This window comes from Pogona vitticeps, chromosome 3 (assembly GCF_051106095.1).
Source record: "Pogona vitticeps strain Pit_001003342236 chromosome 3, PviZW2.1, whole genome shotgun sequence".
Taxonomy (NCBI): domain Eukaryota; kingdom Metazoa; phylum Chordata; class Lepidosauria; order Squamata; family Agamidae; genus Pogona; species Pogona vitticeps.
Genome location: NC_135785.1, coordinates 48,942,620 through 48,997,536, shown reverse-complemented (window position 1 = coordinate 48,997,536; position 54,917 = coordinate 48,942,620). Strand labels below are relative to the sequence as shown.

The 54,917-nt window shown below is 40.1% G+C and overlaps 1 protein-coding gene across 1 annotated transcript; it reads right to left on the bottom strand.

The window, feature by feature from the left end:
• Positions 1-8,629: 8,629 nt before the first annotated feature.
• On the bottom strand, positions 8,630-50,965 carry EFHD1 (EF-hand domain family member D1). Its single transcript, XM_020787438.3, has 4 exons — positions 50,505-50,965; positions 26,001-26,148; positions 11,366-11,500; positions 8,630-10,099 (listed from the first exon to the last, which is right to left on the bottom strand). The coding sequence occupies exons 1-4, from the start codon at positions 50,831-50,833 to the stop codon at positions 9,965-9,967; spliced, it is 747 nt and encodes a 248-aa protein (XP_020643097.2). The 5' UTR covers positions 50,834-50,965; the 3' UTR covers positions 8,630-9,964.
• Positions 50,966-54,917: the final 3,952 nt, after the last annotated feature.

Sequence of the window (54,917 nt, the reverse complement as noted above, 5' to 3'; positions counted from 1 at the left end):
CGGACACAATGCACATGGAACGTGTTCAGCTTCCTCTCCTGCCATGCACAAAGGGTCCAGGACTCACTGCAGTACAGGAGTGTGCTCAGGACACAGGCTCTATAGACCTGGATCTTGGTATATGCTGTCAGCTTCTTAAGCCATACTCTCTTTGTGAGTTTAGAGAACGTGGTACCTGCTTTTGCCAGTGCGTTTATCCAGCTTGACATCTAGGGAAAGAGTGTCAGAGATCGTTGAGCCAAGGTACACAAAGTTATGAACAACCTCCAATTCTTGTGTGGAGATGGTAATGGAGGGAGTTGAGTCCACACCCTGGCCCATGACTTGTGTTTTCTTCAGGCTGATTGTTAGTCCAAAGTCTTGGCAGGCCTTGCTAAAGTGATTCATGAGTTGTTGGAGGTCTTCACAGAGTGGTCAACAACAGCTGCATCATCATCAGTGAAGAGGAAGTCCCGCATGCATTTCAGCTGGACTTTGGTCTTTGCTCTCAATCTAGAGAGATTAAAGAGCTTTCCATCTGATCTAGTCCGGAGATAGACACCTTCTGTTGCAGTTTCAAAGGTGTGCTTCAACATGATAGCAAAAAAGATCCCAAACAGGGTTGGTGCGAGGACACAGCCCTGATTCACTCCACTTCGAATGTCAAAGGGATCTGATGTTGAGCCATCAAAAACTACTGTGCCCTTCATTTCCTCATGAAAGGATCTGATAATGTTAAGGAGTTGAGGTGGACACCCAATCTTGGGAAGTATTTTAAAAAGGCCATCCCTGCTAACCAAATCAAAAACCTTTGTGAGATCTATGAAGGCCACAAAGAGTGGCTGTTGTTCCCTACATTTCTCCTGTGTCTGAGGTGGATCTATTAGCTCAAAATCCACACTGTGATTCTGGATAAAGCCAAAACCCTGCCCTCTCAGACCATGCGGTCAGAGAGAACAAAGGTCAGCCTAGAAAAAAAAATACCTCACCAAATAAAATGTCCTCCCAAACACAGCTCACCTCTTACCTCAGTTTCTCTTTAGGAAAAGGGGATTTCTATAAGACCAATATAATATTTGCAGACTGGCTGGTTTCTAATTTCTTCCAAAACCATTATATAAAATGTTTACTTTGACTGCTGCGGCCAGACTACTCAGTGGAGTGAGAAAATACCAACATATCTCCCCCACTCTGGCCGCATTGCATTGGCTGCCCATCCGATTCCGCATTGACTTCAAAGTATTGATGCTTACTTATAAAGTCCTAAACGGTTTAGGACCTCAATACCTGGTGGAACGCCTTCTCCCACCAAGATCTACCTGTGTCACTCGTGCGAGCCAGGAGGTGAGGCTGAGGAGCCTGACGCCGAGAGAGGCCCGGAATGAGAAGACTAGAAATCGGGCCTTCTCGGCGGTGGCTCCTCGCCTATGGAACAACTTACCTCCTGAGATTCGCGCAGCTCCCTCGCTGGGCATTTTTACGAAACAATTAAAAACACTCATGTATAGGCAGGCCTTCCCAACAGCTTATCCCTGACTATCTTTTTTCTTCTAATATTCCTTTGATCTTTATCTTTGTTCACTTGTAATGTTTTTTAAAATTTATTGTTGTTGGATTGTAAGCCGCCTAGAGTGGTCGAATAAGACCAGATAGGCGGGATAGAAATCAAGTAAATAAATAAATAAATAAATAAATAAATAAATAAATATTAGGTGTTTTAAAAATTAAAATGGGTATTGCAATCATATATATATATATATATATATATATATATATATATATATATATATATATATATATATATATATATATATATATATATATATATATATATATATATGATTGCAATAGCCATTTTAATAATAACAAATACAGTATGACAAATTCATGATTTATTAAGACTATTAAATAAGTATGTATAATACAACTAAAATAGGTGGAGTTGTCAGTCTTGAACCTTGCCCCTGAAAAACAGTTCTAGGGGCCCTGCAAACATGCAGACATTGAGGATATAACCTCCCTTCCCTATTCTACTCTTTAAACAAGTGATGAAAAATGTGTGACTCATGGCCTTTGCTGTGGGAACACACTGGGCTTCCTCAGTGATACAGATCTACTTGCTCAGCCTTAAGAGTCAACTCATTCTTTTGTAACTTTGGTCTTCCTGAAAAACCCACAACAACCTTTTGTAACTTTCTTCATTTTTGAAATCCTGCCCATCCAAAGGATTTTCAGGAGTAAACACAGCTTGTAGAATTATCCACAATTTAAATACCAGCTTATCTCAGAAATAAATTTGTCCACTGATGTTAAGATTCTGATGCCGTATTAAGATCTCAGCATGTTCTCATATATAGGGGAAAGGGGCAAATTGAAAGAGGGCATTTTGAAATATGTGCATAGAATCATCAGCAGACTGAATCTGTTTAAGTTTCCAGATGTATTTCACTATTTCGTCTTCCTGCTGTCTCTCAAATGTTTTCAAGGCCAATCTTCAAAAAGTTTCTCTTATTGTCAGAATAGGATGCATGTAAGGACTTTCAGTTCCAACACTTTCTTGTTACATGGCATTAAATTCTTTCAGACCTACAGCAATAAAATGAATTAGTGCCCTTTTCATTACTAACCCTGCTCAGAATTTGCAAGCTAAAGGATGTAACTTCTTTTCTTGAGTCAATGAATCTCATGTCAGGTCTTCATCTTTTCCTGTTGCTTTTTATTTTTCTTAACATTGCCTTTTCCAGTGAGCCTTGTCTTCTCATTGTGTAAGTCAGATAGCTGCAGTTTGTTTTAGCTTTTATGGAAAGTTCAATCCTGGTTTCATTTAGAACCCTTTATTTATCTTCCTAATTGTTCAGGATATCCACAAAGCCCTTGTCTGATACAAAATTTCAAATGAACAGTTTTTTAATGTCAACTTTCTTAATTGCTCAGTGTTCCTGTTTATCTGAATCTTATGCAGTTTTCCAGATGGTATGTCCTGCATATAGATTGAACAGACAGGGAAATAAACGGTATCCTTGTCTCACTCACACCTTTTGCTTTGTGATTTCTGCAATGCCAAAGCTTTTTAAATTCTTTAGCCACTAGAGGGCATACAATCACAGGACAAAACTAGAGAAAGCGATATGCCACTTCATAAGGTCTGGTGCTGCATAAATACCAGCTCCTCACTTGAGGAATATAAGAGCTTGGTGATAGAACACCTTTTGAGAAAGCATTAGAGGCTGAAAAGTATTCTGCCTCTCTTTCTGCCATAGCTGTAATCTAGGGTTAGCGTCCTTAAGGCTTAAACAAAACTAATATTGTACTGTAGTTTGTCCTTCATTTTCTTCATCAAACTCACCATTTAGGGAAAGAGAGGTGGTTATGCTTGAGCAGTAGCACATTGATGGACACTGAAGTGACTGACTAACCTAATACAAGCCTGGACAATACGTTAACAGTGCAGGCAGATTCAATGACCCTGTGCTTGATGGGTTATCAACAAGTTACATCCTTACTGTTTCACTTGTTTCTTCCTTTGTGCATCCTTGATTCTTTTTCTTTCAAATTCTTTAGCTCTTTAAGCACATTTCACCAGAAATTTCAGTTTTGAGTAAGAGCTTCCCAAATGACATAGTCAATGAGCATTAGGTTCAACCCTTAGGGTCTCTAAGGTTTAAACAATGATACAGAAATATGAGTATGCCTTCGCTGGGATCAGACTCATGAATGAAAAACCACACATACTTTTTGTTTTTTTAAAAAAACTGTTTTATGTTCATGATACACAATACATATTGGCTGGAATCCCATTGCTTACTGTATTGATCACATTAAATTAGGGCAATTGAATCAGTGGGGATTTGGTAAGTCAACTCCTCTGTAAACTCTATTAAGTTAAATTGGCCTACTGTAGCTGATGTGCATTGCGTTTTGTTTCCTAAAGTTTTCCTTATAGTATATTATGATCGTGTTTCCATTGTGAGCTGCTTCCAAGAACCTTGTGGCTGAGAGGTGGCCTGTATTAGTATCAGATAGATAATGAAATATTTTAACTAAATGTATGATACAGATGTCTTGCTCTTTATTGGTATCAATACATAGTAGTAGAAAAAATTTTTTATGCAAACTGGAAAATTAGCAGAAGTTAACAAAAACACACAAACAACCTTCAAAATCATAAACAGAAATACAAATGGCAAGGACTAGAACATTAGTTATCTATCCTACTAATATCTGTAGTTATTTTTTATTTAGCTTCTGTCTTAAAGTGAGAACAAAAATCTGTAATTTAATTCAGATCAGGCAGGGGGCAGATGGAGACAATATGTTTCAAGAATTCCTGCAACAGGCTACACCTCATTTGCCTATCATATAGTATCTTCTTCAGTCATTAATAAAAGTAGCAGGTTACTGAGTCCTTAAGAAAACTTCAAAATATTCCATACTATTACTTGCTTCCTCATTGCAACTGGGCAACTATACTTGTCCTTGAAATATCACAGTTGTGTGCCATTTGGGCAGCTGCTGGTTATTTTTCCTCATCTTGTCTAACCTTCCTCAGTAGAACTCAGTTATGTTTTAAAAAACAAGAAGTTATCAATTAATAGGAATCCATTAAAAGTAATCAATTTCTGTTGCTTATGGTAATATTTGATTTGTTACAGTGTTTTAAAAATGACTTGTTCATTGCATTCTGTACTGCTTTTTACCTACTTTCATTACTCAAAACTAAAACTTTAGATCCAATTAGACCATGCCATACAACTGGAAAAAAATCCTGCAAAATGCCTGTAAAATCACCCTTTAAATGTAACAGGAAAACATTACTTATTACACCAATAAAATTAACTAACTCCCACTGATTTGCTTAAAACCTGTTGTGCAACTTACTCTGCATAAGGCTGATGATGTCATCAGCTGTGGCAATTTGTGAAGGTTAGGGAAATTAGTTTCAAATACAAGTAAAAAAAGTCTCAAATACAAGTAAATGGCATTGTAGCAGAGTGCAAACAACCTCCTTGGTTGAAATGATTCATATTGCCCTTCGTTAAATAATGGTTAAATTATTTTGTTGTTATACTGTATATGCTGTCGAACAGCTTCTGACTCTTGGCCATGTTTTAGTAAACTATACATTAAAACACCTTTTATCTCTGTACAGAATAAAACAAACACAGTTAAATTATTCCCACTACTAGTAGTTAATGTTTAGCACAGGAGCAAGCAACTGTAACCCACCAGATGTTGGACTGCAGTTCCCATGTCTGCATGATGAATAGCAAGAAAACAAGGTAGTTGTCCAACATAATGTAATCTGCCACATTCTGAACATGATTAGGATCAGGAAACCATATTAGTCAGGAAGATGAATAGTAAGGCCTATGACACTGCTGGTAAACAGCAGACTAAATCCATTGTTGAGTGGTATGTCAACACTTATGTATATCTCACCATATATCCCAGAGACAATAGCAGCAGCAATTTATTTATTTATTTTAAATTATACACCACCCATTTAGCGAGCATGACACTACTCTGGGCGGCTTACAAAATATTATAAAACACACAGCTAAAAATATTAAAACAATATAAAATATATTAAAAGAAAAACAAACCCCCCCCACGCACAAATCACCAGTTTTCGACATAGGATGGCAGCATAATTTTACAAAATGGTGGTGCTTGGGAAGGCCTCAGTAAAAAGGCAGGTTTTAATTTGCTTGCAGAAGCTTGGGAGGGTGGGGGCCAGACGTATCTTCACAGGAAGAGAGTTCCAGAGCAGAGTGGCCACTACTGAGAAGGCCTGGTTTCTGGCTGATGCCTTCTGAGCCTCTTTTGGAGTGGTCACCTGCAACATTAAAGACATAAAAGTCCAGGAAATGCAAAAGATCTTTGCCTGGCACTCACAGTAATGCAGCCATTTCTGAGAAAAGCAGCGAAAAGGTGGAGTGCCACAACTGAGAAGATCCAACTTCTGTCTAATCTCAGAAGATAGGGCACATCCAGAAGGCAGCTCAAGCTCCCATCCAGGTGCATATGGCACATAGTCTCCTTTGTATACTTAAGCTCCAAGCTTTATATGGCTTGAGAAAGTTAAATACCAGCCTTTTCTACTATGCTGGAGGAATAGGCTATAAGGAGCTGTTGAAATGGAAATATGTCCTTGCTTTAGCTAGTCCTAGCAAGTAACTTAGCAGCTGTATTTTGGACCACTGTACGTTTCTGAGAAGCTTTTAAAGGTAGCCATACATAATGCATTATGGCATTTTAGTTTGGAGGTTACCAGAGCTCATACAGGTATGGTCAAGCTCTCTCCAGGCTCATCTGATGGAAACTGCTAAATGCTCAAGAGTTCTAAATGTCCAGTTATCTTCTTTGTCAGCACCATCTGTATCTCTGTATCGCACATCATTTTAAATGCAAAGATTCAACTCTCTCAAAGTGTTGTCCCTAACTCCTCTTCTAGCTTTGGTTACCTTATTAAATTAATTTATTAGATTAGATTGCAAGGTACAGATAAAACAACTTTCTGGTTTATGTCATCTTTCATGTATGAATGTCAATGCATACCTTGTGAAACATTCTGTGAATGCATACCTTGTGAAAGGACAATGCAAGTATCTAAAGTAGCTTCTTTCCTCCTCTTGTGAACCCTTTTTCCAAAGTCGAAATGTTCTGTTTTCTACTCTTACCACCTCACACAGCATGGCATTTCATTTGTCACCATTAAGTAGCACCCATACTTACTTCACTTCAAATAAAAGAACTGATAACTGATATATTCCAGGAGCAGTCAATCATCTTCAGTTTGCACTACTGCCTTCTTTTATATTCCCTCCTGAAAGTACTGGTAGAACTGCTGTTTCACTTCATATTAATCAAGCAAGGAATGTGCAGGTACTTTAACTAGCCACATTTTAGCCAGTAATGCTACTTTCAAACCAGCATTTCAATCCTAGAAATGTGCAATGATGATCTCTAGCATCTTTCCAGTTTAAATACTGTGTATTTCTTGTGTCGTGTATGGTAGAGTCTACATTGCAAAACTTTGAGCATCACTTTGTGTACATGGGAGAATAATGCATTGGTCCTACGGCTACCACACTCTTTGGGGTATCTACTGAGTGTCTCCACTGTTGTTTTCCATATTCGCTGGTATTTTCTTGTCATGATTCTGACAGATTTTATTTCTGTGACATTTTTTAAATATAGCTTTGACAGCTGCACTACTTAAAACTATAATAATGCAGTGTAGTGCTACAACTGTCAACAAAAAGGGACTAAAACCTGTAGAGATAATTTAAGAAAAAAATAATTTCTTCCTAAATGTCTGTCCTTTTGATCTCTTAACTTATTTCTTCACATGATTGTATCCTTTGGCAAAATCAAGATAGTGGTAGGACAATCTGGTAGCCATTTTTCACTATTTCAGGCTCTCCTGCAAATCGCAAAGGCTTCCCAAGGAAGCCATATGGAGACACAGAATCTGGAAGGTGGGGGATAGGAATCTTTCAGGTAATTTAAATTAGATATTCACATTATGGAGTTATTTTGTCATCCTACCTGCATGGCATAAATTATGCCAATAGGATTTCAGCCATTTTCTACTGTCATGAAAAATAATAGTACTAATAAGATTTTCACAACAGCCTGAACCTCTGACTGGTACATGCAGACAGTTTTTTTTCCAGAGTAGAGATCTACCATCACTACTGGGGGACAAAACAGATTAAACTATTTCAATTTAAAAAACAGAACAAAACAAAAAAATGAGAGACCAAAATATTGTGGGATCTTAAAGACTTATCGCTATATTATACAGTGGTGCCTCGCTTAACGATGTTAATTAGTTCCCAAAAAAAACATTGCTGTGGGAAAACATCGCTAAGCGAAACACCATTTCCCATAGGAATGCATTGAAAACTGGTAAATCCATTCCAACGGGAACGGATTACCATCCTTAAGCGAAAATCGCCATAGGAAACATCGCTAAGCGAAACAATGTTTCCCCCATTGGAATGTATTGAAGCCTATTCAATGCATTCCAATGGTTTTGCGATGTCCGTTTTCGCTATTTTTAAAGTGTCTTAAAATGTTCAAAAACTGTTTTAAATGCTTGGGATCGTTAGTGCACCTTGTAAAACCTTTGCAAACTTAATTTGGCTTTGTTCTGAGTCTTCGTTAATTTTTGGTGAATTTTTTTCTCCCCCATTGGAATGCATTGAACTGCAGGTTTGACAGCTGTTAAGTTTGCAAAGGTTTTACAAGGTGCACTAACGATCCCAAGCATTTAAAACAGTTTTTGAACATTTTAAGACACTTTAAAAATAGTGAAAACGGACATTGTTAAGCGAAACAGGGGGACCTAAACTGTCATCGCTAAGCGAGGCAAGGTCCCGAACATCGCTATGCAAAATTTCCCCATAGGGAACATCGCTAAACAGAGTGCAAAATCGCTCCAAAAACCTCATCGCTAAGCGAATACTTCGTTAAATGAGGGAATCGCTAAGCGAGGCACCACTGTAATCTGAACTTTCATAGATGAAATCCACTTCTTCAGACATAAGAGTGGGACGTTATGGCTGTCATATTTATACATGATCTGATGACCAGGTGGGGAGACAGATAATGGACAAAAAAACCATGATTTAGTTAGCCTCTATAAAATTAAAAATGTTTTATTTGCATAACTCAGCATCAGAAAAGAAAAATAATAATTCAAACATTATAATGTATAAAAACATTTATTATAAATATTTTAGCTAAAACATGTGATTTTTATCAAATATAATCTGTGAACTTGCAAATACAATTTTAATTGTTTAGCTATTCTCCTGCCCATTCATAACATGTAGATGGGCTCCCTTTTATTATTCCACACTCACAGTTTAGTGTCACAGTGTAAAAAGCTAAAAAGACAAGTGAAAATAAACATGAAGATGAGATTCCTTATTTGTGATCTGAGGAGGCATTCCCCTTGCCTATGTATGCAGCCTGTATATACATAAGTGTAAATTCTGAATATAGTACAAGTTTGCTGAGCAGAGTAACATGCCACTTTCTGTATTTAGAACCTATTTCCTTTGCAAGCAGAAGCTACTGAACTGGCATTTTGATGTACATCACAGCTATAGAAATAGGTGTATTCCTACCTACAAGAATAAAAACTGCCAGGACAAAAAGGTAATGTGCCTCCAAACTATTTTATCTGCTTCCCTAAAAGACATACTGATAGATATTTCCTTATTTCTTAAAGTCCAATGGCTAAAAAAGAAAGAATAGCTACGGACCCATATGGAGAATGCAATGGAATGTGACCAGAGAGGTAGTCAGTACCATTATGACTCCTATTTCTTTTCCTTTGAGTATAGCCATTTGTGTATGGGGAAGGACAAAGCTGAGCAGTTACTGTTGTGTCCTTGAAGAAAATGTACATGACAATGTCAAATAGTGACTTGGATCCAGAAAAATGTGAATGGACCAGAGCTTCCCTGATTCTTCTTCCAGTTGCCATATTTACATCCCATGACAACCTGCTCTTGAGGCTAAAGGACAGTTAGGGTATTCGGAAGTTTGCAACTAGAGCAAGGAATTAGCTGAAACCCTTTTGCACAAAAGGAAGTGCCTACCTCATATGCAAGAAGAGCCCTGGGTCCCAACCAATATCTCCTCCCCTCATACTGGTGCTGCCCAAGAATTCTATTTTATAGGGTAAGGAGGAAAAGGATAGAAATTGAAGACTAGAATGTTTGCTTGTACATGAAGGAACTATGGTCTGTACCTGGAAAAAATTGGGATTTTTGTTTGTTTGTTTGTTTGTTTTGGGGGGGTGGCATCATTCTGAATGGCCTTCTGTGTGGCATATCCTCCAAAATCTAGACAGGAGGCTATTTAAAAGGGGGAAATTTTCAAATTTGTTTCTTCAAGTAGTTGACTAATTAAAAATAAAACTTGAAAGAATGTACACCAGTCTCAGAAAACAGATCGACTGTTCCGGTTACTGACTGAATGCTGATTTGAGTTCTCGGAAGGCTGCTCTGCGATGCTTTCTTTCCTCTTCCTCACGTTTTCGCTCATCTTGCTCTGCTTTTATTTCTGCTTCAAACTTGCTGGCAGAAGATAAAGCTTGAGCCTAAAATACAGCAATAATAGGTAAGACAAGGAAAGGATCAGGAAATGGACATACATTTCATTTTTCACAACTTCTTTGAGTTCTTTAAGTAGCTAGGCTTCTGCTGTCCAACGTATGCTAAGTTCTGGTTACACTGCACACCTAGCAGCTCATAGGAGTCATACCACATTATCTGCCATGGTTAAATGGGGTTTCCTACATCTTCAAAATGATTTTTTTTTTTTAAAAAAAAAAATCATGTCAGGAACAGGGAAGGGGCTTTGTGATGTCACCAATTCCCACCAGAGTGGCATACAGCTGAATTACACAACACAGACACAGACTAATGGAATTCATTTCCCCTGAACTTGATCTGGGAGAAAGCTTGATGCATTTGAACAAATACAGTTAATTTCACTTACATACATTTAAACATGCCATGTGAATATTTTTACCTGACAGACTCCTTTCTTCAGAAAAGGCATGCATAGCGAACAATCTGGGATACAAGGCTATTTGGGGACTGTTCTACCCTGCTCTCGTATACCAATGTCAAAACTCCTTTTGTCTTGTCACTTGACTATTTATGTAATGGTCTCTTAAAACAACCACAGAAACAATGTGTCTTCTTTAATAATCTTCACTTATTTCCTCATGTTCTTTTCCCCTGCCACCAATCTTTAGTTGTCCCTATGTGTCCGTACTTTTCCCTTCACTCAGGCCCCCTCCAAATAGCCAACCCTACTACTGAAATCAGCACTACTTTGCTTGAACAGAACTAAAAAAGCTTTATTAAAATAACAGTACCAAAAGATGTTTATTCCTAGATTTTAAATTCATCCAGTATGATTCTTCACTCTCTTTATCACCTTTCCCCCCTCAATCTCTACCTCAGACTGCTTTCTCAGACTGTTCTTTCCACCAAATCCCAAACCACCCTCTTCCTGATCTCTCCATACAGACTGCCTTAAAACCTCACCAATTACTCCACTCCCCTAGTATATCCCAAACAATCCTTATCAGTATGCCATGCATCTCACTCACCTCATCCCATACTTACCAAACACATCCATTTCAAACAATACAATTATTATCATCATAATATGAACAATATATTTAAATATCAGGCATCACAGCGACCCTTACTTGTGTTTAATAATTTTGCATGTGCATGGTGAATCAGAGGTAAATAACATTGTGTTCAATGGCCCTTAATCAATAAGAAATGTGTCTGCAGCTAAAGTCTTACAACTTGGAGTACACCAGGCCAGAAGCTCTTTGTTTTACCTTTGCTTCAAAGAAGTTCTTGGCCCCTTTTACCCCCTCAAGGGCAACATCTATTTCAGAAAGTTTTGCCAAAGCCATCAGTCCACTGTCTTCTTCAAGCTCTCCAGCTGCAGCTTTGTGGAAAATGAGCAGGAACTAGAGGGGAGACAAAGATTAAGAATAATCATGTAGAAAGTATAACCCCAGTAAGTGACCTTTTATTTTTGTAACCAGGTGCTACTTTAATGGGTTCTGAGCTATCCGTGAGGGATCAGGAAAGAGATCTTGGTGTGCTGGTGGACAGTTTGGTGAAAGTGTCAACCCAGTGTGCGGTGGCAATGAAGAAGGGCAATTCCATGCTAGGTATCATTAAAATGGGGATTGAAAATAAAACAGCCAATACTGTATCATAATGCCATTGTACAAAATGCTGGTGAGGGCACACCTGGAAGATTGCATACAGTTCTGGTCGCTGCACCTCAAAAAAGACATAGTGGAAGTGGAAAAGGTGCAGAAGAGAGTGATTAAAATGATGACTGGGCTGGGGCACCTCCCTTATGAGGAAAGGCTACAGCATTTGGGGCTCTTTAGAGAAATTACTGGTGTCCAACCTGATACAATATTATTGGAACTGTGTTACTGTTCTGTGATTCAACAAAGTGTTATATGGACTCAAATGATAGTTAATTCTCAAATAACTGAATACAGTCTCTTTAGAGAACAGACATATAAGGACCCTTGTTCTAAATAAGCAGCTTGCTTATTGGCATGGTATAGAATATTTCTTGGGGCTTAACAGTGTTACTCCAACCCAAGAAACTAGGAACAGAAAATACCTATTCCAACACTGATAATGTGGTTATTATTACAGTTCTAAATCCAACAGTCAAAAAATCTGCCTGAAGTTTACGTAATCATAGTGGGCCTGGAGCACAGAGTAACACCACCACAAGTACATTATGAGAACATTTTATGAATTCTATGGACAAGTAATTCTTATTTCAAATATTTCTTTATACAGCTAGCCCCAATTTCACTGTTCATCCTAATCAAAGTGAATATTCTTTCACTAGAGGACAGCAGAGTCTTAAGATACCAAAAACTACATCCTATTCTTTTCATAAGGAAGTTAAGCATCTGGCAGAAGCCTTTGTTCCCAAACCACCCTCCCAGCTGCTTATTAATGTAGCATTTGAAATTGAAAAAAATCCCGAAGTCCCCTGAGGATGGGTGTGGGAAGATTATGAAACTGCTGCGCTGTTTTAACAACACACATAGAATGGGTGTACTCACCCATTTGTTTGGAAAATTTTGCTGAGACAGTGATCAACAGCTCCTTATACTGAATCATAACCTTAATCTCAATGCATCTCTAAACCAAGGCATTATTATGACACAGGCATTATTCACCAGAAAGGCTGAAAACTGGTTCAGGGTGGAGTCAAATTCTCTTTGACTTTGTTAACACACCCTACCTCTAGATACCTCTTGGGGAATATCATTTGTCTTTTAATGCAAGGCAAGCTACTAAACTATTTCTGCAGCTGAAAGTTATAAACAGTTACAAGGCCACCTCAAATGTCAGATAATTGACCCATTTATCTCAGTACTACCTACACTCATTAGCAATGGCCCAGGAAAATTTGCTTTGTCCCAGATTATTGTGTATGCTTTCAGCTGACATTTAGGAAGGCACGGATATGACAGACATTGCTGAGATCTGGATAAATGATGTAGAAGTTGATCTTTAGCGGCTGCATCCTCCACATGCAGCCATTCTGGTCTCTTGAATTGTTTCTTGGGCCGGGCAATAGCACTCGTTGCAGGTGGGGGGGGAAGAGGAGATTATTTCAGGGCTTCTAATTGCTCTCTAGCGGCTGAATTCCCCACAATAAACGTGAGCATATTTAGTTTGGCCATAGCTTTCAGAAAAACATCCCAGCCTTTTGGTTTTTTGTTATCAGAAATAGTCGTAGACTGGGTGATCCCTCTGACCAGATCCAGAATATTAGAGCCAGGTAAGAACTCTCCCCGATACAGGAATGTCCCTTTGTCATCCAACGAAGAGATATATTGATGTTGCCTTAATTTACTTAGCAAAATCTCTGCATTTTTCTTGTACCGGTTGGGGATACTGTCTAACATATCTTGAATAACATTGGTTCTGTCATCAAGGATGGGCGTTTGAGGAGGAGGAGAGGGGGGAGATGCAGGTCGTTGTGGGGGAGGAGGCATTTTTCCCCCCAAATTCTCTTGTTTGGTCAGCACTAAAAATCTCTGTAGAATGCCGTTGTAAAGCTTGGCTTTTTCATACTCTGACAAATCTGACCTTAAGAGAATTTTTCTCATCTCAGAGTTCAGGCATCTCACTGTAGTGGTCCTGATGTTTTCTGGCACACCCCTCAGCTCTTGTAGTTGAGCACTGGGGACCAAATATATCTTTTCAGCATATTGCATTACTTATTAGTTAAAAGACTGGTTATTAGAGTGACAGCAAAGCTCAATAAAGGGCCCAGGAAACCTCCAAACTGCTTCACCAGGTGCTTCTTCCATCGCAGGGAGACCCTCTTGTTACTCAAGGTTTTAATCAGAATACGTATTAATCAACCTCTAGAGTAATTTTCTCTGAGCCACTGTACAACCCGCGTACCATGTGCACATACAGCATTACAAGAATCTCAACTCCAAGTCATGTTCTCCTCACAGAAATTACAATCTCTGTTGAGCCTTATTCAGTACCCCTGAGGTATTTATGCTCCAAGTCATGTTCTCCTCAATATGGACACCCAAAAACAAAAAACCCTCACCCTTTCTACACACTCTCCACTGATGAATAATGGTGGAATATCCATCCCCTTCTTCCTATAATCTATTACAAGCTTCTTAGTTTTTGAAATATTTAGAAGCAAGTTATTCTCATGACACCATTTAATCAATCATTCCACCTTGTCCCTATAAGCAGACTCATTCTCCTCTGAGTTGAGCCCCATAACTGTGGTATCATCTGCAAACTTAACTATGGTATGGCTGTAATAAGCAAAAAATACAATCATATGTATAGAGGGCATAGAGCAGGAGACTCAGCACACAGCCTTGTGGTGAATACAGTGGTGTCTCGCAAGATGAATTTAATTCATCCCGTGGTTAATGTTGTCTTGTGAAAAATTTGTCTTGCGAAATGCGTTTTCCCATAGGAATGCACTGAAATCTAATTAATGCGTTCCTATGGGCAAAAAAAGTCAGAACAAAGTCAAATTTGGTTTACAAAGAGTTTATTAAGTGCTCTTTAAAGCCATACATATTGTGCAGATGATTTCAAAAATTTCAATCAAAAAACTTTAACTTTTCAAACATCATAGAAAAACATTTAAAAATCAGCAAACATGAGGCAGGAACAAAAAACAGAAAACATTTGTCTTGCGAAGCACAGCCATAGGAACATTTGTCTTGCAAGTCATCAACCCAACCCCATTGCCAGAACCATTTGTCTTGCGAGTTTTTTGTCCTGTGAGGCATGTCTTGGGAGGCACCACTGTAGTAACGTTGAGAACCGTAGATGTATATTGACCTACTCTAACCGTCTGACTGCGTTCAGACAAAAAACTGTAGTAGAATATGGAAGTTCCGGCCCCGTAGTTTAACCATCAGCCTCTGAGGGTGGATGGTATTAAATGCCAAGCTGAAGTCCACAAAAAGCAGCTGTACACAGCTCCCCTACTGCTCCACATGTGACAATGCAGTATGAAGGACTATAGCTACAGCACCCACCATTGATCTATTTGCTCTATATGCAAGCTGGTGGGTATTAAACCTCTGAGGGAGAGATGATGTAATATAACTCTGAACCAGTTTTTCAAAACATTTCATCACTGCATCACTATTAGCCCATGGAATTTGTGAAGCTGCCAAAGACTTAGACAAGCGAGTGCTGGCTCTTACTTTTATGAATGCCGCTAGGTTAAAGCTAGCCTATGTAGCCTTTTGCTTTGCTTTACATGTGCAACTGCTGGAGTTTCACTTATATTAGCTGTGAATCTACAAAGAACAAACCCTTCTTTTCCCTTTCTGTGTTGCAGGAAAATGGACTAACTATGCTGGACAGGCAGGACATGATAAGCAATCTCAACACTTTTGACTTTCTTAAGACTTTTTCCAACACTGAGAATTTCGGTTAGTCAAATATTGAAACTGAGTACAATTAGCTTTCCCTCACAATTCTCTCTGGAACCCAATTTGGCAGTTCGGTTTTGGACCTATTTAGTTCTGTTTATAATTTGCAGAATGAACAGCAACAGAGGTTGAAAATTGGTTAAGGTGATGATGTAGAAATATTACTTGGTAAATCTTCAAAAATCTTCAAGCACCCATCAGTGTGGAATCAAGATAATACAAGGTGGAAATACAACTCAACACTCTCTAAAAGTACTGATGCTTTTGATAGTGGCACATTGTCTTTAAGTTGCAAGTTTTTTTCAAAAGTTTATAGGCCTTGAGCTGTCTATTTCGTTGTTTATTATTAAGGTCTGATCAACCTCTATCTGAAGAATATAGCTTCAAGTTCTATGGGGTGACTCTTGAAAAATCAAAATGGGTTTTAACACAGAGAGACCGATTCTAGGAAAAGGCCTTCGGTATAAAAATGTGGAATTTTTTTTTTACTTTGAATACTATTAAATCAATTTTACTAAAATGTGGGTATTTTGTGGTGTTCAACTTATTGTTCCTTTCTACTTCAAACCTACTTATCAAACCTAATACAGTACTGAAATTAGCTCAAGAAATTAGCAGAAAATTAGCACAAGAATTGAGTTAAGAAATGAAACTGAGTACAATTAGCTCTCCCTCACAATTCTCTCTGGAGCGCAATTTGGCAGTTTGGTTTTGTAACTATTTGGTCCTGATCTGACCTGATTCTGATGTGAGTTCAAATGTCTGAAATCTCAGTGATCACGCTGTCCACTGATTTTCACTGGGAAACAGAAATGACTTATTTTTCTTTTTCACCTTAATGCAAATCTGTGCTGAATCCTTGCAATAAATAATTGTTTTAACCTATTATAAATGTATACTGCTGAGTGGGTGTTTTATTTTTGTAATTTGCAGAATGAGCAACAGGTTGAAAAATTGGTTAAGGTGATGATGTAGAAATGTTACTTGGTAAATCTTCAATACCTTCGAGCACACATCTGTGTGGGATCAAATATAATACAACTTAACACTCTCTAAAAGCACTGACGCTTTTGATAGTGGCACATTGTCTTTAAGTTGCAACCTTTGTTACTGTACATTCTCAAGTGAGAGCCAAGGGGAATATTTGAGTTGCTGCAATGAGAAAGCCTAGTTTTTCTATATTTATTGTTTGTTTGTTCGATTTATATCCCGCCCATCTGGTATATTCTACCACTCTGGGCGGCTTTATATAACATAAGAATGAACTGAAAAGTGGAAATCATGAGTAAGCTTATACATCTATATCATAACAGAAGAGGTTTTTTAAACCTTCGCTTTAAAACTGTCTCCTATTTAGAAGGCATAATTATTTATACTGTTATAATATACAACAGTGGCCACAAATAATGTTGGTGGAATATTCTCAAGCTCAAGATCCTCCTCATCACCCCATATCAGGGTGCAGGCCGGCTTTCTTGTGCTTTTCAGCTTCTGCTTTGGCTTTGGGGTAAATATGAACAGGTCTTTTGCAGACCTTCATTTTCTTCTTAGATTTTCTGGGTTTTCAGGCAGCATCCCCCTGAGATTTGCAGGGGGTCCTAAGGGGCACGGGGGCTTGGAAAAACCCACAGGCCCCTGGTAGTAACCTTGGGCGGTGCAAGCACCTTTTGGCTTTCACCAGAGCCTTTTGGCTTGTCCCGGGGAGCAGTTTTTTCCTTGTCTTCCATCTTCTCCAAGCCTCGCCGGTCTCTGCAAAGAGCGGCAAGCATACGCAGAAGGCCCCCCAAATCACCGCTGTGGTGTTTCAGCAACCGCTGTGGAGTTTCAGTCCCAGGCGGCCTAAGGGCATGACAAAGCATGCCCTACATCCACCCCTTTTCTAGCCAAACCCCTCCAACCTCTCCCCATTGGCCTACAGGGCCGTGGGGGTGACACGTCACTTCAGGGGCCAATCTGGAGGACACGTTCTGGTCCCGAGGGACCCCCACATCTATCAATCCCACCCACAGTGGCCTCACCAACCCCCTACGTCATCCTAAAGCCCCGACCACCCAGGAGGGCCCTGGGTCGAGTCTCGACCATTTGTCCCGCCTCACAGGGGCAGCGCACCTATCAAAATTGATTTTAATGAGGGCTAGGTATTCTTACTAATAGCCTCCCTGCAGTAATGATGGTAGCAAAGAGGCAATGCTTCTATGACACCTTCATGTCCAAATGGTCTGACAAAGCTTAGTCATCAGGGTGATGTTATGAAACCCTGGGATGTTTGTTGTGATTTACTTGCTAAGCCTTTTAATGAAAACACTCCTTACATCCACACCAATATGGATACTGTGTCATCTGTATGTGTATTCAGACTGCTGCCTAAGTAAAGATTATTAGATCAATTTCAGTTATTAGTACTTAAGAATGACGAAAGATTATTAGAAGAGTTTAGCACACCAGTTCTTTACACAGCTCTTCCTTTTTTTGTCTCATTACATATATCAGAGGCAGAATGACTGGAAATTAAAGGCAACAGTCATGCAGCTCTTCCCTGGGGAATGTATTGTAACTGCTGTTAAACTGAATTTTACATTCTTTGTAAAGCTGCTTTGGGAACATGTTGACTGAAGGGCAAATAAAGAAGGCTGCTAAATGAAAACAAACTGGCATGTTTCTGCATGCAGAATGAATCCTCCAGCAGCAAGGTAAGAAACTTCTATACAGTATATCATTGGTTTAATATAAAACTGATGAAAAGTGAATTACCATGCTGAAAGTAATCTGGAACAAGGACTAAGTCTGGCAACTTGTCTATGTTGGTGAACTTGTTTGTCATAAAAAATGTTGTATGAGCTGATAACTTTACCCAAAGACATTTTTAAAGATTTTTAAAGAGGATAGTCTCAATCAAGCCATATACCGTATTTTTCGCTCCATAAGACACACCTTTCCATAAGACGCACCAATTTTTTAGGAGAAGAAAACAGGAAAATATAATCTGTTTTCTTCACTCCATAAGACTTTCCACCCCCGTTTTGTGGGGGAAAAGTGCGTCTTATGGTGCGAAAAATACGGTACATCCCACTGTCAAACACAAATAATGTAGCAACAATACCACATGAGATGACCTGTTCCTATTACATTTCAGCTGTAGCAGGTCCAGCACAGACCCCCTTAGATTTTGAAACCTCCTTATGCTTAGAACCTCAACCCAGTTTAGTATTAGTCACATATTCTTTTCCTGCTCCAAGAAAACCTTCACAGAAGTTTCCTGTGTCTACTGCTATCAAGAAATACTTAATTTTCAAGAACCTTCTATTCTAAGGAATGTCAGTGCAGGTTGTGTAAACACATTGGCACTATCAGTTGTTGTTGGGGAATGAGAAAATAATATAGAATTCTCAAAACTGGGCAGTTTCCCCATTTTGGCAAGCGAATAGGGAAATATGCTGTTATACCAGCTGACACAGCCAATAAAAGACATGTGGGAATGACTCACCAAACAGCTGGGAACAGCTCATAGATGCAAGTTGCCAAGCCCAGATCATCTCTATGTATAAAGGCAGGAGGGACTCTTGTAAGTGACAACTGAGTTCCACATGTTCACATTAACCCTGTGGCTTTTGTACAGATGCTTCACAATATTTTTGGGAACTTTTCAGGATACAACACCTCAGTGACTTCATGAACGCAAATCATATTGTTGTTGTTTTGCAGATTTTACTACCAATCTATGCTATTCATAAAGCAACCAAAAAAACCTACATATTAATTTGTTGTGATAACTAAGCTGCAAATATTATAGCAAGCAATTTCAATGTGAATATTGTACTGCTTATTGGAAGATTCAAATTAAATTCTCATAAGCACCAACGTTTTTCCATGGAATTGTGACCTGAAAAGATCCTTCCCAAAGTGACATGGCAAGATTACCAGTTCAAATTTACATAATGCGCTGGTTGTAGATACAGCCACTAGCTTGTTCTGAGTTGCAATGAAACAAGATTTTTCACAAACGAAAGACACACTTTTTAAAAAAGCAAGATATGGAAGAATAACAAAGGAAGAAGCAGACATTCTGCACATACTTTACATATATTAAGTGTGTGTTTGTACTAACACAGCAGATGCAGAACAAGGCCAGATATCCCTGAGCTGTTGTAAAGTTAACAAGAACAAATATTGTATATTGCTTTGAATGCAGAAACGTTATTTACCTTTAAATCTAGACTGCAATTGTCTGGGGGAAATTAGTGATATACTGTAGTGATGTACCAATAAATATCAAAAATAGAAAATCTCACAGCCATAAATACTCAACTCCCAAACAAACTGCACCAGAGCACAGTGTACGCCTGTCCTCTGAAGATGCCGGCCACAGAGACTGGTGAAACATTAGGAAGAACAACCTTCAGAACACGGCCAAAGAGCCCAGAAAACCCACAACAACCATCCTATTTATTTACTGTCAATACCATCATAAAGTGCATTGTACAGTCCTGACTTCCAAAATTAAAAGGGAATTTCCTGTAGAAACTTGGTTTAAAACAAATTAAGGGAAGTAAGCAATGAGCACAAAGACTAAATGCAATTCAGCAGTAGCAAAGAGAGGTGTTGGTCTAATTTAAGACTCGTTGAGAATATGTTGTTGATGTTAAGGCAAACTGGTTGAAACTGGTTGGATTAGACTAAGTGAGCTGGCAAAGGAGGAAAAATCTTCAATAACATTTCGTATGCTGTAAGGAACTGCCCTTTAAGCTAACTTTTTTTCTTTAAAATCAGAAGCATGGTATAGTATCAGAGATAACAGCAAAGCACTGAAAACTGAAAGCTGAAGTGCCCATAAATGCTGGGGACAAAAAAAGATCACACTGAACCAGTAGGCGGCTTACAAATCAAGGAAGTATATAACCAAGTAGCAACTTAAAGGATATCCAGGTGGGCACATAGCTCATATTTCAATCACTTTTGGTGTTTGGTTTGAATCACATTACGATGTCCACACAAGTTTTGACCGATAGCAATCCATCCTGCCCCTTTTTAGAACTGTCCCACTCCTTTTTGGCACAGCGCTAGGGCTACCATCTTTTTTGTGTGATTCAGAGCACTCATGATTATCCTGTTCTTGCAAATGGTTTGTTTGCACCCAAATGGAGCTGTTGGTGTTATCTGAGGTGACAACCTTGTGATATATTTAGTGGGTTGTAGTATTCAAAGAGATGACGGAGAAGCCCCCTATTCTATTTTCATCTACTCTTTTGTTTTAGTTTTAAATATATATTTTCCTATTAATGCAACACTGTTCTAGATAAACAAGATGCATTACTATTTACAGTATGTGTACCATGCTAGGTAGATGCATTGCTGTTTCACTATGTCACTTTATTTAACAAAAAGAAAAAAAAAGAACCATTACCATAGCCTGCTGAATGATGGCTGTGGGAAAAGGCGGGGAAGAGCTCGGGAAGGGGAGCATCAATAATTGAAAGGGGGGGGCAAAATGGAGTGATCCCAAAACCTGTCTGGACCTTTCTTACATCAAAAAACATTGATCAGTGTGAATGGAAGGATCATTCAGGTGAGAGATAAGAGATCACACTAAAGATAAGAGCCTTTTAAGTATAAACCAAACTGCTCCAACTTCCCCTGTATGGACGTGCCCTTACCTTCCTCCTGCTTTCACTCTAGTCCTTTGCAGCTTCCTTAAAGATTCAGTTAATAGGGTGTCAAGTTTTGTTTGAACCAGTTTAGTCTCTGTGGGATGTATGCATGTGATGTTGGGAGGGAAACAACTTTCAGGAATTCATGGGGAAAATGACAGTAGTAAAGAGAACAAAGGACAAATGCCTCCCCCCTTTCATACATAGAGCCTGATCACACCAGCCAAATGTACCCAGTTCTAACGACGCTTTCCATACCTCTGTTGTACTGAATCACCAGCATGTGGCGTATATCCCAGGAAGAACATTCCCATTTGCTTTAATGTTACCAGTTCATTTCTTCCTATTTGAAACATTATGGCCGGTTACACCGTGGAAATAATTTATCGCATTTCCTGAGGCAGTGTCCCTTACTAACTTGATATATTTTAAAAACAGAGTATATATATTTTACTGATACGTCAATATGTTGGGTGGGGGTTCCTGTTTGAGAAACATTTTATCTGTGGTGCTGGCAGCCCTTGAAGAAATGCATTGCACACGATGGGCCTGGTCTTCCCACGCTAGGCAGAAGTTGGAATGATGCAACACCTAGACACATACACACTGAGTATTGGTCATTCAACAGCTAGGTCCAAACCTACAAAAACATCCAGGTTCCTCATGTGTGCTATGAAATCTGCTTTAGTACCCAAGTATTCCCTATGAAAAAAGGAAGAGTCTTCACTTCAGTTTCACTGCATAGTTGGTAATGAGACCCCGCTTCCCCGAAGACACAGGGAGACGGAGAAAGGATGATCAGCTCAATTTGCTTCCAAGAATTTATTTACTGTCAAGAAGCTGTTGTTCTTGTTGTTGCTGCTGCTGCTGTGTCACCAAGGTGCTTCAAACTTATGTTGACCCTATGAATGAGCAATCTCCAAAATGTCTTGTCCTCAACAGCCCTGCTGAATTCTTGTAAATTCAACCCTGTGGCTTCCTTTAGGTAGTCAGTCCACCTTGTATTCAGTCTTCGTCTTTTTCTGTTGCCTTTTCCAGCATTACTGTCTTTTCCAGAGAATCCCACCTTCTCATGATGTACTCAAAGCAGGGCAGACTCAGTTTCAACTATTCTGCCCTGCTGTTTTGGCATAAGCCAAGATAAATGTTTTTTAAGACACAATGTTTACACTGTTTATAGTAAGTTATGAAGAAGCAGTGAGGTAGGTGACTGGGTCCTATTGAAAGAGAAGTAAATATGACATAGTGGCCTAGTCAGGAGGTACTTTTCTGGTCACACCCAAAATATTTTTCCTGCTGCAGTGGTAAATGCAGCATCAAGAGTCACTCATCTGGATGCTGCTTTCCTGCCACAGTTAGCATTCAAAGCAGCATTTAAAAAATCTTAGTGAAATTAAAAACATAAAAGGACAGTTAAAATAAGAAAGCATGCCCTCGCGGATAGCTCAGTGAAATTTGATTCCCTACTGTGTTTCCTTGATAGGGACTGGACCCAATGATCCATAGCGTTCCTTCCAGCTCTGCAGTTCTAAGATGATGATGATGATGATGATTAGGGGGAGGATTTCTATGACTTGTCATCTTTTTTTCTGGAATCTATGTTTGTGCTTATAATTTATGAGTAATCTGGTGAGAAAGGCCAAATTACTCATAAACATGTTTGAACTTGCTTACTGGTTCAAATGTAGGTTGCACAGAAAATGTGAAATGGTATAGGAATTCTCCCCCTAATGAGATGATAGAACCAATACATGCAAAAATTATGGTCAACAGTCCCTCTCCTCCCCACACACATACACTTATATAAGCAATTAATAACCTGCTAAAAGAACAAGAAAATAGGACGCAGAAGATAATAATGAAGAAACTCAGTGGATCTCTTTTGGGAAACAGTTCCACAATTGGCTTACAACCATAGATGAGACCTTCTTTCATCAGGCAAGGGTATCCACAGAAGCACATTTGATTATGATCTCTTCTTTGTGGTATATTTATACAGCAGCAACCAATATTTTAGGTACCCTGGCTCCAAACCATTTAGCAATATTTTAAGTATCTTTGATTCCAAATCATTTAGCACTTAAAATTAAAAAGCTGTGCCAGGAATTATACCAAGAAACCAGAAAGTGATGAAGATTTTTTTAAATATGTAGATATTAGTCACCCATGCTCAGCTGCCACATTCTTCTGACAAGACTCCTTTGACATACTTGTCAAAGGCAGCCTCAACTATAATGCATGATAGCAATAAAGCCTGAAAACTAAAGGAACATATAAAACTGTTGCTGGGTCCTATCATTCTTCCTAGGAAGATAACATAGCTAGTAAATCAGCCAAAATTAGGAAAGGGCACTTCATCTTGCTCTGAAGATATCTCCTACCACTAAATATATATATACAGTGGTGCCTCGCTTAACGACGTTAATTCGTTCCAGCAAAATCACTGTAGAGCGAAAATGTTGTAAAGCGAAATGAAAAAACCCATTGAAACACATTAAAACCCGGTTAATGCATTCCAATGGGCTAACAACTCACTGTCCAGCGAAGATCCTCCATACGGTGGCCATTTTCAGTGCCTGTATAGTGAGGAATCCATCCCTAAGCACAGCGAGGAGCCAGCGGCCTTTTTGAAACTCCGACATCAACTGTTTTGATCGTCATAATGCGAAGAATCTGTTCCCAAAGCAAGGAACCGATCTTCGCAAAGCGAAAAAACCCCATTTAGACCATCATTTTGTGATCGCAACTGTGATCGCAAAAACATCGTCATGAAGCGGATTCGTCGTAATGCGGGGTAATTGTTAAGCTGGGCACGACTGTACCACTAAAACCTAAAGATTTTTAAATGTTTTTTTAAAAAAGGTTTTTGATCTTAGCTTTAATTTTGATATATGTTTGATTGTTTTTAATATGATATTTATAAAGTGTTTTTAAAACTGTTGATTGTTTTACAAATTTTGGTTGTTGTAAGCCACCTCTGGGGAGAAATGTAGCATATAAATAACATAAATATACAATATAACACTGTCAGCTTCGGGGCTTAGAAAGCTGGACCCACTGTCCTCTCACCTCCTGTCCCCTCTAAATAGCCAGGTTTTTAGTAGCTTTTTGAATGTGCCCAGTGAAGGGGCCAGGCGGACTTCGGGTGGAAGAGTTCCATAATTGTGGTGCTACCACGGAGATAGCTCAATTTCTAGTGGTTATTTTCTGGGCCTCTCTCAGGGTCAGAATTCTCAGCTGCCCTGCGTGCGACTATCATATAAGGCGGGCAGACCTAACTGGAAGGAGGCGCTTGGCCAGATATCGAGGTCCCAAACCGTTTAGGGCCTTATACATTAGTACCATCACCTTGAAACGGGTACAGAAGCGAACAGGTAGCCAGTGTAAGGCAGCCAGGATGGGGAAGATATGTTGGTATTTTCTAACCCCACTCAGAAGTCTGGCTGCCGCATTCTGGAACCATTGCAGTCTCCGTAGCAATCCCAAGGGCAGCCCCACATAGAGGGTACTACAGTAGTCTAATCTCGAGACTACCAGTGCATGGACCAGCGTGGTGAGGGACCCGGTGTCAAGGTAGAGATGTATCTGGGCGATCTGCTTTAGGTGGAAATAAGCAGATTGGACCACAGACACTATCTGAGATGTCATTGATAGCGGTGGGTCCAAAAACACGCTCAAGCTACAAACCTCATCCTTCATGGAAAGAGTGCCCCCCCCAAAAGATAGAGATGCACCTAGACCACAGACACTAGGGGCCCCCACCCACAGTATTTTCGTCTTGTCCGGGTTCAGCCTCAGTCTGTTGTTCTTCATCCATCCCAGCACTGCATCCAGACAGCGCTCAAAGGACGGGACAGCATCCACTGTAGAAGGGTGGAAGGAGAGAGAGAGTTGTGTGTCATCCGCATATTGGTGACACAAAGCTCCAAAACTCCTGATGACCTCCCTCAGCAGCCTCATATAGATATTAAATAGAATTGGAGAGATGAGTGACCCCTGCAGGACTCCTCAATTGAAGTCCAGAGAACGGACAATATCCCAAGACATTATTCATACCGCTAATTCCATCGTAGCTTTTCTTGTGCAGAATTAGGCATTTTCAAGAGCTGACCTTCCACTGAACAGAAAGTAAGTCCTGCAGCAAAGTCATGCAGGATCATGCTACTTCTGCAAGCACTGCAATTTTGCAAGCAATAATGTCCATTAAGAAAACACATATTTCCCTTACCAAAAGCAATGGCTACAAAAGTGCAACTTTGGATGCTAGCAAGATTTTCTCCAGAGTGAAAACCAAATAGGATACTGGCTGAGACCTCAAAGCAGGAGGTTTAAAGTACTATATGGGAGGGATGTCTAAGAATAATTTGCAAGTTATATGCAAAGTGCTATGAGGGACCCACTATTTTGTATTGTCTTGCATTAATTTTTCTCTCTTATAGATGAATACCTCAACCTGGTTTAACATGTATCTTGAGGTGTTTTACACACACACACACACACACACACACGATAGATAGATAGATAGATAGATAGATAGATAGATAGATAGATAGATAGATAGACAGACAGACAGACAGACAGACAGACAGACAGACAGACAGACAGACAGACAGACAGACAGACAGACAGACAGACAGACAGACAGATAGATAGATAGATAGATAGATAGATAGATAGATAGATAGATAGATAGATAGATAGATATCAACAATGTAAAAGCATGTACTTAAGAAGAAATAAGGGAGGAGAAATCCTAAAGAAGTGACAGAGCAAATGTGGAAGGCAAAGATCCATATTTTTATTTCCTACTTAATTTTTTTGTTATATTTCCTGGCACTTACCTCACGGAAACTGAGTTTGCCATCAAAGTCTTCATCCACTTCCTTGATCATGTTTTTCAGGCCTAGATGAGTCTGAGGTGCACCAAGTTTCTCCATCATCAGTTTCAGCTCCATAAGGTCAATGTAACCATCTTTCCCTGAGTCATACCTAAATTAGAAGAAGAGGAAGAGACGTCAGATAGACATCGTTCTGTTGGCTTTCAAATTAAGAATTATTCAGTGCTCGAATAGGTGACATCCTCAAAAGTGCAGGTATAAACTATTGAAGAAAGTCAGAGACGCTTATGACAAAGATTTCTATAATTTAATCTCTGAAAACACAAGTAAGAGGTGGATAGTCATTTCTGAAAGGTGGCAAAGTAGTTCTTGTTATCTCTTCAATTATTAAAAATACTTCATTTTAAAAGCATTTTCCTCTTTATCAACTTACATTATTATTGCAAAGACAAGAATATCCTATCTTTGACCTCCATTTGAAAAATCATAATGAAGCACCACGTGCCTAAGAGCACCCTCTCTCTCTCTCATACACACATACAGCTGAGCTTGTTAGCAGTAAAGATTAAATCTTTCTTTCTTTGTGTCAGAAGAATCCTAGTATAATTAAAAACATATCAAATAATTTTCTGCCAATAATGGGCAATATCAAGAGTAACTGAGCCATTAAGTAAGGTAAAAACAAATAGTATAGCTCCAGTTATAACAACAAAGGAACATTTTGTGTGCATATGGTGCCTTGTCATTGTGAAGAAAAAAAGGTGAATGATCCCTAACATATTTCTGTTCAACTTCCAATTCTCCTTTGTTACTCACCACAACTTCCTGTTTCTTATGAATCTACAAGGCCAGAAACCTGCTTTGTAGATAAGGAAGAATTATGCAAAAGAAATGTGAAATAAAAAAGGATCAGAGATCAATTAGGAAGGGCAGAGCAGACAGTGTGGGTAGGTGGCAGTCTCAGTACAGACGCCCTAGCAAACACAAATGAAGATAAGATACGCTACAAATCTTTTTAAAGAACAAGACCGGGAACCATGCACATTATATAGAAGACAAGTATTGACCTGTTTGCTACAGTTACACATTTCAGCAGGTGCACAATAGACAACACTGTCTTCTCTTACAGTACTCCCTCTGTATGTAGCTAGTAGGCAGCAAATAATTTTTAAGCCTTTTCCTAGGGTTTTTGGAAGGTAAATTGTTGTCAACTAGAATTAAAGCTTCCTGTGCTATGGTCTCAGTCCTGTGATTCTGCAAAAGGTCATTTGTCTACCTCTCCTAACTCTTTTTGGAGAAAGCTAAAAACATTGTAAGGGTATGACTACACTGCAATTTAATTTGCAGTCTGTATTGCATTTGAAATGACAATTACTGCTCACACAAGGGCTGTGGACTGATTCGGGAGTTCACCCTTCATATGAGTCACATTCCAGCCCACAGTCCCTCTTCTTTGCTTCCTTCCTCTGGCCCCACCTCTGCTGATCCCTTTATGGTTCACTGAGAAGCCGCTTTCTCATACAAAGCTTTAGGCTATTACATTTCTCAAAACCTTTTCTATAGAAAAATAGCATGGAAAGGTGATTGATGGTCTAGAGCACGGGTCCCCAACTCCTGGTCCATGGCCTGTACCGGTCCGTGGGCTTCCTGGAACTGGGCAGCGGAGATGGATCTCTGCTTGCCGCCTGTACACGTGGGGTGTTGATGCTCTCGCGGGTGGGTGTCATGAGCGCAACATGCCCCTCTGCAAGCATGACACAACCACCTAAGACCATGACATGCCCACCCGCAAAAATGGAGGTTACCCCACCCCCCACAGAGCCTGCACCCCCCAACCAGTCAACAGTCCCAAAAAGGGTGAGGACCACTGGTCTAGAGTACAGTACATCAAAAGTCTGAATAGCAATTTTGCAAAATCTATCATAATTGACACATCAGAATGATTTCATAACAAGGATCACCACCCCCTTCTCATCTCTTACTCTATTCCCTCACGTTTAAGTAATGCATGCAGAAATTACTTTTATCTCTGGCCCCAGTTTATCATGCCAATAGTTTAAAACGATATGTGACTAAAGTCACATTTCACTCCCAATGTTCTACAGATGGCAAAATTTACCCACTCTGTTGCAAGCACAACAAAGATCCAGTTGAATGGATCTGCACTGAGGAATACAGTGGTGCCTCGCTTGACAAGGATAATCCGTTCCGTTCAAATTGCTGTTAAGCGAAATCCTCGTCAAGCGAAATGAAAAAGCCCACTGAAACGCATCGAAAACCGCTCAATGCATTCCAATGGGCGAAATGCTTCAGCGTCCAGCAAAGATCGTCCATAGGGTGGCCATTTTCTGGTGCCTGTAATGCAAGGAATCCACCCTAAGCACAGCGGGGAACCATTTTAAACAGCGGGCGGCCATTCTGAAACCCGATGATCAACTGTTTTCTGATCATCATAAAGCGAAACATCGGTTCCCAAAGCAGGGAACCGATCATCGTGAAGTGATTTTTCCCATTTAAAACATCGTTTTGCGATCACAAAAACTTCATTGTTAAGCAATTTCCTCACCTAACGAGGTAATCATCAAGTGGGGCACCACTGTATGTCTTACTGTGACTGCTGCTTATCACAGCCAGAATAGTGTATATGCTTCTATCCTTCTTAAGATAAATGTACATCCTGGCCAAGCAGGCTTCTATGTTTTGGTCTATAAACACTGCAAAATCACAGGTTTCAGTGCCCAGTGTTACTGTATTACATAATTCTTACACACTTCAAAAGCTCAGTTGCCCATACTGATATGCATTTATTTTACATTTAAGTCATTTTGTGCCTTACATGTGAGATACATATTAGATTTTTCCCTTGCTTATGGGGTAATCTGCTACTAGAATACCGTATTTTTCCATGTATAAGAGAATAAAATCTTTAGATTAAAAATTGAGGGCCATCTTATACACAGAAGTAAGGAGGAGGGAAGGATCAAAGTGCTTTGATCCCTGCTTTCCCCCTCCACTTTTTGTGAAGAAAGTGGAGGGGAAAAGCACTTTCTTTTCAAGAAAGTGGAGAGGGAAAGCAAGAATCATCAAAGCGCTTTGATAATTCCTGCTTTCCCCCTCCACTTTCTTGCAAGGAAAGTGCAAGAAAGTGGAGGGGGAAAGAAAGTGGAGAGGAAAAGCAAGAATCATCAAAGCGCTTCGATTCCTGCTTTCCCAGTGGAGGGGCATCTTATACATGGAAAAATATGGTACATAAAGTTGCATAACAGGATAACTCAACAGTTTAGGTATCTGGCTGCGGAGTCAGAAGTTAGGAGTTCACTTCCTCCTCTGTGCATCCCAGAAGCAGCCAGTGTGGCCTTGGGCAAGCTGCACAGTCCCAGGAAGAAGGAATTGGAAAACCACTTTGGTGTATTCTCTGCCTAGAAAACCCTGGAAAGGATCAACATAAATCATAATTGGCATAACCACACACAATTATTATTAGACACCTTTCTAATATGCTATTCCCCAAAGAGTAGTCACTGTGTATATATTTTTTTTAATTTGGGGCCTTAAATAACCCTATTTCTTTTAAAAACAGAACTTGGATGAATGTGAGTTACTGAAACTTATCTGCTAAGATACACCACTGCTAAGGTGTGAGACCAAAGGGGAGAGGGATGTCCCACTCGCTGGAGAGTTGTCCCTCCCCCAAAACAAGAATAAGGAGGAGAGTCCCCAGCCAACACCAGGACCTGCGGCTGAAGCTCAGCAAGGGACAAAAATAGAGGAGTTGACTGAGAACTTGCAGGGTGTGACAATGACAGAGGTTCAGGAGGAAAAGAGAGAGAAAAGGTGGAGTTTGAGGCAGGAACAGGAGGGTTAAAAGGGAAGGAGAGTCAGTTACCAGCAGGCTGGGAATGGGTTTGGATGGAGGACCCCTGGACAGGATGCTGGGAGAGGCTGAGAGTGCCTAAAGAGGAGGCAGATTCCCCCAAGACCCTCTTATTGGGGAGAAGCCGAGGCAAGAGAGTGGAGGAGGTTGAGAGAAGAAAAAGAAAGATGAGAGAGAGAAGGGAGAGAGAGGCTAGAATGGAGAATAAGAGAGATGAGGAAGAAGTACTACAGGGAGGACCCTGGGAGGATCGAGACCACGAGGGACTAAACCTGCGGAATGGCGATCGGGATGATGAGACTGTGCCCTTGCTGGAAGGTTTGACAGGGCAGACCATGAAAGACTGGATCCCTGCTGATTTACTAGGACCATGGAACAATAGTTATGGCAACCTGTTCCTCTTAGAAGATTGGAGACCCCTTCTGGACCCGTTGGCAGAAGGAGAAAAGACTCAATACCATGTCACAGACACTTGTTTATTGTTAAATGCACCAATAAATCTTTCACCTGTTTCAAAGCAAGAAAAATCTACTGATTTCTTTGAACCGAAAGAGGAGCCTAAAGCCAAACCCTCACACAAGGTTAAATGAATCTTTATATTTTTATGGATATATCTAAAAGCAGGCATGTGTTTATAAGCCTGTCAGCAGAGGACACTTATTAGCCTGTACAACTGGAACAGTACCACCAATAACCTGCAGACAGGAAGAGCAGCAAAGAGTAAAAAAGAAATAAGTGGGTTTTTCCCCCTTAATACTGCATATGTGGTGATGGAGGAATTGAAGTAAGGCAGTGCAATACTGAAAGGCAGGCTGTAGCAAAGAAGTAGGCTATTATAATAATCTAAGGAAACCTCATTCTTTTTTTCTCTCATCTACTTACTTAGCTACTGCCCAGGTCAAACTTCCGGCTAACCAGATAATGTCTTGAGAACTATCATTAAAAAAAGAAGTTGTAAGGCACAAGCCACAAGGCAGCACTGTGAAAAGGAGCAGCAGTTCCACAGGGGTTAACTAACTGTACTCAAGATCCACAGCCATCAGAGCAAATCTCACGTATCTGTCATTCCAGGACACAGGCAGTACAAAGCCGGGATTGTGAGAAACTGGGTCTTGCCAGCAGTGGGCTGAGATGGCAAAGCAATGCGCTATCCCAGCAACACAATAGGTGTTCAGTGTGCTGTGCCACTGCCAGCATTCAAAGCACAGCTTCCCAAAGTTGTGCTGCCTCTAAAAAAGGAAAGCAGCTACGGAATACTCAATCTGTCCTCAATTCAGCAGGAGCCAGGCAGCAGATGAAACAGCTCAGCAATACAAAAAAGAACTAAACAGAGATAATGTTTCTTCTCTTCTGCTCAGTTCTAAGTCTAAGTGGCTGCATTAAGACTTTTTTTAAAAATGTAGACATTGGGTGTGGAAGAAGAAAGACAAACTTGTTTTTCCAGACAGGAAAGAGCTCGGTATAAATTCCTGTAGAGTGTGAAGGTTGCATCATGCTGCTGGGCTGTAGCATTCCCCACAAATGGAGTAATTGTTACAAAGGCTCATGCTCAGCTATTTGACAGGACCACGTGTTTTGATCATATCACAAGAGCTCCTTGTAGTCCCATTTCCAAGCTCAAGTGCTGGTTTTGACCTTTAAAGCCCTTTATGGGTTTGTGTCAGAGTAACTGAAAGAATACGTGTCTTCACATTAAAGTATGGTGCTTATATACCACCAGATAGTGCCTAATTAAATTGTAATTCAATTACAATTAATTAAATTGAGAACTCCATCAAGCCAGGGTACTCAATTTATGAGCTTCAGAATGATGGAAGGCTGAGTCAACCTTGAGTCAGCTACCTGAGTCCATTGGGATCAAACTCAGGTAGTGAGCAGAGTTTATCTGTACACTAAATTCTTCTCCCAAAGCCATTTTCTATGTGCCCAATCAGATGTGACGGTTACTGGAGAAAGTTAATTTTTAGTGATGGAACCCAGTCACTGAACATGTAGCTGAAAAATGCTTGCCTCGTACCTGATGTGACATTACTAATTTCTTAGCTACCTTTCAGGACTGTAGTATTTCCAAGTAGATTTATAACATAAATTATATCTTGGCTGATTATATGCCACCATAAAGAGGCAATTATTTTTTTAAAATTCTCCCATGGTATTTAATTTAATGCAATGTGTCTAACCTGTTGTAAACTGTTTTATCTTTTCTGGTGATACACTACATTTTATATTATGATTTCAGAATGTGCATGTTTGCTTGAATTGTTTTGATTGTAAATTTCTCCCTCTTGCTCACTCATTTATTTAGTTTTGTTCTGTTTGCCAAGCTATTTGTATGCTAGAGGAGAAATAATAGTATTGAATACACTATATCACACCCTACTTCTTTGGCAGGAAGATGCATATCTTACAAACAGGACCATCCCTGTATTTCACAGAAAGGCCTGCTAGGCTGTAATCAATATGGTTGCTGAGTAAATCATTACACACAGAGTCCATCATCTTTTTTTTCCATACCTCCTTTTCTCATAAAACTAATTCTTGTCAATATGTGTGTAGTTAGAAGCAAAGAAATATTGTAGATTCTTGACTGGTGATACTTCAAAAGGATCTGACATGTTTTTTGGGAGGTGGCAACTGAATCAGAATTACAAGAGTATCAGTATGAACTAAAGGACATATAATCCTTCACATGATTTCAAAAGAGGTCTCTTCAGTGCTAACACTATGTGCTGCAGCATGAGATCCAGGTGATTGTATCAAGGTATTGTTTGTTATTGTTACTGTATGTGCCATGAAGCAGCCTCTGACTTATAGAAATGCTAATGAGATATTAGATGTTCAAGTGAGGCAACTCTGATTTTCAAAATTAAATTCCAAACTACTACAATTATTGAGTATCTGCTATGTTAAGTAAATACATGTATATTTATATTTGTGTGCATACTATGGGCTATCAAGTTGGAACTTACAGCAATGCTAATAAAGTTTTCAAGATATTTATCTTGATATTTAAGAGTAGTTAAATCCTCCAGTGCCATCCTCCAGTGAGTTTCAAGTGGGAATTCAAACCCAGGTCTCCTGAATCCCAGTCCATCACGCTATCCATTTTACCATACTGAGTATGCTCACATTGACATATGTATTAATGATATTCAAGAGACCTGTCTATTGTCAAATTTTATCTCTGAGGTTCAGTGACAACTCAGTATGGAAGCAGTGGAATCCAAAGTATATCATGGATCCTGATCATTGTAACTATAAAGCATTTTTAATAACAATGGCCACGATCCACGATTGTGGTTGTTTCTATAATTAGAGTAGGGCAGGCTTCTTCCTCATGACAAAGAGAGCAAATATGCATAGGAGTAAGGCAAAAGGAGTATATAGCACATACTATCAAATGACACAAAATAGCTAGAACTATGTATGTTTCTAACCTTAGACACATACAGACAGATATCTGCACATACAGCCACTTTCCTGCTCCTGATGAATGCATGGAGGCCATGCTGAATGGTTCATTTGCCAAACAGTATATTCATGAAATGTGGGGGTGGAGACAGATGTCAGTATAGTCCTAAAATGACAGTAAAAGAGGCAGGAGTCCACAAAGATATTATTGGCTTCACAATATCTGATTCTAGTCAATTTATCACATATTATTCACATGTCAACATATCAATGGCTCAAGCCTTGCACTTAAACAGCACAATATAGTAGATACATACAAGATCAGAAGAGAGAGATATACTGTACTGTATATAAGACCTAAAGAAAGGATCCCAAGCTCAAGAATTTTCAGGCTCTTTATCTGATGGCTGCAAATTTTTGTTTGTTCAAGGTGGGCCACAATACCCATGTTTATCTGAAAGTTTCTGGGAAGAATAAAACAAAATGGTCTTCTCATTGTTAAGTTGCTAGCTAATTATATCAGAGAGCCTGAAAAACAATAATCTGCCAAAGCACACCATTCAACACAAAACAGGTGCCACGAGAACCTCAAATCACGTACCTAGAGGGGAAGTACTCCACACAGCACACTATTAAGGAACAGCAAAATAGGTTCCTTTACAACTGTGCATCACTGTACAGAAAAACAGTCTGCCGTGTAAGAGCAGCTGCATCAGGGATGCAAATTTTAGCAGCTATTCAGGAGCAAGTTTCATTTGGTGCTGGCCAAAGAATGCCAGTCTATTACAGTGAATAGAGCAACAGACTTAGACCATTGAGATCTGAGTTCACAATCCCCTTCAGCAATAATATTCATTTGGGTTACCAGCCAACAGAATTCCAAAGATGAAATGTGGGGTGGAAATGCATGCTGCTTTGCACTCCTGGGAAGAAGGACGATATAAAGTGTAGAAAGAAAGGCACTGCAGTCCCATTTGTCAAGAACAGAGCCCTTTTATTTTATACTAGGCATCCCAACCTCACTCCACTTACACTCCCTCCTAAAGAATTCTCCAGCGTATGGTTCCTAAATATCAGCAAGCAACTGTTCTAGAAATAGACATCTGTTTCAGAAAATCTTATTGGTTACTGTTGTTGATATAATAACAGAAGGAATGCTGTGGATCTAAGCAAGTCACTAATTTTAACCAGTGATTAAAGTGGGTTAACATGTATCCTTGCTTACAATTTCCCATCAAACACCAACAGCTCATACTTCACTTAATACAACATGTCACCCTGTCAATAGGGACAGGTCTACAGATACAAAATGCCCAGCTCTTGCATTATCACTTTACCAACTCTCAGATCAGTCAAGAAAAGAGTAGCTTCAGTTCCCAATAGCTGATACTGAGCTGGCAAAGCAGATTGTCCCTATTTTTCCAGCTAAGCTGAATACCGTGCAAGTACCATCCATATTAAGGCAGCCTTTTCATTTCCCTAGAAATGACAACATACTGTAGCTAGAACCAGTTCAACTGGTGCTTTTCCTATGACACAGCAAACCTGCATGTGACAGGAACACAGTGGTGACTCGCAAGATGAATGCCTCGTGGGACGAAAAACTCTCAAGACGAATGGTTTTGGCAATGGGGTTGATGACTCGCAAGACAAATGTTCCTATGGCCCTGCTTCGCACAACGAATGTTTTCCGGTGGTGACGGGGAGCGACCAGGGCAGCAAGAAGGGGGAGGGGAGAGAATTAGGCTTTTAGCCTATTTCTTTATTATTTACATTTCTGTCCTGCCTTTCTACTCAAGTAGGCTTAAAAATACCACAGAACAGAATAAAAACAGAAAATAAGATTCAGCCATAAAAATCGTTACACCCAGATAAAGACACGTTTCAAGCCGCACCATCATTTAAATCAGCTTACTCTAATATTTGGCTTGCCTGCTTTTTTACTGATAATTTTTTTTTAAAAAAGCAACAAAGTAAAATTTGTCTGCAGGACAGTAACATTTGGGGGCTAGTAATCACATTTGATTGAGTACTGCCAGAGTCTAGTTGGAAAAGGACAGCTAACATTAGCCCTAATCAGATGTTAATAAACTGAAACTGAATCCAGATAAAATCACACTACGCAAGGTGAAACACCCAATTTGTTTTGAAGTTCTTCACACTGTGTCCCCGTTGGTTTCTGCTGGTGAAATCATTGACGGCTGTCCATATCGCTAATCAATTATCCTGTAGCAGGAGTCCACACCACATTTCCTAAGTTCTTCTTCAGAAGAACCACCTCCCAATTCTTGCTGGAAGCACTGCTTTGTCATTTGCATTGAAAAACAGAAACCACAATCACAATGCCTAAAAGAAAGAGTGGAAAATAATCAATGATTTTTTAAAATCAAACTGATTTAAATTGAATCCACCCTGCTAACAGAGATTAGGGGAAAACCTCCTCTTAGACTTTGCTGAGGGTGTCCAGAAAGTTAGCTCTTCAGATGGATGCTGCATTTTTTCTCCGCCCCTCTTTTTTTTTCTTATTATTTGCTTCAAAGTCAAGACGGGACATATGCAAATACACAGACAGAGGCAGAAAGCTGTAAAAGAAAATACTGCAAAGAAAACCAACATCTTTACTGAGATCAGCTATATTCACTGAGACCCCCCCTTCCCTTCATCCTCTTTTTTTAGTTTATTTTTTCTAAAGTGACACATTGCTAATCTGATACAGTGCTAACTGTGACAAGCACAATTAAAATCACTGTAATCCTGTGCCCTGGGAAAAGTGATGCCATTTGAATTGAGGCAAAATAAACCATCCTCTACTGGTTGAACAAAAGATGATTCCTTGCTGAAAAAAGACTGGCTTTTCCCATGCTTAGCTCTGCGTCATGTAGTCACTGGTAAATACTTCAATTTAAACTGTGCCAACTCTGATACAAACCAGGGGGTATACTGTCAGTGTAGTTGCACCATAAGCTGATTCAGAGTATTAGAAAAAGCAGAAGCAAACCCTGGTTCCCAAAAGCACTTCTACAGCTAAGTTGCTAATTAAGATATAGCCTTAAAAAAGGTAAAAATTGCAAAATGTGTATTTGACCCCAAAATTAAATAGTGTACTATTAAGATACATGTACAAAATTTGTTTGTTGCATGAAAACAATGACACTTTTAAATGCTAAGACATTTGTAGTGCCTGAAGCTTTTGTGGGTTGGATCTCACTTCAGATGCATGAAGAACAAAGTAATCTCCAAGGTTTATATGTATAAGAAAATGACTTTTGCAAGGTTGAGAAAATGCAAAGGTCCGTAGCAATAGATACTTATAGAATCACAGAATAATGGAGTTGGAAAGGGCCTATAAAGCTTTCAAGTCCAACAGCCTGCTCAATGCAGGATTCCAAATCAAAGTATATCAGACAGATTATTCTCTGATTTTCTCTTTAATACCTCCAAAGTTGGAGTGCTTGACATCTCCCAAAGTAATTGGCTTCACTGTTGTACTGCCCCATATAGGAAATATGTCCTATTTCCACAAAGAGTGCAAATGAACACAAGATCCAATCAGGGTGCAGGTGACCTGTTTCCAGTGAATGGGATTGCTAATTAACACAGCAAAAAAAAAAAAAAAGAGTAACATCTAAAGAATTACGAAAAGCTTAGATAGCCACATCAGTCCATAGCACTGGTGCGGGAGTATCAAAGTTCCGCAATTTGATGACTGCTTTAGTATGAGAAACCACAATGTTACAAAACAGAGAGCAAACTTCTGAGCGCTACAGAAATCTTCACTGGGCTAGATGGGTGACTTAATATACATCTGCTAATGAATTCTGACATAGGAGTCCTTGATGCTGAAGCCTTTGACTGTTTTCTTCAAAGCTTGCAAAACATCTGGAAATGCTCAAAGTCTCAACTACAACTTCCACCTCCTCAACAGGGGAAGATGACTGATTGTGGAGTCATTTCACTGCTCCCTTCCTGGTATGCACTAGCACTGAAAAGATTTAGACTTTCTATGTAATTGAAAAGAGCTGTTCCAACAAAATAGAAACATTAGGCAGCAGAAATAATAAAAGGACAGGTATAAACGTTTAGATTGTTTACACAGACTACTCTTGCTTTCTCCTCTCTTCCTCTAACAATTCCTTTTTTCTCCATCTCTAATACAGTACTCATGTTACCAATAGTTGGGAAAGTCAGTGTTTTGGCTACACCTTCCAGAATCTCCCTGCCAGTAATTTCTAAACTCTCAAAACTATCACACAACAATTTCAAACAACGTGCACTGAAATCAGCAGTAAAGACAGATTGTTTTCAGGAGCTTCCATAGTTAAAATTTATATCTCATGTTTTCCACAGCAGAAGCATTCTTGCCCAAACGATTCTCTTTAGAGAATTCTCTTTCCCATATGCCAGTTATGGGAAGAGAAAAATAAGAAATGAGGGTTTAAGGAAAGGCACTTCCCTTTTTGCTTAGGGATTTTCGTCCACGTTTTTTGCTGTATTAACACAGCAAGACATTACACAGACTAGCTGATTGAAAAGGCACAAAGGCAGCCCACTGAAAGGCAGAGAAACAGAGACAAGTCGTAGTACAAGGGGCTGGATCACAGCCAAAGAGAAAATTGAAAGAGTAAGCCTTGCTTCAAAAATATCCACTGAAGCAACTGTGGAAAAAGAGTACACTTCAAAGTCTCCATTTAGCCCTCCTTCACCACCAACTGGATATGTCTACTGGCTTCACTTAGACACTAAGAAACAGGTACTATGTCAAAATACAGGCCTGCTACTGACTGCTGTAAAATCTTATTGCACAAGGTTATATAAAGTCCTATATTCACTTAATATGCAAGTGTGTATAAATCTGAGACCACAATATTGTGCTGTCTGTATCTGAGGAAAGTGACTGTAATTCACAAAAATTCACAGTGAAATGAATCTGTTACTCTTTAAAATGGTGCACTATTTTTGTTTTTTTGTGTTTTGTTTTGTTACACATATTGAAGTCATCTAATGCAACTATACTTTGGAATATGTTATGAAATCCTATAAATGTTACTCAGACTTCCTTGAAATACGTACCGATCCCAAAAAGTAGAGTAGATCTCACTTGGCCTTGTCCCTGAAATGACATGTTTATTTGATGGGGCAGAAATGTAGTCCTTTATTTATCCCGTCAATTTAAGCAGGGGGGGAGGTCATTTCAAAGTTGGAAATCATATAAACCAACTCATTTTCTTTGACAAAAGGCCTGAAACTAATCAGATAATTCCTGTTGAAGCTATTAGCATCGTTTCTACTAGGGATTTACAGATCAAATGACAATCTGTATGCCCACGTATGACAATCCAAAACATTTAGGCTTCACTGAAATTGCGCATTCAAGATTCTGAAATTCTGACACTGATGGTTATACTGCATGTTACATGTTAATACCTATATCAGGAAAATACATGCACAATGTAAAAAACAGACTCTCTTATGAGCACCTGGAGAAAAATAAACATTTTTATTATGTATTAGATCCTGCTTCTATGGCTCTAAGATTCAGTATTGATGTACACATGCATACACATCACTTAGGTCTCATTACTTGCTTCAGTTTCCTGAAGGATGAGGCTTAGCTGGGCTAACTGCAGAGATTTGCAGACACACATACTTATAAGAGTGAAAACCAAAAGAACTATTTAAGCAAAATGTTATGACTTCTGCCTCGTTAAGTTACTCTGGTAAAAGTATGCTCTTTCACATACTATTTCTATGGTGGCAGGTAGGCGTGTTGAGGGCCCTCAAAACATGGGAAAATTGCACTCACATCTCCTAAAATGGACAAAGGGGCTTTTAAAGCCATTTCCCCTGAAATAAAAAAAAAGTAGGGTGCCTGGGAGGCCCAAGGTCATTTGTTGCCAACTCCTCAGATAAAAGTATCACCAGCTACTAGTCTTGATAGTTTTATGTTCCCTTCAGGATCAAAGGAAAGTGCCCATACTCATATCCCTTTTCTGGGCTTCCCTTAGGCATCTGGGTGCCCACTGCAGAAACAAAATGTTGAACTAGAAAGACCTTTGGTGTGATCCAACATGCCTCTCATGCACTTCACTTTATATGATTAGGGCACTGCCACACTCAAAAGGCACAGTGACTGTCACATGTAGTTTGACTCAATTTGACTGAACAATACTACTTGCAAGTCACACCACAAAATGAGAGTTATAAAGCAAGTATCAACCTGTATTTAGTCCCTGTTTAATTTTTTTGTCATACTTGAGAAGCAAAACAGCCAATGTGGCTATTTAGGAATTCACTGACATTTGCTGGAGACGGCTGTTAAGTCTAGCATGAACTGCTTCTGCAATTAAGTGTGTATCATTAACAGACTTCCAAAGCATTTCTTCACTTTGCCACTGTTTTCCCACCCACTAAAAAGTGGGGAGGAGAATGAAAAGAAAAAAGAGGTCTGAAACTACACAATAGATATACTGTAGCCAGATTCTGTTAATAGAAAAGGAAAGTTTGATTCCAGGCACTAGTCACTGAAAACACACATAAAACTGCTTAACATAAATATTATGGCATTATTCTGGTAGAGAGGAAGTAGAGGGGGAAGTATGACAGTAGATATGATGCAGCAATGAGCTGTGCATAAATGGCCAATGTGATAAGGATCTAAAAGTGAATAGAAACCTGTTTTCCTAGCCACAGGAATGTTTTCCTGAAACCAAACAGTCTGCTGATCTTTTCCAATACAAAATGCACAAATCCTTTCTTAGAGTTTGTGAATACCAGCACTCTGTGATTCATGACGATACCATGACTATACATATTTTGGCACCAATTGCCTGTGATCTATTACCCAGTTTTCATAAAACTTCAATTGCCAGCAATCGTAGGAACCTTTTCAATACATGAGGAATCTTTTGAATATATGAGGCTCCCCCTTTCTTCACAAGTAAAAAAGGCAAAACAGATTGAGAAATCTTCATGGATTACTGCTGATGATGAACTACTACTATTTCCATCATACCTCACCACTGTCACTCTAGCTAGGAAGGATGATAATAGGAGCTCAACAACTTTTAGAAGACTACAGGCTTCCCATCCTTGAATCAGAACCAGTCACACACAAAAGGATGCCTCACTGAAATGTCACCAGTTACCACAGAACCAGTCTTCAACCAGTTCGTACTTCCTACCACCATCTGAAAATACAGAATTACCCCTTGGAAATGGAAAGTGAAGCAATTTCAATTACTTTTACAGTAATTCAGGTGTTGTGGTTCTTGTGTGCTATCAAGTCACCTTCAACATATGATGACGCTATGAATGAGTGATCTCCCAAATTGTCCTGTCCTCAACTGCCCTGCTCAACTCTTGTAAACGTAAGCCTATGGTTCCTTTAGGGCAGCAATGGCAAACCTATGGCACGCATGCCACAACTGGCACGCATAGTGCTCTCTGCAGGCATGCGAGCCATAAGTCGCCAGATTTCTACTTTCCCCCACGCAGCCAAGCCTGAGGAGCCAACTGCAGCCGCTGTGCTGGCACTCCGACAGGTGGCGGGCCATAATCCAGAGCAGCTGGTGATGGCGGCAGATCCAGAGTGGGGTCTCAAGGCACCTCTGTGCCCGGGATTTCCCCTTCTGCCACCACTTCCACTTCTGCCGCCGCCACATCCGTTTCTGCCGTCGCCTCTGCCTGCTGGATTTTTTCGTTTGTTTGTTTGTTTTTCAGTATGGGCACTTGGGCCCAAAAAGTTCACCATCACTGCTTTAGGGAGTCAATCTATCTCATATTTTGTTTTCCTCTTTTCCTGCTGCCTTCCACCTTTCCCAGCATTATTGTCTTTTCCAGAGAATCTTGCCTTCTCATTATACGCCCAAAATAGGACAGCCTCAGTTTCAACATTGTTGCCTCCAGAGATAGTTCAGGATTGATTTGATCCCAGACCCACTTTTTCATCTTTCTGGCAGTACAAGGTAAAAAGCAAATAAATAAAAATTAAAAAGGCAGTCCAGGGCATCCATAAAGTTATCCTCCAGCGCCACATTTCAAACGAATCAATTTTTTCCTGTCAGTTTTCTTTACTGTCCAGCTTTCACACCCATACATGACAGTCAAAATACAAGAGTGTGGATGATCTTGGTCTTAATCTCCAGTGACACGTTCTTACATTTCATCAGATCACTTCTATAACTCAATAAGGCTAAATTCTAAGTTTTTAAAATATAATTCAGAGTAGCAACAAGTTAGCAAGAACCTAATTGAGTAGAAAAAAATTATAGAGGTTTACTGGGTTCTAAATCCAGATAAGATTGTTTTAAAATAAATAATTCCAGATATGAGCATTTGTCACTTTTTCTAGCAAACCTAACTAAAACCCTAATGCAGAAACCTGATGTTACAGAGTAATTGCTTTGTTTTGGTTTTTGTTATTTGATCTGAAAGATACTCATTACCATTCCTTCCCTCTTGCAATTATCTTTTTTCCCCTCAGACCACCTGCCCCCCCTCAAGATGATTCTAATTAACAACTGTTTCTCCTTCCACTCAAAATCTGTTTTATTCTAAGGTAAAGGTGACTGTGAACAAAAGCTACTCATCCTTAACCAGAAGTGAACAAAGAAAGTTGCATTAGAAGCTGTCTGTACTGGGAGATGTCCCACAAAGAAGCCTTCTTCACGTATCCTAGCCTCACCAGTACTAGAGGCTTACAAAATTCGAGCTGACCTACCTCCTTAGCTTTCTCACTGACACAACACGACAACATAGCCTTTTATATGTAAGCTCCCTTCATATTTAAAGCAAGGGGGGTATTTAATTTCAGGTTAGGGAAGACAGGTTAAGACAAGTTAGGGAAGCTCAAAACTCTGTTGTCCTTCCTTCCATTGTTACTTCAGACAGTTACTTTCAGACCAACTATGGCAATGGAATCCAGGAAAGTAAGCTGCTGAAAGATTCACCAAAAACAGACGGCAGCAACAATTTTATGTGTAAATACCCTGTTTCCCCAAAAATAAGACCTAACCTGAAAATAAGCCCTAGTCAATTAAAACCCTGCCCTCCACCATTGTACAGCAACCAGAATATGACAAGACTGTATTTAAATAAATGTAGATTATTGTACATGAAAAAAATGAAACATCCCCTGATAATAAGCCCTAATGCTTTTTTAGAGCAAAAATTAATACAGTAGTGCCTCGCTTGATGATGTTAATCCGTTCCAGCGAAATCGCTGTAGAACGAAATCATTGTCAAGCGAGGGGAAAAAACCATTGAAACGCATTGCGTTCCAATGGGCTAAATACCTAATTGTCCACTCAATACGTTCGAATGGGCTAAATACCTAATTGTCCAGTGAAGATCCTCCATAGGGCGGCCATTTTCCGGTGCCTGTTAAACGAAAAATCCATCCTAATCACAGCGGGGAGCCATTTTGCACAGTGGGCAGCCATTTTGAAAACCGACAATCAGCTGTTTTTAGATTGTCGTAATGCGAAGAATCAGTTCCCGAAGCAGGGAACCAATCATCGTCAAACAAAAATTGCCCATTGAAACATCATTTTGTGATCACAAAAGTGATCGCAAAAAACGCATCGTCAAGCGGATTCTTCACTTAACGAGGTAATCATTAAGCGAGGCACCACTGTATAAGACCCTGTCTTATTTTTGGAGAAACACGGTACAGTACAAGCATGAATACACAAGTGTGGCCATCCCCAACAACATCTAAATTCTCAAAGGATGTGTTTGCAGCAGAGCATTTCCCATTCGCAATACAATGCCTTAGACCAGGGGTGTCCAAGCTTTCACCTTCCCTGGGCCACATTAGAAGATGAAAATTTGGTTTGGGCTGCACATAAATTTGGTTTGGGCCGCATGGGGGGGCAGCCCTAGCCATCCTCTGCAGCCCCGCTCCAAGCGCGCTTACCGGCAGCTGCAATCTCAGACAGCAGAGGCTGCCAGCTTTGACTCCGGTGGCTTTATGGGGCTGGGAGGGGGTCCACCTATTGACAGGGATGGTGCAATAATAATAATAATAATAATAATAATAATAATAATAATAATAATAATAATAATAAAATTTATTGTCATTGTAAGTATATACACAGTATACCATACAACGAAATTCACAGACACCCAGAGACCAGACACATGCACACACATAACATTCCCCAAACACTCCCCACCCACTAGAAGTCCCCCACTAAAAATACAAACATGTACACCTCAGGCCAAGTAACACAGTCCAACTAATTATTCACTACTGGTGGTCTTTAAGCTCATTATTAATTGCAATTATAGCTCTAGGATAAAAACTATTTAGAAAACGTGTGGTCCGAGTCTTAATTGTTCTATATCTTCTGCCAGATGGTAACAGTTCAAAAAAGTTATAAGCAGGATGGGAAGAGTCTCTCAGGATGCTGTGTGACTTCCTCAGACAGCGGGATGTGAAGATGTCATCCAGGGTTGGTAGCTGGAGCCCGATGATATTCTGGGCAATTTTAATGGTTCTCTGTAGAGCTTTTTTGTCCGCTACAGAGCTACTCCCAAACCATGCCAGAATGCCATAAGTTAGGACACTCTCAATGGTGCTACGGTAGTAGGACAGAAGTAAATGCTGTGATAAATTTAACTTCCCGAGCATTCTCAGGAAATACAGCCTCTTCTGTGCCTTCTTTATTAGCATGTTGGCATTTATAGTCCATGAGAGGTCCTCTGAGATGTAAGTACCCAGAAATTTAAAACTACCAACTCTCTCCACTTCCTCACCGTTTATGTACAGTGGTAAATGTACATTTCTCTTCCTCCTAAAATCAAATATGAGTTCTTTAGTTTTTTTGATGTTAAGTGTGAGATGATTTTCTTTACACCATAGTATCAATCTTTGTACTTCCTTTCTATAAGCAGACTCATTGTTCTTATTTATGAGTCCCACCACTGTCGTATCATCCGCAAATTTAATAATTGCATTGGTGTTATATAGTGGGGTGCAATCATGTGTGTACAGGGAATAGAGGAAGGGACTCAGCACGCAGCCCTGGGGAGCTCCTGTACTTAGTACCAGGGTAGAAGAATGGTGGGATCCCATCCTTACTGACTGTGGCCTATCTGTCAGAAAATCCTTTATCCACATGCAGATCTCCTGAGGTAATCCCAGGTTGATCATTTTTAAAAACAACCTATTTGGTAGAATGGTGTTAAAAGCAGAGCTATAATCCACAAACAACAGCCTCGCATAAGTTCCCTGTTGTTCTAAGTGGCTCAATACAGTATGGAGTACGATGGACACAGCATCATCAGTAGATCTATTTCTCCTGTATGCAAATTGCCATGGATCCAAAGAAGGTGGAAGACTAGCCTTAATGTAATCCAGCACCAATCTCTCAAAACATTTCATAATAACAGATGTTAAAGCTACTGGTCTATAATCATTGGGAGATACCACAGCTGACTGCTTCGGGACTGGCGCTATAATAGATGTCTTCAGGCAAGTGGGGACAGAACACTGCAACAAGGATAGATTGAAAATATCCGTAAAAACTCCAGCTAATTCTGCAGCACAGCCCCTAACAACTCGTCCCATGATTCCATCTGGTCCAGCTGCCTTTCGAATATTAATATTCTGGAAAGCGCGTCTCACATCTGAAATCTGCAGTACTAGTGGTTGTCTGTCGATGGTAGATTCTAGTGATGTATTATGGACAGTAGGTGCTGGAATAATGGTTGTTCCTGTTTCCACCTCAAAACGGCTGAAAAATTGATTTAACTGCTCAGCCAAAAAATCACTGCTGCTACACAGACTGTTTTTGTTACTCTGACCAGTGATTTGTCGTAGGCCGTGCCACACTCGGCGAGTGTCAGAACTTTCAAGGTGTTGTTCAATTCTCTGGCTGTACATAGCTTTGGCATCCCTAATGCCCCTTTTCAGTTTAGCTCTGGCCTCTCTATACTGTAGTTCATCACCAGAATGAAAAGCAGCATTTCTGGCTTTTAATAAAAGGCGCACTTCTCTATTTAGCCAAGGCTTGTTGTTAGAAAACACTCGTACTTGTCTTGTTGTAGCAATAACATCGATGCAGCTTTTGATATAAAACAGTACTGTCGAGGCATAAGTATCAACATTGTCCTCCTCAAACAGTGTCCAATCAGTGCTCCTAAAGCAATCTTGAAGTTGCTCAGTTGCATCCACTGGCCACACTTGTATTTCTCTAATTGATGGTCTGATTCTTTTAACAAGGGGTCTGTACGATGGAATCAAAAAAAGAGATATATGATCTGACTGTCCCAAGCTAGGCAATGGCTTCGTCTTATATCCATGCATGATGTTACAATATACCTGATCCAAGGTATTTTCCCCTCTAGTGGGACAGTCCACATACTGATAAAAGTTAGGGAGGACGGTCTTTAAATTGGCTTGATTGAAATCACCTGCTACCACCAGCACTCCATCTGGGTAGGCCTGCTGCTGTTTGCTGATAGCAGTTAACAAACAACTCAAAGCTGTGGTTGTATTAGCATCAGGAGGTATATATATTGCTGTTATTATAACAACATTAAACTCACGAGGCAGGTAAAAGGGGCGGCATTTCACTGCCAAATACTCCAAATCAGGAGAACAGTGAATGTCCATTATTTTAACATCTGTGCTCCAATTATCGTTTGTGTAAACACAAACCCCTCCACCTCTGCTCTTTCCAGATTCAATAGACCTGTCTGCTCGATGTACTCTGCGTCCTTGTAGTTCAATTACCTCCCCTGGGATGGAAGAATCAAGCCATGTCTCTGTAAAGATCATAACGCAACAGTCTCGAATATTTTTCTGTAGGGAGATAGTAAGTTCCAACTCCTCAATCTTGTTGGGTAGAGATCTAACATTTGAGACAAAAAGACTTGGCAATGCAGGCTTGTGAGGATTTTTGCCTAACCTCACTCGTAGACCAGCCCTGCAACCTCTTTTCTGCTTGCGTTTTCTCCGTGTTCTTTTCTTCCTGACAGGGAGAGCAGGCCGTCTTAAAAGCTCAGCTGGGATGTTGTAAGTTGAGACCCTCGATTCAAAGTTGCAACTGTTTCTGCCAATAGATAATAATTCTTGTCGACTGTAAGTTACTTGTGCCTGAGCACGCAGAGTCCATAATAAGGACCGATCTCTGGAATGCCTAGCCGCTGCAAATACTTGCGCCGCCATCTTGACTGCAATGCAGTCATGCAGCCCCCCTCTCCCCTCCCCTCGTGCTCCTTCCTTCCTTCTCTCCCCCCCTACAGTTGTGACATGCCCCAGCCGCATTCCGGCCGTAAGCACCGGCAGTGTAACTTGAAACTTTGGGATTTCTTTAAAAATAAAAAATTGCACTGGGCTGCATTATGAGCCGACCTGGGCCACGTGTGGCCCTCGGGCCGCAGGTTGGACAAGCCTGCCTTAGACTATAGTTTGCACCTGTCATGGCTTTCCACAACAGCTGGACTCTGTATAGGAGGTCACCTCTAGGCAAGAAAAGACAGTTAAGTGGGAAGAGGCCTCCAAGCTGAAGGTCACAGACTGTCAGCAAGGGAGAATGAGGGATACTAAGGGGTTAAACCACAAACAAGGCAGGTTTCCAAGGGTTTCACAGGGAGAAGAATGTGTGACTATCCAGATATTTCACAGGGAAGAGAATGTGTGGCTCTTCAGACTGCAACACCCATTAGTGCTGGCCAGGCCAGTCAATGTGAGGAATGACAGGAGCTACCCAACCTTGATTTAGAGAAAAAATAAGGAATTGGGAGATGGGCTTATACCACATACTGTATGATATGGAAAAAGTTAAGATGTCAAGTTTCCCACCTTCGTGTATCATAGAACTTTTGGTTCAATAAAACTGGAGAGTCAATGACAGAAGATTCATGACACACAGAAACTAGTTAAACCACAATGTCATAATGTGGCGGTTAAGCCACCACCTATGATGATGCTAAAAGGAGCCAAGACAGATCCATGGAGTATATAGCTGGTTTTTATGCCAGAATCAGAGACAGCATGACTCTTAACATGAGTTCCAAGGGTGGAAAATAGCTATTGCTCTTGTGCCCTGCTTATACGCTTCTCAGGGGCATCAGACTGGCCACCATGGGAAATGGAATGCTGAACTATATAGAACTTTAGTCTGATTCAGTCCATTTTTTTTATCTGATTGCCCCAGCTGAAAGGAAATGTGTGGAGGAAACTACTCCCCCCCCAAAAAAAATTTTATACAAAGTTCCCGACAGGATGATTTAAAAAACACAAAGATTTCTTAAATCAAACTGATTTAGATCATGAATGAATTTTTAAATGATTTTTAAAAATAATCCAAAAATTACATTTTTAAAAAATTGAAATCAAAGCCACCCTACTTTCAGATTTTGTCAGGGCTATCCATTCCCATATGCACATCCTAGTATGCAAACCTTCCTTTAAATACTGTATTTGCTAGTTCACCTTTGGACAACATTACTTCAATCTAGGCTGAAATATTTGGAATGGCTGCAGAAGAAAAAAGACAAAGACAAGAAGGTCCTAGCAGGATAACCAGCAGCAGGAACTTTTGGAGATTAAAGGCTTTCTCTCCCATTTAAAGCCCCCCCCCCAAGGCTTCCCCAAGCTGAAAGAGATCCCTAGGCAGCTTCAGAGAACAGAAACTTTTAATTAAATATAAATTCCTGAGGCTGATGACATCATCAGCCTGATGCACACAGAGGTGCACCAACAGGATTCCAGCCAGTGTGTACATGTCTTTTCCTTTATAAAATTCCTCCAGAAGTTAATAATAACCAACAATGTTTTTAGTAAAAAAAAAAAAAACAACCCACGTATCAATGTAATTTGTTACATATTAATAACCAAAAAGAGCAAGGGACCTAGACCAGAACAATCCTCTTCATTTTACAAAAACTTCCCTTTCTGTTGGCAAGAGGCAAAGCTTTCACATTATAGGAAAATAAACAAGCACATATTCATAAGCATGGCTGAAAGTATATTACACTACAAAATAATACCTTCATGTGACTTTTGAGAAAGGGTGTGAACTAGCAAGGGCACAAAACTGATACCATCTTAAATTACTGTCCTCCACCACATTCAACCTAGGAAAACAAGCAAAGGTTTATGTCATTCATCCCATTCAAAATCCAACAGCATTTACTTAAATGTGAAGATTTCATGCAGCTCTCTTTTGCAGGGTGAGGGAGAAAACCCTGTTTCACTGCCTTGTCTCCAAGGAAGTGAAATACAAATGATCTTACTTAGTCTCTGCCAGTTTCAAAGGCTACATAATCTCATCTTCCTAAACTTGGTATGTGCTGTATGCATCCAGAAGTGTATCTTAAATGTGTGCTCAACTTTGCACTTCGGTTCTAATTCCTCCAGCAACCACCTTAAAAACAGAAAGACAGTGCTGAATCAAGACTGAAGGGGCCTTTAGCTACAACACTAAATAATGATGACATTATTGCAGCTGTCAATCCCCACACTATAAAGAAATTGGTTTTTCATCAACTTTATAAATAGATGCTTGGTGCCACCTTCTATTCCAGGATAAAAGGATTCTGAGTCTTACACTGGGCAAATGGGATCAGTCTGAAAATGAACAGAAAGACTGCACTTCTATGTGAATGCTCCCTAATCCTGCACAATAACAAATTGAGCTATTTTTAACTAGTTCCTGCTTCATGTCATCTTGTTCAGAAATAAATGAGAGACATTCATTCTATATTTTTATTGCCAGCTAAAGGAATGCCAATTTGCAGTGTCAGAACTCTCATACAGTCCAGTCCTTGATATATTTACTCAAAAGAAAGCCCAGCTCAGATCAACAGAGCATGTGACTACTATCTGGATTTAGACTTTAGTCCTAAACAGACACTGAACACAGTAGAGCTTATTTCTGAGTAACTATGACAGGAATTGCAGCTAACATGACTATGCTAGCAAAAATCTGTTTCCAGAGGTCTTTTTAGTAACACTGGGACAAGTCACAAACAGTAATTTTCCATATCTTATAAAGAACATGCTAAATATAACTGCAGCTGACATTGCAGGGCGGAGGTCAGGTTTTCTATTGCAATGTGTCTTTTTGAGCATTACAAGCAAATATAAATTGCTCCAAACCTAGACCACAGGGGGAAAATCAGCACTGTGCAAGGTTTTCGATGTTCCCATTTCTGCAACCTGTTTTCAACTTAGCAAGTGAATATAAGCTTTTTGAACAGAGTAAAGCAGAAAAAAGAGAATAGGTCTGCACTGCTTGCATGAGCTCACAGTAGTCTTAAAGAAAAGTGCAAATATCTCTATACTTCTCTATATTGTTCTTAAGACCTCACCTGTTTCCAAATGAGCAATAAAGAAGATTATGTAAGACTAGAATAGCGTTAGAGAAAGAAGCCTGACAAAGAATCTGCTTTCGCCAGGGAAGAGCTGCAATTAAAAAAACTTCATTGAAGAAACTTGACATTATCCTAACTATAACAAAAGTTCCAGTTCTTCGGAACTACTGTTGCAATTCTATACTTACTTATCTAGGCCTAAGATCCACTGAATGTAATACCTTAAGACTGAGAAATCATGTACAGAACTCCTCTGCATGAGCATCTCAAAACATTACAAATGCCAGCTGTAAAAGAAGTTGCTGCAGTAGGATAGTACACATGTCTACTGAGAAGTGCATTCCACTGAGTTCAATAAGACTTATTCCCCAATAAGCACATACAAAATTATGGTTTTACAATCCTGCATTTGTCATCCTATACTTGTCAACTGCTCAATGTAGTTACAACACACAGTGTGGAAAGAGAAGTTAACCAACTAGGCACCAACACAACACCAGCCTCCAATGCAAGTTGGACTACTGCACGTGAATGAAGTTGCGACTTTTCCTCCTTTAATAAACGAGGCTGCCCCCACAAATGCATAAACTAACGAACTCAGTACAGGTCACTTCTAAAAAGGTAAGTGCAGACCGCAAGGTTGCAATCCTTAGTTCTCTCGGCAAGGAGCTGTAAGTTGCACTCAACTAATAGGATTTACCTATCCTAGTTAAAGTGTTCTGCGTGGGAAAAACTTTTAAAGGCACTTGGGAGTTAGATCCTATTCCGAATCAGGTAGGCTTAGCTCTCCAAAAGGATGGGGGTGGGGGAGAAATCAATGGGACCCTTCTCAAGTTTGCCAGGATCGGGGTCTGCAAAGGAAAAGGAGGGCCGGACTGGACCAGGGCGGTGCTTACAGTCGGAACATGCGCTCCATATCCTTGATCTGCCGGCGAGTGAACTCTTTAAACTCCGTATAGGGGTTGAAGACCTGGGCGAGGCGGGGCCGCGCCGCGCCCGCGTTGATGTCGTGCCTGCGGCTCAGTTTGGCGCTCAATTCCGGGTCAGCGGCCGAGCTCACGGGGGTCTGGTCCTCGTCCGGGTCTATAAAGCTCGATTCCGACCCGGCAGGCTCAATCTCTTCAGGGGCGAGACTCTCACCCGCTTCCCCTGGAGGAGGCTCCGAGGTGCTCCCGTCCCGCAGCAACCGACGGTGGAGTTTCTCAGCCAGCTCGGCCGACGCCATGGTCGAGGGGGAGAACGAGCGGGGAGTCGCCGCGGGGGCCGCGGCTCGTCTTGCTTAAAGGGAAAATAAAAGCCCGCCCGCCCCGTCGGCCCCGAACTTTATTCTAGCACTTGGGCGAATTGGCGGGGAAGGAGAGCCAGGGGGCGGGGAGGCGGCGGCGGGAGGCTGGGCTGAGGCTTAAGGAAGCGCCGGGGAATTGGCGCGCCAACGGCCCTGCCCTCGAGAGAGGCCACCGCTAAGAGGAAGTGGATGTCTGACTCGCGAGTCCCATTTTTTATGAAAAGTCTCCGTACCTGACTGAACGTTAATCGCTGCCTGCAAGACACCTGACTTATTTTATGAGCACTTCCCTCCTGCCCAAGTTTCCTAACTCCCAACATAATTGGTTTTCAGTCTTTAGCAGTTCAGATATACCTATCTAGACAGATGTAAGGTACGCTTCGTTTCTGAAAGTTACACACACACACCCCATTTCATATTTTGGTGGGAGGGAGGCAAGGTTCAAAGCGATTCTATGGGATGATGACAATGTATTGTCAAGTCAGTTGTGACTTCTGGCAACAATTTTCAGGATATTTCCAAGTGGAAAATACTCAGAAGTGGTCATTCCCTTCTTCTGGGATTACCCACCAGCTTCCCGGAGGCTACACAGGCTAGCTTTACTCACTGGAGACATGGTGGGGAATTGAACTCCCAACTTCTGGCTCCACAGGCACATACTGAAACCACTGAGCTATCCAGTCAGCCATCCTGTGAGATATATTCAAAGGACCTATTCACACTGGCATATAGAAGTGATATATGGATTGCTGATTGCATGGTTTGGATTGTGGGGGGGATAACCCTCATCTGCAATTGACCCTTCCCCTTTAAGACCTATTGCACACTTTTCTGGCCCAGTGGTAGGGCATGCATTCTTTTTGGCACACATTGTTTAATGGTGAGATAGCAGCCTCAGCTTCCTATTGCCATCCTGATTGCAGGTTCCAAAAGTGGGGGGAGAAGGAGGGAAGTAAAGCAGGGAGGGTTAAGGGAGAAAACGGAAGGAGAGAAGAGCCATATTTTAAAAAGCAATTTCACTTTCCTTGACCCTCTGCAGATGATCAGGTCAAGCACTTAATTAACAGCTGATTGGGCTACAATGAGCTATTTGCTGTTGGGATGGGAGGAACACTCCAAATGGCTCATTGTTCCTCCCCCCAGACCTCAACAGGTCCTTGTTCCACCCCATACCCGAAACGACCAGTTTGAACAAGCTGAACGTTTAATTACAAAATTGGCAGTGTACTTCGGAGATCATATGCTGTGCTTATTTCCTAAGCTTCGAAGTTACTTTTTATTTTTCATAAGTTACCATACCACTCTTATGTTTGCTTTGGAAACCAAGAATTTTTGTATCTTTAGCATTTGAGTAGGGCCACTTCTGTAACCTGATTCTAGATGTGTTCCTTCAAAAAGTAGTGTAAATGACTACTTGCTGTATCTCATCATTCCCTCAAAATTACATACATGCCCCTTGTTCAGTCCATTTCCAGTTATAGTGCCCATCCTTGTAACTTACTAAAGACAACAGTCCAATGGTGAATGTTGGTATTCAGCACTAAGATGGGTGCATTTCCCCCTCCTACTGCTGCTGTTCCCTATGGTGAAAAAAAACTGTCCCAGAGGATTTCCCAACCTTTTAGCACAGTTTTTAAAGTTCATGAGGAGGATTAACAAGAGAATCACAGTGGAAGCAGTGGGATCCAATAGAAGAACATATTTGGATATTGGCCAAAGTTCTGTGTTTAGCACCACTAACATATGAACAAGACCCCATTTGGTGTGTGCATTGAAGGGCAGAAGGCTGTACCATTTGCTTTACTTTTTAACTTAAAAGTGATTAACCAGTGTAACGGGGTAAACTACATTACCGGAAATAGAGATTTTATATACAGTACCTTGGTTCAATCATCAATCCAAATGGAGATTGGAGTAAACAAATCAGAAGACTGAGACCAGAAAGGGCAGCAATAAAGGAAACAGAAAAGATCATCAAGTTTAAGGATGTGTCACTGGAGACCAAGGTCATACACACTCTTGTAATTCCAGTCACCATGTATGGGTGTGAAAGCTGGACACTTAAGAAAGCTCACATGGGGAAAAATTGATTTGTTAGAGGAGAGCTTTACGGATACCCTGGACTGCCAAAAAGAGAAACAACTGGTCCTAGATTAATTTAAGCCTGAACTATCTCTGGAGGCAACAATGTTGAATCTGAGGCTATCCTATTTTGGGCACATCATGAGAAGGCTGTATTCTCTGGGAAAGACAATAATGCTGGTAAAGGTGGAAGGCAGCAGGAAAAGAGGTAGACAATACAAGATGGATTGACTCCTTAAAGGAACTACAGGGTTAAGTTTACAAGAGCTGAGCAGGGCAATTGAGGACAAGGACATTTTGGAGCTCACTCATTCATAGGGTTGTCCATAAATTGGAGTTGACTCGATAGCACATCACAGCAACAACATTGCCTGAATTACGTTAAAAGTCATTGAACAACATTACAGCTCCTTTTTTAAACCAGCAAATGCGATAATTAAAAGAAATACCTAATTCAGGTTTTCTTTAACATTTCCAGTATATGTTTGCATGTAGAGTGTTAGTTCTGTGCTATGGTTGTAGAAGCAGAAGTTATTTGATTTTATAGAGATAGGAATAGAGGGGTACTATAAACCTGTCTTGCTATGTGGGCGGCATATAAGTTAAATAAATAAATAAATAAATAAATATACAGTATGTGGAAGTTTAGGGAATATCTGATCCACTTCAGATATCTGAAAGATATTTCCTTTCTTTTCAAGGAAAGGTCCTGAATTTTACCCATCTCTGGAAAGAGGGGCCTCCTTAAATTTATAGAAGCAGGCCTCCTCTCACATGTCTCCTGGGATCTAAAATAAGCTAGAACAAAGTCCCATGTTCAACACTATGCTTTGGCTCTCCGTCTTTCATGAGAATCAACAGAGCTTTTCTTTTCTATATGGGTGTGGTTATGTCCCCTATTTGCACTTTTACCCCACCCTTTCCCAAAAGAGATTAGCCTGATTTGAAGTGAGCAGTGCGCTCCTTTCCTGAACTACATGTTGCCCAAACAGGAGTTAGTCAAACTATTATCAAAAATCAATGCCTTTGTCTAAAGTCCATCTACGTCCCTGTTTTGTGACTTAGTAGTGTAATAGTGAAGTTAGCCCAGGGCCCTCATTAATCCGAGAACGGAAAAATATTTTCTGATTGAGAGCCAAATTCCAATATCAGAAGAGTCTTGGGAGGTATATTCCATAAGTGAGTAGGGCAAAAGAGAAAACAAGGAGAGAATTATAAAGCAACCAGACAATAAAGTCTCAGTTAAAATAGCCAAGAATATTTAACTTGTTTTTTTCAGCAGAGATCTATGTGCATATGTTTGGTTAGCATTTGTCTCAGTAAGTGTGCACAGGACTATATGGATTGCATCCCCAGATTCTTACATTTAGTGATTGCTGCAGCACCTGCATATAGAAATTATTAAGTTCTCTCACAATTTCCGTCTAATCTCCATAAAGAAACAAACAAACCCTTCAGTTGTTACCAAGCTTTTGTCATTACTTGGTATTTGGAGCAACATTTGCACTGGAAAACTTCACAATGTTTAGAAGTTTTCCAATTTGCCAATGGATTGGAACTGCTGGATAGCTCAGTAGTTTAGGTTGAGAGTTTAACTTCCCACTGTACCTCCATGACAGGGGTGGAACTTGATGATCCATAGGGTCCCTTCCACTCTTCAGTTTTGAGATTATTATTATTATTATTGATTGCTCCAGGAATATTACAGGCCAAGAATAAACCAAAATGTGGGAAAGGCTCTTAGCTCATTCTGGCAAACCCCCCTAAAAAGCATTCTGAATGGAAGGAAACAGTTAATAAAGGAATTTGAAGTACATTGCCATTTCCAATACCATATGTCAGCAGAAAAAATGGATTATATATGTAATAAATGCTATATGTTAAAGGAGTTGACATTAAATCCAGCAAGTCTAGTGGGTTTGACAGCAAAAAAAACAAAACT

Bases quoted from the DNA above. Each gene is read 5' to 3' on its own strand.
- EFHD1 (XM_020787438.3), bottom strand. From the start codon at position 50,833: ATGGCGTCGGCCGAGCTGGCTGAGAAACTCCACCGTCGGTTGCTGCGG. The intron at 26,149-50,504 runs GTAAGCACCGCC...CTTCTAATTTAG, and splicing joins ATGGAGCGCATGTTCCGACT to GTATGACTCAGGGAAAGATG. The intron at 10,100-11,365 runs GTAAAACAAAGA...GCTGTATTTTAG, and splicing joins AGAACTTCTTTGAAGCAAAG to GCTCAAGCTTTATCTTCTGC.